A 71,624-nucleotide genomic window follows, 5' to 3' on the forward strand; every position below is an offset into this window, starting at 1 on the left:
TATTGTTCAGAATTAGAGTCGGTGAATCACTTGTTTGTATCTGGTCAGTTTGTTAAGTCTATTTGGATGTGGATTGCCAATTTTAATAGGTTTACCTTTGATTGTCAAACTATAAGTGACTTGTGGGAAATTGAATACTGCATTCCTTTATTAAAAATGCTAATCTTGTAGAAATTATTAGGGGATCTGTTATTTGGAACTTATGGTTAGATAGGAACATAATGATATTTAATGGTGGACAGGTACATAGGGTACAGGTGATAGGTGCAAAAAAAATTGGTTGTGGCTAAATTTTGGACAAAGAATAAAAAATGTGATCTTACATCTCAACTTAACCTTATTTTATCTTGTGACTTGAAGGACCTAACAGGTTATACACAGGCAATTTCCATGGGGAGGCACACAGGGTGTAACCCTTATGCTTGGAGCAGGGACCAGTTCAGAGGATACTGATACAAGCCCAAGCACATCTACGCAAAGCTATGAGATTTCTTAGTTTACAAGGTCTCTTTTGCATATTTTGGTATATTGGTGATATGAGATCTTTTTAGGGACTGTTTTGCAAATTTTTGCCTGGTAGCTGGATGTACTAATGATGGATCATGGATGTAATGGGGTCTAGTACTGTTTCTTTTCGTTTTTGTTGATTTGGTGTTTCGCTAAATACAGTATGTTTTGCTTGCTTTGTACGTGGTACCACTGGTACCAGTAAACTTTGTAATAGTTTCATGAAAATCTGTAGCATAGTCCACTTCTATCCAAGAAAAATCTATCTAAGTTTATGACTACTAATTTTCATGCTATTGCATATCAATGAGTTAATGAACAATTTTACTGTTATGCATATCTATCAAGACTATATAATCTCAAGTTCCTTCGCTGAAATTTGTTATGTAGATACATATTAATTTTTATATTAGCTTTTTTAAAACGCTTATTGCACCTTCATATTTATGCTAAGCAAGTGATAGCTGCATCATCTTATTTGCACTTCTTATTTATATTCTGGATATATTTATTTTGTTTTCAGAAAACATTTACATTTGAATTATCTTCAAGTGTAAATAAAAAAAAAAATTCTTCAAGTTCAAATAGTTAATTCGAACTTTTCAACATGATCTACATACCAAAATGTACTTGCAGAATAAATTTTACATTTTTTATTAGTTTTTTTAGGTAGAAAATCATTATTTTTTGAATGGTCTAACTCTAAAGTCTTTAGATTATCTGCCTATCTAAACAATTAGTAAAAATATTTTAAAAAAAGTTAAGTTTGATATACAAGTACTTTTTTATATAAATATTATCTTAAACCATTGAGATAAATTATTTAGACTTTAAAAATAAAAATATTAATATATAGTACATACTAATATATAATATAGACTAGTAATCGTGCCTGTGTACAGCAACGGGAACAAATTATGTAGTAGAAAACATTAAGCTCCTTAATAAAGATGAGAGATAATTTAAATCAAATTTGTAGAGAAAAATACTTAAATACTATATTTATCTACAAAATAACACATGTGAACTCTAGTGTAGTGGTAAGAATTTTGGCACCAACAGAACTCAACTGGGTTCGAATCCCGCGGTGCACAGGCTCGGTCCGCAGGTGCCGTGCGTGGTTCAGAGGCGCAGTCCACGGGTGCGGCACGCGGTCTACGGGCACTGGGATCATATGCGGCGCGACTAATGCATACTTAAGTGTTGAAGCTCATAATTTGAAAAATTCATCTATGTGCGATCTGAAAATTCAACGGCTGAGCATCATTCCGAAAAAAAAATAATAAATTAGAACCCTTGCAGGATCTAGACATTAAGCTTCTTAGTAAGGAGGAGATATAAGCTTCACTGAACGGAATTTCAGTGAACATAAAAAAGAAAAAGAAAAAGAAAAGGAAGTTGACCAATATTATCCATATATGGTAAGCGTGACTAGGGAATCAAAAAAGTTATTTGCGATATCGAAGTACATAATTATGGTTGTTTGGCGTATTATAACCTGAATAACCTTATTACATTTCAAGTGGGAAGCGCTAATTTATTTTAATTAAAAGTTGCCTTATTCGGTTATTCCAATATACTTCCAATTATATTTGCATATCATGTTTAGGTAATGATAGTAAGCTAACCTGGACCTCTCCGAAGATATGGGCTATTCCTGGAAAAGGTTTCAGCTTTGCATCAATTTTTTTTTTTCTTAAATGTTCGTCTTCTTTTGCTTTCTCTTTTTCATTCTTTATTATTTTAAAATTATTCTGTCATCATTGTAACTCAAAATAAGCTCGTTTGAATAATAAAGGAACATCGCTATAATTTTGCTATTTGATAAATATAAATTGGAAAAAAATAATTTTTACACCAAATATTTGTTTTATACCTCTTATTTTTTTTCCTACAATGTTTGCTTAACCAGATACATCAATACTTTCAATGTTAGAAACAAAACATATGATATACTGTATCTATCATAAAACTTTCGGAAGAATGTGACCAAAAACAAAATTGTTTCCATTTTAAATAAAGGATATTTTTTTTTTCAAAAGTAGAATGAACTAGTTTTTTTTTTAAATAAGAGAGATGCAAACATAATTTCGTAAATGTTAATTTAACGAGTTAAAAACACTTTTAATATGTCAAATCAGTGTTGTAAAAAACGTCAGTCTAGGCCGATTAGTCGTTGGCAGTGATCAAACCGTTATAGATTTTTCCGATTAATCAGCCAATTATTTCTAATTATAAACGATTATTTTCAATTATTCTCAATTAATCGTTTGGCAGTACCATATCCGTTCGACGACCGCATACCTTATTTACAACACTGTCAAATAACGTAACACAAGTTTAAAGTTTTGCAACAAGGAATAATATTGAGCCTAGATTAATTTCAATTAAATGCAAAAATAATATATATATATATAGAGAGAGAGAGAGATGGGCTATGGTGCATTGTAATGCATGGAGGGGTTTGTGCATTGGACCATAAATCTAAAATTCAAAATCCAAATGGCCGATCCAAACCGTTCATCCTGTTCTCCATATTAATATGTGCTTGGAGACCAAATTTTACATTTTTCTGAATTTTTTTTACTATTTATTAAGTATTTTACAAAATTGTTGATCCAACGGTAGCTGCTGATTTTACTGTTTTGTTAAGCCACCATTGGATCAACAATTTTGTAAAATACTTAATAAATAGTAAACAAATTCAGAAAAATGTAAAATTTGGTCTCCAAGCACATATTAATATGGAGAACAGGATGAACGGTTTGGATCGGCCATTTGGATTTTGAATTTTAGATTTATGGTCCAATGCACAAACCACTCCATGCATTACAATGCACCATAGCCCATCTCTCTCTCTCTCTCTCTGTATATATATATATATAGAGAGAGAGAGAGAGAGAGTGACTAAAGTGCATTCGAATGTATATGGGCCGAAATACATATGGTCCAATTTCGACTTTTCAAAATTCAAACGGTCGATCCGAACCGTTCATCTTGTTCTCCATATTAATATGTGCTTGGAGACCAAATTTTACATTTTTCTAAATTTTTTTACTATTTATTAAGTATTTTACAAAATTGTTGATACGGTGGCTGCTGATTTTACTGTTTTGTTAAGCCACCGTTGAATCAACAATTTTCAAAGTGGCTTAATAAATAGTAAAAAAAAATCAGAAAAAAAATATAAAATTTGGTCTTCAAGCACATATTAATATGAAGAACAAGATGAACGTTTTGGATTTTAAAATTTCAAATTTGAACTGTATGCATATCGGCCTATATACATATGAATGCACATTAGTCACTCTCTCTATATATATATGTGTGTGTGTGTGTGTGTGTGTGTGTGTGTGTGTATATATATAGGATTTGGCTAATATGTTATGGGTAGCTAAGAGGCCTCCCGTGCTACGGCTCAATATTCGACTTTTCAAAATCCTAACGGTCGATCCGAACTGTTCATCTTGTTCTCCATCTAAATATGTGTTTGGAGACCAAATTTTACATTTTTTGGAAATTTTTTACTATTTTTTTAGATTTATTGAATATCGCTGTTTTTTATGGTTCAGATTTGTCTGAAAAACAGCGATTTTCAATAAATCTAAAAAAATAGTAAAAATTTTCCAAAAAATGTAAAATTTGGTCTCCAAGCACATATTAATATGGAGAACAAGATGAACGGTTCGGATCGACCGTTAGAATTTTGAAAAGTCGAATATTGAGCCGTAGCACGGGAGGCCTCTTAGCTACCCATAGCATATTAGCCAAATCCTATATATATATGAGATGGACTTGGGTGAGACGCGGAGCACCACGCGTTTGTACTTCACGCCATATTTTCATTTTGAAAGTCCAAACAACTGATCTGAACCGTTCGATGTGATCTCCATATTGAAATGTGCTTGGAGACCAAATTTTACATTTTTTGAAATTCTTTTACTATTTATTAAGCCACTTTGAAAATCTGAAAATCCGGATGAACAGTAAAAACAGTAAAAATTTCTGGACCACCGGATCAGTGATTTTCAAAGTGGCTTAATAAATAGTAAAAAAATTTCAAAACATGTAAAATTTGGTCTCCAAGCACATTTCAATATGGAGATCGTGTTGAGCGGTTCGGATCGGTTGTTTGGATTTTCAAAATGGCTAAAATGTACCATAGAGCACCAAACGCATATACTCCGCGTCTCACCCAAGTCCATCTCATATATATATATATATAGAGAGAGAGAGAGATGGGCTATGGTGCATTGCAATGCATGAACCCCCTTATGCATTGCATTATAATCACGGATTTAAAGTCCAAACGACCGATCCGAACCGTTAGATGTTTAATCCATATTGAAATGTGCTTGCAGACCAAATTTTACATTTTTTGGAATTTGTTTACTATTTATTAAGCATTTTTTAAAATTGCTGTTTTGCTGTGAACAGTAAAAAACAGTAAAATTTTCTGGACCATCAGATCAGCGACTTTCAAAATTGCTTAATAAATAGTAAATAAATTCCAAAAAATGTAAAATTTGGTCCCCAAGCACATATTAATATGAAGAACAAGATGAACGGTTCGGATTAGTCATTTGGACTTTAAATCCATGATTTATAGTGCAATGCATAAGAGGGTTCATGCATTGCAATGCACCATAGCCCATCTCTCTCTATATATATATAGAGAGAGTTAGGCTGGGGTGCTATGGATAGCATAGTGGCCTCTATGCTACGGCTCAATATTCGAGTTTTCAAAATCCAAACGGTCGATCCGAACCGTTCATCTTATTCTCCATATTAATATCTGCTTGGAGACCAAATTTTATAATTTTCTGAATTTTTTTACTATTTATTAAGTATTTTACAAAATTGTTGATCCAACGGTGGCTGCACAAAACAGTAAAACCGTTGGATTAGCGATTTTCAAAGTGGTTTTACTGTTTTGTGCAGCCACCGTTGGATCAACAATTTTGTAAAATACTTAATAAATAGTAAAAAAATTCAGAAAATTATAAAATTTGGTCTCCAAGCAGATATTAATATGGAGAATAAGATGAACGGTTCGGATCGACCGTTTGAATTTTGAAAACTCGAATATTGAGCCGTAGCATAGAGGCCACTATGCTATCCATAGCACCCCAGCCTAACTCTATATATATATATATATTCTTGGGTCTAAACCAATTAAGAACGTTAAGAAAAAAGTTAAACAGTGAAAATTATATAATCTTATGCTTACTTTGTTGGTATAGATTATACTACATAATATAAAGATAGCCAATCTGATGTTTGTATGATGCGATACGGTCATCTAAAGTTTACAACTACGTTTAAACAGAAAACTCAATGCTATCAGGGTCTTATTTTGCAAATGTGAACGTTTTGTTGCGCTCTTAGCTGTATAGATTTGTGTGTAATGGACAAAATAATACATGTTAATTTGAGCATAACGCGATACATACATTAAAGAGAACGCCACAGAAATCTTCATTCTCACTACCACAGTCTCTGAACACGTGGCGTAGTAAGAATGGGTCAGATAACAGAGCATAGCGTGTTGCGAGCCTCTAAATCCCTAAAACTATTAGAGTTTCTAATCTAATTTCAGAAATACAAGAAAAAAAATTTTATTTAAAACTATACAGTAAAATAAAAAATTGTTTATAAATTCTATGCTGATTAAATAATTGACTCAAATTATTTCTCATTTTTTATTTTTTGCTGATGTAACTTAATACAAACTCTAAAAATTGTTAGAAACTTTAGAAACCTTCATTTATAACAAAAATAGTTAACAATTATTTAGAAACTCGGTTAAGTTGCTAGGATGCAGATGCTCTAAGGCGGATTATAAAGTAGGGCCCCGCCATGTTCTAGACACAATGTTCTCCGGATTTAACTTATTTAATATTTACTCTCTCAGTCTCTCCTATTAGTGAGTATGGCTAATATAACATCAGTGTCATTTCAGTCTATATAACACCAACTCCAAAACCTATCAAATCGAGTTCAAATGGTGAATCCAAACCGTTCAAACCAATTTACTTTATGAGTGATGCGTTTACATGCAAACTTTTTATATTTTCAAGTTATTTTAGTATCAAATCAAGTGGCAAAAAAATTGAAAAATGAATGTATTAAAATTAACTTAAAAAACTCACACATTTGACCGCTTGACTTGATATCAAATAAACTCAAAAACTTATAAATTTTACATGTAAACGCACAACTAATGAAGTAGATCGGTTTGAACAGTTTGGATTCACGATTTGAACTCGATTTGATAGGTTTTGGAGTTGGATTTATATATACTGAAAAGACACTGATGTTATATTAGCCATACTCCCTATTAGTCCGTCAACATTGGACAGCTTATTTCGCGGCATAGAAGATCTCAGAGGAATAATTCGGAAAATTTTGGGGGTAAATATGTTAACAGAGTATCTTTTACTTTATTCAGCGCAAAGACTACATATTCACATCAACACTGTATATGATGCGTGCGCTGCATGAAGTCAAAACTACTATGTTAAAATCTTTATCCAAAATTTGAAAAAAAAAAAACAAAAAAACGAAGATGAGAGAGAATATTAATCGATGGTCAAGCACATTATTCAGGATTTATTTATGGAGGAGGGTTCAAATGCACCATAACTTTGTGCTCTAATATGCTCTACATCCTCTATATATATTTTCAAAGTCCGAACGGTCAATCCGAACTGCTCAACATAATCTTCATAATAAAATATGTTTGGAGACCAAATTTTATATTTTTAGAACTTTTTTTACTATCTTTTTACATAGGTACAATACCACTTTATCGGATGGTCCAGAATCTCCTTAAAACAGTGATTTTGTATCTATCTAAAAAGATAGTAAAAAAATTCTAAAACTATAAAATTTGGTCTCCAAGCATATTTTATTATGAAGATTATATTGAGCGGTTCGAATCGATTATTCGGACTTTGAAAACATAAATAAAAAAATGTGAAGCAAATTAGAGCACAAAAATTATGGTGCATTTGAGCCCTCCTCTTCTTTATGTTCGATAGTAATACTGAGACAAAAATTTGCAAGACAATCTCAACTTAAAATAAAAACGGTGTTTGTGTATTTATGCAGTTTGGAATCACGAAACTACTAAAAATCTTTAGACAGATGCTTTTGCACTTTTATTAGACATAATAATTCGCTTCTTGATGCCATTTCATAATTATTTTAAAATGACATTTAATTTCTTTTTATTTTAATTAATTTTTTCACACTTATATAATAACAGTGAACTTCATCGCTCTATAATTAAAAAGGACCCAAAATTTAAGTCATCCAACACAACAATTCGCTCTCTACGAAAATCATAAATAAGCTTGTAATATTAATCATGCATATGGCTAGTTTCTCCACCAAGATCAATGCTCAAGCTTTTATAATTGGCATTCTTTGCATGCAGATACTTTCTGTCTCTAGTGCGAGAAACCTACAAGAAGCATTGCATCCACCGCTCAAGGCCTCTTTGTACTCTTCTCCTTCCTTGATGGATCCTGGACAGGTCCAGTTGTCTTCTTCCATGAAGAGTTCTGGAGGCGTCCAGCATGAGTTTTTAGAAGGGAAATACCCTGATACCTCACCTGGCAATAGCAATCCTATCGGCCACCATGAGACCTCACCTGGTGATGTTGGCAAACTTCCATGATATATATATTGTAGCTCAAACCTTCCCCCCCTCCTCAAAATAATTAAGGAAATTTCATCTTATGTGAATATATTTGTGGGAAGTATCATCGCATGTCCATGCCCGGGGAAGACCTTGTACTTTCAGCTGTGATGCAATTTTTTATGTGAGATTCTTCAATTGTGTTTTCTGTTTTTCTTTTAGCATGATACTTCAATTGTCGTATATAACTATATATATGTATACAAGCATTTATTAAGGTTGAGTGAATTCCTAGTGTCATTATTTGCATTTTGGTTCTGTGATTTGAAATGCTGTCAACAAGATCCTTAAAGGTGGGGCAGAGAATTATGACTAAATTTGCTCCGATGGGCTTCCCAGCATTCTGATTATATGTTACTAGTATCGTATTTGTGCGTTACAATGGAAATATATTATAAAATGAAGAAGATCAAAAGTTTGATTTACAATTTGAATTTCAAACTTTGATGCATGTAAAGAGATTTGATTAAAAATAAAAAAAAGATGGCTTGTAGAAATATATACATCACATAGACAAAAGTCAAAAAGACAAAAAATATTTTGTAAAAGTGAATTCGTATTAATAAATTAGTTGCTCCATTTTGTGGCACTAATTATAGTTAATGTTACTAAAATCCCTCCTCAATATATATGTTCTCTATATAATTAACAACTAAAACTAAGAATGAATCTAAACATACTAATATAAAATATTTTATCTTATCAAAATTAAAGTAAGTAAAATTTTAAAAAGATTCACTATAACTTAAATTGAGTAATATATTATTTGGAGATATCAAATACTGATAAAATATTTTTAAAAGATGTCAGTATTTGATATTCTTAAAAATAAATTGATCATCAATCATGATTCTTAAATAAGAAAATAACGAAGGGAGATAGTTGGAGCGGACAAATAAGAAAATTAATTAATTAATTTTTCTTCAATTTTATTCTCTATTCAATTTTAATTGTAACATATTGTGTGATAGTATGTGTGATGAGTATGTTTCTAACTAAATTTAGACTTCTACACGCAAAAGAAGACAAATTATTTGATTGAAGAGCTAATGTTAAATCTAAAATTTTATCTTTCAATCATAGTCATTGGCGGATCAGGACATCTACGTGCATTATGAAGATTTATTTTATATTCAATTTCAAATTTTAATGGTTGACCGCCGTGGTGTGAACTACTAAATCCACAACGATGTATCCCGCCCCCAAATAAAAAAAAAAAAAAAAAAAACCACAACGGTGTTGGATGATTGGATCCATCAAAATAAAAGGCTCAAAATGGCCCGGGTTGTGGATCGCAAAAGAGCAAGAAATTTACATGTCCACACAATAATGATCCAGTTTTACATATGAGCCCCACTTTTAAACTCCACATCAACATGTCATGATGATAATTATCCTCGACCTCGAGTTCAAAAGGTGCAAGACGACGAGACGACTACGAGCAAATTTTCATTTGAATAAAAGTTTGTAGGAGTTCGATTATCTTACTAATTTTATATTCAGTTCGCATATAATTATTTAAATTATATTTTTATATCATTTAACATCATTTTTTTATTATTTTTAAAGTTTATTTACTAATATTTAAGTTTTTATATGATGAGCCTAAAGTAATAAGAAAAGTAAAATGTTTGCATGTGAATGGGTCAAATTTTTAAAATCTATAAAAAAAAAAATTATATCATGTAGAAAGCATTGAGTAATTTGGACAATCTTATTTATATTTCGATTGATATATAAATATTTGGACAATAACTTTATTTAAAAAAAATGAAATTTTAGTACAACCACCAAAATGCCAAACAAAGAAAGAGATATGAAGTTAGATTAAATCGACGTTATTGACATCAATTTTAAAAGAATAAATAAATAAAAAGAGATTAATTCTACTAGTTACTTTATTCATGGAATATGTGATTCTTAAAGACTTCAGGGGCATATGAAAGAAGAACAGAAAATTAAAATAATTTTTACCCAGACCTCTCGCGTTCTATCCGCTTGTACTCTTCTCGGCTCGCACTAACCATGCTCTCTTTCCTTCCCGCCATTAATCCACACAAGAGTTTCATTTCCTTTTCCATTAGCGCTCCCTCCTCTGCTCCTGCGGCCCCACGCCCCGCCGTTATCCTCCCTGTAATGTTCTCTCCTCTCTCTCTCTCTCTCTCTCTCACTCTCTAACGCTTACACATACACACTGAAGTTAAAAAGAAAATTTTAAGCCTTTTAGCTATCAAATTGCTCCATTGTTCTTCTCAGGTATTGCCACGTGGATTAATTTGATAATTTTAAAATTAAACATATCCAGACCTATATTATTATTTTTCCACTTAGGACCTTATGGAATTTGGAGGGTGCCAAATGTGATTTTGCTATATACGATGTTTCAACTTAATGCCGCTAAGAATTGATAATTTCATTATGAGTGCTTTATATTTTGTTATCAAACAGGGACTGGGAAACAATACGAGAGACTATGAGGGGCTAGTAACCACACTAAAAGAGAGGTATGATGTGCCGTGTGTGGTTGCACAGGTGTCACGAATTGATTGGTTGCGCAATGCTTCTGGTCTAATTGACCCTAACTACTGGAAGGGTACACTCCAACCTTCCCCTGTCCTTGACTGGTATTCTTCAATTTTTAGTCTCTCCTCTTTTTGTAAGTTCTAGATAACTATTTGCATCACCCTTGTAGCTTTTAAGCTTCACCATCTTCAGTATTTAGTTTTCGAGTCAATATTATCAGATAGTTTTCTTGCATGAATTATAATAAGATTACACTGATTAAGTGTTTTACAATCATTAGGTACTTGAAAAGAGTTGAAAAGGCCATCTGTGATGCCAAGCTTCTTTGTACTGAAGGTCAGTTTGTCATTTGTAATAAGATCTCTTCGCCTATTTATTTTTTTTGTCTATTTTTCTTGCCAATGTTATTAATTAGGCAATGGAGGTTAAATGAACCTTTTTTGTTGAGTTGGTCCAGTTGATCTTAATTGGTACATATAATATAATGCACTGTTAAGAATTAGAAAAATCTAGTGTTCTTTAGCTTGGAAAAATTCAACCTTAGTTGACGCTTAATTGTACTATTGAGGGGTTAATTTTATAAGTAAAATGGGTTAAATGAGACTCAACTGTATTGGCCAGATCTGGTACCAGTATCTGGCCAAACTGCAAAAGCATTTTTTATTCAAAATTAATGCATATAAACTCTTCTTACTACAAAATATATGTATTTGCAACTTGAAAACTGGATATTTAAATGGTCGCTTACTTTATATGTATTGCAATTTCTAACCAAAAAAATCTCAAAAACTTTTTAATTGACACCACAAGCCAAAAATCTTTGCTCCGCCAATGCTCTAGATTGAAACTGAAATATCTCTTTCCTGGGTTCTCAAATATTTCTTCTGTTACAGGAGAAGATAAAGGTATATCATTGATAGGTCACTCAGCCGGGGGGTGGCTGGCACGGGTTTATATGGAAAAGTTCGGTTTCTCTGACATCTCCTTGCTACTCACACTTGGCTCACCACACTTGTATGATTCCATAACCACATGTCGTATTAAAATTTGCAGTTAACCTCATTTAACTCACTACTTTTACTACTGCCCTTTTTCTTTAATATATTGCCCTTTTAGGCCACCGCCAAAGGGGGTGCAAGGAGTAATAGACCAGACAAGAGGCCTGTTGGATTATGTTGCGATGAATTGTGCACCAGCAGTTTATACGCCAGAACTAAGATATATATGCATTGCTGGAAGGTATCTTTGTGGTTTTCTAGAGGAATTGTTCAATTGTTTTCAAGCTTTGGAACTCATCAGAAAATCCTATATTTTAAGCTAGATGCGTATGGTATAATTTTTTTTTTTCCCGTAGTTCTTGAATTTCCTTTTTAATGAAACCAACTTTTATTTTCAGATATATCCAGGGAGCACGTATAACTGGAGGGGCCAGTTCTCCTCCTAATGAGAATACTTCAGGTGATACAAATTCAGACGGGGAAAAATCCCTTCCAAACAATGGAAACAGTAAATATGTACCGGCGGGCCCCTCCTTGCGGGCTCGTTTTGTTGGTCAAGGGTATAAACAGGTACATGAAAATAATTTCTTGTTCGGACCAATTTTTGCCTTGTCGAACTTGATTGTTGCAGTTTGACATGGTGTGTACCAGTACCAAATTGATATCTGTACCTAAGAGTAATTCATTCTAGGGTGCCACTTACCCAATTATGTTGATATTTAGTGGTTTCAGTACAAAGCTGCACTATACACATTTGGTATAGTAGTTGGCGAGTTGATAATTATCACCTCAGCTAAAGATTAAAAGCCACAACTCTATCAAAGTTTTCCTCTTACCTAAATGAATTAAATTAACCAAAAACTCAAACTACAAAAATGAATGAAACATTGGCAGACCTTATTTATTTCTATTTCCACTTCTATTTTATTTTGTAGGTCTGTGGAAAAGCAGATGCGTGGGGAGATGGTGTTGTACCAGAGATGGCAGCACATCTAGAAGGTGCGCTTAACATAAGCTTGGAGGGTGTGTACCACTCTCCAGTCGGATCTGACAACGATACCAGGCCTTGGTATGGCTCTCCTTCTGTTGTTGATAAATGGGTACACCACCTTCTTAATTAGACATGAAAAGCACTTAGGATAGTAAGAATATTCTTTTGTAAATGGCAAATATTTCAGAATATAGCCTTTGAAATTCAACCAATTCTTCATTTTCAAAGAAGCAAGATCACAAAAGTAGGTGCCATAAAATACCACCACCTCTCTTTTGCAGTAATTCTTGAAATTCGGAATCAAACTATAGATCTTGCTTTTTTCACAAGAGATCGATCCATGTAAAGTTTTATAATTTATTTGAATTCATTATGTACTGGGTCAAAGAGTCAATACAATGAACAAATCTGGTTAATTGTGAGATATGAATTTGAGTCTGTTTATATTTTTTTAGCAGAAATTATAAAATTTTATATTTGGTTTCTAAAGTATTGAAATGCAAGTTTAAAAGAAAGATTTGTGAGATTTTATGTTACCAAAAATATCAGCACCTTCCTTTTTTGAAATAGTTTTGCATGTACCTTTCTTTTTAAAATATGCTAATATTTGGAGTTCCTAATGTATATTTTTCCTCCGTTAATAACAACTGGATCTGCACCCACTATATGACCTGTGTGAATGAATTAACTGACAAAAAAATAAGAAAGTAAATCAAAAGGAAAACTCCTTTCTTTGTACTTTTGACTACCCACCCTTCCCCATCCTCTGCAAACATATCAATATAGAATGATGTATTAGATTATTATAATATCAATTAGTTTAAATATCATAAATCACGACTTATTGTGTTATATTAAGAATTTTGAATCTAACATTGTTTAATTAATATTTCTAAAAAATGATATATTTCAAATGATCTTAAAGTACAAAGTATGAAAATAAAGTGCATTATTTGTATGGATCTTTTCTTGGAATTTTTTTTTAAGTAAATATTAGAGGTCAAATCACCTAGCTATTTAATATCAATATAGAATTCTTTCATTTGGATTTCAAAACTGTGACCTTCCACACTAAGGACATTGTTTTTGTCACTAGACCAACGACGGGTTTTCGTTTTTTGAAAGAAAAAAAATGACACTAAAAATTTAAACTGCAATAATATTTGCTCAATCATTAATATGAAGTAACTAACTCTTGAACATTTAACATATTCTTTTGAAAATTCCCATGCATCTCAATAATATATACCCGAACTTTCCTATTCCTTTATGTTCATAAGATCCTAAGGATCATATTATGTGTTTCACGTACAAAAAAATCAAATCTTGTAAGGAGCGGAACTAGAAAATTTGAATAGGGGTTCTAAACTATAAAATACATAACATGTGGAAAGGCAAAAACAATACGGTCTCTAGAAATTGAACTCAAGATCTCACAAACACAAAGTAAAACTCTAATTACCAGATTACAAGTACACATTTATCATTTTATGAAGAGTATTATACTATATATATATACACACACTTAAAAAATAATTAATTAAATTTAAATATACATGATTAAAAAATTTAAAATTATGGAGTGACTTAGCACCCCTTAACATACACAGATCCGCCCCTGCATCCCGTATAACTCTAGAACCGTTGAATATGTGGTTTTGGTTATTATGGGTTAAGGATTGAGGATTTTGTGGCGTCCTTTCTTTTAATTGGAATTTGTTCGTAATTTGGCATTTAAGTGCTTCAAACATAGCAAATGTAGGCTATGTAGCTTGATTATTAAGATTAATTGAAAGATAACATGCGGCTTGCTGCAGTTGGTAAATTCGTGGTTCACAAGACATTAGAACGATGTACATTTTTTTTTTGCTAAACAAATGTTCTACCGTGTGGTTCTAAGTTACTGGCAAAAATAAAGATAACAATTTTTCTTCCGAGAAAAGCACCTCTCACCATTTAATAATTTCTGGTAGATGAGACGAAGAGAACCTTGCAACGCGTGGAAGACAGTATTACGCAAGGTTGAGTAAATTTGGGATAAAGTGGAGAACTTTAATTTATTAGTGTTTTTGGTTTGGAATCTTTATTGTTTAATGAAAACTTTTGGAGGCGCTCTCTGTTGGGAAATTATAAAGGCAAATAATTGCATCTTATCCAGAGATCAAATAATTATATTTTATCTATGGGTCAATTACTTACACTCTGAGAAAGGAGAAACAGTTCTCCGCCTTAACTTAAGAACTATCTTATATCAAAGAGACTCAATACATAAATTATAAGTGCGGAACATAATATTTGATTCCATGTCGTTTGTCATAGAATAACCAAAACCATAGTAGAGCAAGTTATCTCCGTGAGCACGAGACAAGTCTTCAATGGCAAGAAGTCATTTTCGCATTTTGTCGTCGGGTCGAGAAATAAGTCTTCCAGGACAGCAAGGTGTGGCCCTTGAGAAATTATCTCCATATTTTTTAATGGATTTATCTTCTCTATTCTTTGATGGTGGAAGAAGAAGAGAAGACACACAGAACTGTATTTTTCTTAAGAGAAAAATGTATGTTTAGTTTATGTGTTTTTTTAGTTACCTTGTGCCTTGGGAACCAATCATTATATATAATAACCTTTATAGTTATTTGCCAAATTGAAAAAGTATTTTGTGATGTGCATCAAAAACCATGCTGTCACATCAAAAGCTGTGCGACTGCATCGATATCCGTGAGGACAACACAATCCTCCATAAAGGCAGATTTCTGACCTCTGAAAATGTACTTTTCTGAATTGAAAATTTCTAAATCAGTCCATCAATAATTTGATCTTTGCCAAAATTATTCTACACATTTATGGACCACATCGTAATGAATATATTAATTGTCTATTACTTTATTTGATTACTTTAATTGACAATCATATATAACAGTAAACAATCCATAATTAGATTACATATATGCTCAACGTTGACATTAAATCCAACGAGGTTGACAATAAATCCAACACTCTGCCTATAAAACGGTCATGCACTAGGGACGGGTTTTGTCGTCATTAGCTGTGGGGTCATTTTATCCTCGTTGGATAGGAAACGCTACATGAAAAGCAAAATGCAAAATGGTACATATAAAGAAACATGAATGTGCACATTTTGCATTTTGGTTAAGGCTATACACAGAGAAAAATAAGAGGAATTTTTATTCGCCATTTTCATCTCTGAAACAGAATCAAGGACACACTTCTTTTCTAGAAAGAATCCATACCAGTTTATACTGAAAACGTAATCTTGCACATCTGACTAGTTTTTTAATAAAATAAAATAAAAACAGATGTTAATGGATTTGGTGTCTTCCCGGAGAAGGCAACATATCTAAAAGGTACCAAATTTTTGTGTACCACCCTTCCATTATGTGCGCCACCATTACTCAAGTATTGACTGGCTTTCATTTACGTTTCACCTTTTCTTTTTGCCTCTTTAGGGTCTGTTCGGTCAAATCACTATTCACGTGGGAAAAAAAAAATTCAGTTCAACTGAATTTTTTTTTTCCACGGGAACAGTGTTTTTCAGTTCAAATTCCGTGCCCGCGCTCATTCCCATTTGTCGGCTGAACAGGCCCTTACAGTATACATATTAACACCAATTGTGAAATTTCACATATACATTAAATTGTAGCCCGCCATAGCTGTTACAGAGTAGATCAGTAGAACCCCATATATTGAAAGATCGCCTGCTTGCAATCAGTTCAACTTGTAACATCACAATTCGTTGAACAACTATTTTGTTTTAGTTTTACAGCGACAAGACGTGCCAATTTGAACAAAGATCTGATGATATCAATAGCAACAAAACAGGAAGTACCAATCACACTCATCTATTATTTACCATACCAGTTCAATATCCTACATGCGAGAACTTCCAACTCTAAGAGACTGGTACATCATCTGAAAACTGTACCTCACACATCTAAGCTGAACTTAACCTGTGCCAAACAAATAACCACCTTACTTTGAGGCCTCCATTTTTGCAAGTTCGCACTGGTCCAAGTCAAACTTAAAACTATGCCTAAAAGAGCCATCATGAACCTAATCAATCTTTGAAACTGGCACATCCAGCACAAACAAATACCATGAATTAATGTAAGCAAAGAAACAAACACGCAATAAGCAAAATCCTGGTAACAACATTCACCCAATCATTTGTCAAGTTCAATTACATCCATCAAGTGACAACAGACCAACACTAAACACTTTCTAAGTGACCCTAAAAACAAAATAGAAGGTAGAAGGAACAAGATACACTGAAACATAAAGCCTCAAGCTGATAAGAGGTGAGGCTATGCACAAAGGAAACATCTGTGTTCCTTCAGAGAGACATGCTACTTCTAACTGAACATAGTAACATTTTAGACATTTTGTTTATCAACCTAGGAGGATTTGATAAAGTGAGGAGAAATCAGCTTGCCAATCTCCAACATCCCAATTTTGTCCTTGTTGCCAAAAATGGACTTCAGCTTGTCATCCAATATTATCTCCCTCTTATTCTCCGGGTTCTGTAATATAAATGAAATTCAAATTCAAATATCCAGTAAAAATTTTGAAATAAAATAACGTTCGGCATATTTGTACAACATGACATATACACCCTATAAAAGGATGGAGCACATCACATTTACCTAACTGCCCATTTTGCTCCGAAATAAAATTACATCCCAATAGAGGGTCTTCTAAAGCACCAAAAAAACAAGGAACGGTAAGGTACCCTGACATTTTTCAATGCTTTAGATGGGCATATGAAATAAATCAGATTTTGCTGGCTTTTTCATGCTATTTTGATATTTCTCGAGAAATACCAATTTGAAACTACCTATAAATAGGAGGAGGAAAATTAGACACTGAAATAGGACATGACAAATCTCCACAGATTTAATCTTTGTGACCTTGTACAGTCTAAATACTCATTAGCAACTGAGGTATGCTGATTTTTTTATACAGGTATACAGCAAAGACAGAAAAGCCACATGTAATATTTTGTCATCAAAGATTAAATCAAACAATAATATCCTACAACATATTAAGGATGACCGTTTCAAACAACAAAAATTAACTATATATCCCACGAAAGTTTTCCAATTTAAGTATTTAAGAAGGCAAAAATTGGTGGGTGCTTCAAAGTAATTTAACAATATCGAAATAAAACATAAATATCCCACTTTTGCAAGAAAAAAGTGATCCCCTAAAAATACCCAACAAACGGGACAAAAAAGAACCAAGCTTGAAAAAAGAAACCACGAATGCACGATAGTGAAATACATCTACTAAATTAGCACAGACTTAATAAAAATAATCAAGAATGAAATTTATCGAATGAAAAACCTAACTAAAGTTCACACAAAATAACCGATCAAATATATATTAACGGAGTATGTATAAACGTACCCACGCTACTGAACTGCAAAAAGATTTATTCCAAAGAAAATTAAAAGTAAGAGAAAATCGCCATACCTGAAGAGAGTGCAACTTGATGTGCTCCCAGATCTTCTTCACAGCCTGAGGGCGAGAAATCTCTCCGACACCAAGAAATTTGCGAAAGGAAGGAGACACCGGCATCTGTTTCATGATACCGCTTCCCTTGGTTGGCTCCGCCGACGCGGCGGCGAACGAGGCAGGAGCAGCCCTGGCCTTAGAGGAGGCCGCCGCCAGGAGAGATTTGGAGAGGCTCAAAACCTTAGACATGGCCGGAGGATTTAGGGTTAGGGTTTTGAGGGTTTGGTTTTGTTTTTCGAGGCGAGAGAGCAGGGGTTTAGCGTCGAGTGCAAACTGGAAAATATATGTTGATTTGTTTTATTTTTTTCAAGTGATAATCGGTCTAGTCTTATGGCGTTGTTATTTTATATTGCCAGATGGAGAAAGAGGTCTGAATGTGGGGTTTTTGGCTGCTCCTGGATCACTGATATTACTTGTGTGAAACGATGAAGTAATTTAGATCGTTTCCGCTGTTATCACTCGGCTAATATGATCTTAAATATTTTTTGTATATGTATTAGAAAAATTGATGGCATTAACAATTATTAAATTGATACTTGTAACAAATTAACAGATTTTCAAAGCTCTTTATGATAAAAAAAAATAATGATTGACCCTATTGACTTTTCCAAGGAAAAAATATTAACTTGTATTTGAATGTGACATTACAATTAATAATATATAAGAGCATCTGCATCCGTGAAACTCTTGGAGTTTCTAAATAACTGTTAACTGATTTTTATAAATTTTGTCTCTGAAAGTTTCTAAACCCCCCACATCCCTGAAACTAAAATTAGAGTTTCTTAATTACCACATCAACAGATAAATTACAAGAGAAAAATAATTTCAACAAATTATTTGGCCATGTCAGAGTTTATAAACGGTTTCTTATTAAGAAACTTTGAAGCAAAATTGCTAAATAAGAAACCCATCTGCACCCCTGAAACTGGTTTAGAAACTGCCACATCATATTAGAAACTCCAAGATTTTCAGAGATGTAGATGCTCTAACAATGTTTTTTTTGTGAGCTAAAAATAACTATGCTCAAAATCCTAATCATAATTAATTTCTCCGTATCATTTTCTGGACATTTTTCTATCGATTATTTATTGTTCATTTTTTTAAAACTTCTCTATGCTTGTCTTTACTAAAATTGTAGTTATTATAAGATTTTTTATCCGAGTCTTGTGAAATATATATTCTTTTTAGTAATTCTCTCGCAATGTATGCACTTTAAATTCTATATTGTCATATTAAGATAAATATCCATTTATGATTCAATATTAAACATGAAAGAATATTGTTCTACGGAAACAAGTCAAGTCATTTTTTTTATAAAACAATTTGTTGCTTTCAATATGAATATTCATGTTTATTAGAAAAGATCAATTCACATAAATTTTAATTTGCGAGGCAATTAATTGCTTGTTTATAAGAATAAATCATATATAAGAGCCGCCTCATTTCAATTCGCTCTTTTTCCTTCTTCATTCAACTCCAATATTTCTTGTAGTCTTTAGTCTTAACACAACAACTTTTCTCTCTCGGTTTTACCTTCTCGAGCAGAGCAGAAAGGAGAATGAGAGAGGGGAGAAACCGGAGCCAAGCAGAGCCCATCGGAGCCGGGAGTACAGTATCGTCAGAGCTTGGAGCGTAGAGTTCATATCTCCATAGAAACACGACAGTAAGTAGATTTGATCGTCGTCGGAGCATGGCCGTGATCGAAGAAGTGGATCTGGTTGTGGAGTGAGATAGCGTTAGGGTGATCGATATCTCGATTGGAGCATGACGGTGAGTAGATTCGGTCGTTGTCGGAGCGCAGCGACAGTCAAAGAAGTAGATCCGGTCGTGAAGCGAGATGGAGTATTACGATGATCAACATCTCGATTGGAGCGCGACAGTATGTAGATCTGGTCACCGTCAGAGTGCTGCGGAGGTCGAAGAAGCGGATTCGGTCGTGGAGTGAGATGAAGATTTTACATTTTACATTTTCACGAGAATAAAATAGCAAATTTAGGAATTTCAATCATTTAATCTATTGTAAATATGTTTTTTATTAATAAAATTGTTAGATGGTATTTAAAACCACTAACTTTAAAAAAATAATAATAATAAGATTTTAAACTTTTTAGCTGATGTAGATTTTAATGTAGCTAGGAAGAAAGTCCTAGCTAATGGTGAGGATCCTTCAAATTTTGCATGGGTTCTTTTGAAAAGTCAAAATTTTATAAGAACCTTATTTTTATTTTAGAGAGGGATCAAGTTACAACAATTTTTGAGTTACAACAAGTATTTTTTACATTTTTAAAGTCTAAATTGTCGATCCAAACTGTTAGATGTGATCTCTACAATAAAATGTGCTTGGAGACCAAATTTTACATTTTGGGGAATTTTTTTACTATTTATTAAGATGGGTACAAAAACTAGTTAAATTCAGACCATTGAATTTTGTACCCATCTTAATAAATAGTAAAAAAATTTCAAAAAATGTAAAATTTGGTCTCCAGGCACATTTTATTGTAGAGATCACATCTAACGGTTTGGATCGACGATTTAGACTTTGAAAATGTAGAAAATACTTATTGTAACTCAAAAATTGTTGTAACTTAATCCCTCCTCTTTATTTTATCCTAAAGTATGATCAGGATTCAGGACGGTTCTAGATGCGCCTCTTTAGAAGGTGCACGGAGATTCTTCAACCCTCCGGTAACCGTCGATTACACCAAGCCTTTTGTAGCAAAGTTCGAATGAACGGTTCTTATATTTTCGGTGTATGTCCTGACTTCTAAACCGTGAGCATGAGCGTGTTCGTAACAGTATACTGCATCCTTGCCCTGATATCAAAACCGTCAGGTGGGTCCGGACCCCCATTTGCAATTTTGTTAGCGTTATTTCCACATTTAAGTTCCGACTTTTTTCTTGGCATCATTTCCTCATTCGCAAACATTTTATAGCTACAGTATTTTTTTTTTTTTTAACATTTATTAGTGATTGAATTAACAGAATGTTATAAGACATTATAATTTTTAACGTCCAACTACAATACTTATAAATCATAATATTTTTCTTATATCTCGAAATTTCCTGATTTCTATCTCTTCTCCAATATTTTTTAATTCTTTTTATATTAATAAAAAATCGGCATTAAGTTTACTACTTTCTACTTCTATGAATGGACTTCTGTTTTGTTGACTGTTTGCAGAAATTTCCCAAGACTGTATTTCTCAGTATTTATTTTTTTAAGTAGAAAATGTAGAAATAAGATGCAATTTTTAGTGTCCTTGTGACATCGCACGCACTCTCTTGGGAAGCGAAGTTTTTCAATTCTCAGTAAACACTAAACTGTCTTTCGAATTTAAACCAAAGAAGATTGACCGGTCAGGTAGATTTGAAATTTGATCAACTTTTTACAGAGGGACTTCCTGTGTTGAAATTGGAGTAGCTATCCGTGTACTCAATTAAACTTCGATTACTCTAATCTATATACCAAAATCAACTATTTTTAAAAAGGTGTAGTATACTTGTTAGTGATAGCAGCTTGACCCGTTGACCGTAGTCAAACAACTGATAACAATTCTGTTAAGATATTGTTACGGGATTAATTACAGCTAGTGACGATGTTAATAAAGGATTAGTTATACAGTTAGTTACAAATACTACATTGCCTGTAGAGACCGCCGTTGTACATGTAACAGGTACGAGAAAGGGAATACAATTCATGTCTCTGTGATTTATCTCTGTAATTAATAATATTCATGGCGGGATCAAAATTAATTGATATCTATTACAAACATAGGCAGTCACATAGGCAGTCACGTAGCTAGGATTTGAGTCGGAGGTATTTAGAAATTGGATTTGATTTCTTTTCTTTTTTTATTTGAATGGGTTCAGGTTTGAATCGTCTCCATAATTCATTTTTCGTCTCCGTTCGCATATCAAATTGCATCTCTGTCTTTTGAATCAGTTATAATTTCTAAATTACTAATTGATTCCAAAATTACTAATACAATTACTTGTAATTTCTAAAAAAATTGGTATCAATTGGGCGGAGGGGAATCGCTACTCCGAATTGAACAAAGATTTAAAAATATATTTCTTCCCTAATTAGATTAAATGACTCACTCATCCAGTGGTAGACAAGACCCATTAAAGAACCTAGTCCAAAAAAAAAAAAATCCAGCTGCAGCACTGTAGCTCCGCCCATGAATATGGTGTATGTTTGGTTGCCCATGAACGAGGTGTTTTGTTGGTTAGAATAGCTATAATAGAGAATCAAACTTGTATGTTTTATTAGAATAAGTTATTCTAAAAAAACGTGGAACAAGCTATTTTAATAAGACAAACGCCAATTTTGCTAATATAGTTATTCTAATATTGCAACCAAACATACCCATAGTATATAGAGATTTGTTTTAAAATTTGTATCGAATGAAAATGAGCGACTCATATTTCATTCAGGGACAGATCTAAGACTAAGTAAAAGGTGGCTAAGTCACCTCTATGATTTTAAAATTTTAATTATGTATATTAAAATTTAATTAGGAGTGAAAACGCTATGAAAAATTAGATCTCTATGGGTATTCGATATGTATTTGAAAAATTAGATGTAGATATCCGATATTCAAATATCCGTGTAGATATGGATACTGATATGATTTTACGTTTTAATTATCCGTATCCGAATAGTAACTATACACCATATATTTTAATATACATTATGAACCAATCATGTTATTCACCATTATAATTAGATAAATATTATGAACTTTAGTATATTTTAATATTTTTTATATTATTTTAATAAATATTTGATTCGATCTATATCCGTATTCGAATCCGTCTGATATTCGTTCCTTATCCGCTTCGTTTTCATCCTTAAATTTAATTGAAAATTTGTATTTTTTTTAATTTGTGTATACTTTAGCCCCCTCGTAAAATAACATGTGTGTACTTGTAGCCTAGCGGTTAGAATCTCATTTGATCTTTGAAAGGTCTTAGATTCAATTCTCAATGACTACATATTTTTTTTTTTGTCATTTCAGATATTAAGCATTTTATAGTTTATCTTTTCCTATTCAAATTTTCTAGTTTTTGCCCCTGAATTATTTCTACATGATTAGATATTACACTGTATCTGAATTCCAACATGGACTAGCATCAGAGACGGGGGCACTCAGTGTAAAATAGAGGTCAATTGATCTCCATTTATTTAAAAAAAAGTATATTTATTGATAAATTTCTACATAATTTAGAAGAAATGCTATGGTACTGTTAAATGAGGAGGGTTTAAATGCCTCCATTTTTTGTGCCTGCACAATGCCTCTATTTTTTAAAACTTTAATAAATCAAAATTGAAAACTTAAAAGTCAAAACAAAACCGTTAGATGTGATCTATGTTATTTTCTCTATGAGCTTATAAAAAATCATCACATTTCAATTTTGTTTTTATGTGAATCAATAGGTTCAAAAATCAATGTCTAGAAATCATCCACATTAGTGCGTTTTTTACAAGCTCTTGATGACAATCAAAATAAAATTGAAATGTCATAATTTTTTACACGTGTATAGATAAAATGATGTAGATCATATCCAACGGTTTTATTTTAACTTTTAAGTTTTAAATTTTGAATTATTAAAGTTTTTAAAAATGAAGGCATGGTGGAGGCACAAAAAATGGAGGCATTTGAACCCTCCTCCTGTTAAATTGATCGCCATTTGCAGTTTAAAAATTTTATATGCTTGATTCCATTCACATTTGATTCCCATAGTTAAAAAGTCTGACTTTGCTCCTGACTAGGACAGGTTCTTTTTTGCCAAAGTATTTAGAATATTACATGTACTTGCAAAGTTCCTCGCATCTTAAATTATCTCTAACGGTTTATTATCAATTTTTACGAAGCTAAATATACTGTAAGCAAATACATACATATGTATTATATAATAATTATTAATTATGTATATGTAATTATAAAATATGTACTCGGAGTCCTCCGTTAATAAGTACGGAAATTCATAATAGTCAGTATGAACATATAATAATTAAGTAATAATTTAATATGTATTATGCAATAATCAAATGTCTATTGTGAAATAATTGAGTGAGCATTTTGAGAGTTTGTACAATAAGTTCAGAAGATTAAGACGGTTGTTGACAACTGTCAATTTTTTTTTTTAACTTATCAATATAATGTGATGGCTAATTGGCTATAAACAATAGAAAGAGGAAAAATCTATTACCTTACCGTAATTTTATGAATTAAACTGCGCTGCTATATTTTGGCTATTTAACTAAGCTCAGTGAAATAAACCCGTGTGTGTTAACTCTGTTCAGTGTTTTGCTATTCAGTATTCCCTATCACTTTCAAATAGATTATATACCCTTTCTATTTTACTTTAATCTTCTCAGCTCAAAAACTATCACGAAACCTTAAAGATATAGGAAACCGACTTAATTGCCGGAAATTTTAGAAAAACCATCAGCACGGAACTTCATATTCAATATTAAATTTTAAAAAACGATCATCGATCTCGGTATTCAGTGTTGTACAAATGGTTACACAATTATACCTGTCTCAATTAAAAAATTAAAAAAGGGTAAACTGAACTCCGACTTCGGTTTATAAATGCTCAAACCGAGTTTCAAATTCAGTTTTGTTTTGTCCTTTTTTTAATTAATTTTTTTTTTTTTAAGAAAGCCGGGCAGTGGTTGCCAGGTGCTATATTAATAAAGGAACATCATTACAGGGTTTACCAGAATGTACAACTCAAAAGCAAAATAACTGAAACACAAAAGAGATCAGTGCCAGCAACACCAAAAAAAGAACAAACCCTGTAACAACCAAAGTAAATAGGTATTGTTCAATAACCTATTATTCTTCTTACTACAGCAATGCTTCTCCCAGTGCCTTTTTATAATCAGAGGTGACTCTTTGCCTTTGACTTTTCTCATATGAACCCCGCCTCCAATTTATCTTTTATTTTCATGTTCTGTTGTTCTTGTGTGGCTTTGTATAAATTTTGATAGAAACAAAAAATGTACAAACTGGACACCGCACAACATACACATGGTTGATTGCATAACCAAACTATTATCATTTATCAACAAGACACGGGCTTAAGGTACGGCTCGTCTCCAGTTGTACACAATTTTATTGAATTGTAATGGGCAATGTGTAATAATTATGTAGATGAAATTGCAACTTCATACCCAGCAGGAAAATTTTCTTAAATTAATTTCAGGCCATACATTTTCTCGTGACAAATAATACAAAGTTGTAATACTTATTCATTTAGTATATTTATCTATATATATGATATAGATTCGACTTATTTCTGTAATGGATCTATCATATTACGCTACTCAAAGATAGGAAGATCAAGGTGCCTCTTCCCAATGGCACTGACATCCCCATCATTAGCATACAGATCATACTTCACCAATGCTTCTGATGGTGTGGCTTCCTGCTTAGCCTCTTCCACCATTGCCATGAAATACCGGTGCCTGAAAATTCACATAAGAAAATCTCTCTATAAGACATCTAAGGTTTGGATCTTGCAATACTACACCATACTGTCATTATTAACCATTTGGTCAATTATTATTTGCCATTGTTGGCTTATGTAAAGTTATGGTTTAAAGGCAAAAAGTTACGGGTAAATGCATAACCAGGATGAAACATGGTTGCTTGGTCAACACCCTAGATGAACACACAAAACATGCACCCACACTAACAAGCACGCACAAACACACATATACTAACCATCTGGAGTCAGAAGTTAGTTCAGGGTGAAAAGCAGTTGCTAGTAAGTTGCCTTGCTTTATGGCCACTATTACTTTGTCGTCTGTGAACTCTCTCTCCTGGAAAAAGAAAATTGAATCATATAAAAAAAACTAAATAAAAAAGCACAACATTGTTCTCATGTTAGAAGCGCACAAGCCACCAGCGCAAACTAGACAGAATGGTCTTCCAACAATCATTATTTGCTCCCTTTTAGTTTGTCAATGTCTGATTTATGTTTGTGTTGGTAGTCACATTTTTCTTTCAAGAAAGATCAATTCGAAGAGCAAATCAGTCAACATTAGTATGCACCGTATTAGTTTTCCTATGGAGTACATAATACATAATTTATAAAAGAATACCTCTTGGCCATCAATGGCTGGTATGACAACCCTGGGTTGGTCTGACGAGACAGGCAAGTCGGCAATGACCTCAACATTAGGCCCTACTTCTAGTATAGCAGGTGCACGTATGAATACACCACGGCAAGTATTAGTACCACCTTCTTTTTCAGCTAATTTAGGTACCACGAGCTCTATTTCAAAGCTCTGTAACTGTAGTAAGAAAATTCAAAAGAAAAATACTTTCACATCAAGATAGCAGACCCTTAATCCAACAATAAGGAAAAGGAGGGCAGAATTAGATCCTCATTTCTTATGGTTCTTTATGCAAATTTAAAAACGTAAGCATTCAAAAGATAAAAGTAAAAACCTGACTGCCGAAAAAATTACGATGCACTGTGCAATCCAAGCCCCCTACAAGCTCCTGTCCACCAGTCTTTTGACCTGAACATACAAGAGGCATATTATAATTTCTATAGAGAGAGAGGCGAGGAAGGGGGGGGGGGGGGGGGGGGGGTCACAGTTTTTCTATTCCTGGTCTTTTCCCGGACTAAAATAAATTACTTTTAACCAGGCATAGTCACCTGAGATTTTGTTACCATCAAATATGGCACTCAGTATTGTGGCAGCCAGTTTACTACTGAGTTAGTCACAGTTTAAGACCATGATGTCAGTAATTAAACATACTGGTACGGACATTGAAAAATTATATAATTGAATGAGGCACTCACCAACGGCCTTATTTGCAAGGAAGATGAGACCTGCACATGTACCCCATACTGGATTTCCTGAGCCCACAAATTCTCTCAAAGCAGGGAACTTTAAGGAAAGAAGAAGATTATCATAAATGAGGAAATTTCACTGCACATACCTAAGAATAAACAGTAACAGAGTGCAGAACTTATTGTTATAGTAACTTGACATAATACTAAGGATATCCCACAATAACAACAATGATGTCAAAATAGTACGGGTCTGATACCAACAGGTACTGGATTTAGCCAGACTGCTATGATATCCACGATCAAGTGGTGATAAGAGATCAAAAAATGTTTCTCTACATGCCCCTACAAAACACAATCAAACCACGTTTTTCCCTGCAAAACAAGAAACATTCAACTGCACCTTTTGGAGAATAATAATACCACACGCATCACCTCCCTCCCAATTATTTCTGAAAACACGGGGAGGAAAGGAAATCATTGGCACATTTTGAACTAAATTGGGAATGACTCGCATAAAGAATATTCTCCACGTGCATACTTGTATTCATGAAATATCAGCTAGGGATATGTGTTATCTGATACACTACATGGGAAAGCAGGAAATCGTTCCGAAAAGAAACTATAACCAGGCTATTCAAAATTTGCTAGTTCAGCTCTGGTGTTAATCTAAAACCCTGCTGCTTGAACTCGTACGGGACTACTGATACAAAGCCTGATTTATTTAAATATCAGAATCAAATTATGTAAAATCAAAAGAGGTATGGACCACTATATTCTACATTCCAGGGGTAGGAGCAGCAGGAACAAAAATAAGCAGTGCTGGTAGTTTTCTGTAACTGGTATCAGAACTGATTACCACAAGCAATAGAAAGAGGATAGAGATGAAGATACCAGGTTATGAAATTCCGCTAATTTAGCCATGGTGGTGCTCTCACCCCCTGGTATTATAAGAGAATCGACACCTCTCAGCTGCTCTGGCTTTCTTATCTCCACCCCTTTGACGCCTATTCTTCTCAAAGCTACATTTTATACATAAAATGTACACATGTATAAATGTATTATTCTCCATGCGACATACATATTTAGCATTCAGTTTGAACTTGGGAATCAAACAGGAATAAAGAGGGGAGAAATGTCCAATCTCTTGGAATTATGTAAGAACAATACTTCTTTTTTGTGATGGAAACAAAAACCGTGTACCTATCAACCAGGGTTTATTTAATTTCAGGAAAAGTGCGACTTGAGAACATTAGAACCTCTAGCTATTAAAGTTAATCAGGGGAACAGGAACGCAAGTAATAAAGCTTCAAATGAGAAACTAAAGCTCTTCCGTCCCCTCCACTCTCTTCTCAAATTATATTTAAAAGGAATTATTAAGCAACGTTACCTGCTATGTGCTCGTTGTATGAGCCCTGGAGTGCTAGAACTCCCACCGCCATTAGAGAGAGAGAGAGAGAGAGATGACAGCTGTCAAGTTTTTCAAGAGAGAGAGAGAGACGACGGCAGTAGTAATGGGTTTCGCTTGCTCTACCCTCCGGGACCGGCTGAGTGCGTATCCTCTGAGATATCTCAACTTTTGCGTGACCGACGTGTCCGGTGCCTATTCGGGGGTGATGTAGGGGGTCAGTATTATGTTTGCTTTGAGATTCGTGCAGAACGTATTTAAACGGTTGGGATTTTCATAAAGTCACGCAAAGTTTGAGATATCTCAGAGGAGAATTCGGGCCGGCTCGCCTCCGAATAATGTATTTTGTTTCCTCTTTGCGGACTTTTCGTTGTCAACCCGGTGAACTGCGTGAATTACACACCAGTGCTACGTTCGATGGTGGAAACTAAAAAATAATTATTATATTGTAATTGAAATTCATAATTCATAGGTGATCGGTTAAAAAAATTCTGAACTTACAGTAGAAAAAATTGTTTAATGCTAAAAATTAATATTAATTACACCAATTTCCTTTACATAGTTTTATAATACTTCCATCTCTACAATTTCAATTTGGCTGATGTGATAAAAAGAGTTAATTTTAAAATTGCTTACATGGCATATTATCAGTACATGCAAAAAATGATGTAATGCTTTAAGACACATAACTTTTACATATGAAAATATACTTAGAAATTAAATTTTATATTTTCAAGAAGAAAATCACTGCTTCTAATGGTTCCAAAGTTTTAGATCAAGTATTTCCTACTAATCTAAAAAAAATAGTAAAATATAAAAGAATGGAAAATTCGATATGTAAGTACTTTTTCATATGGAGATTATATTTAACGATTCGAATTTGTTATTTGAATTTTTTATGAGTAAAAGTTAAGATGTAAAGCTATCAAATTATTTAATACACATGTTATTATAACAAATAATTTCTCTTATTAAGATTTCAAATTCATGACCTTTCACATTAAAAACTATGTGATTTTGCCATTCGATCAAAAACTAATTTTTACCTATGTAAACTTTAAAAATAAAAATATATAAGATAGATTCAATGTGAAGTCCACTCCGTAATATGCATATAACCACAGCTTTAATCCTGAAAAATGAAAATATGTAATTGTACGAGGGTACGTATAAAATACTTTTACTTTTTCGGGAAAATGGTTGGCTCCAGTTTCCCCAGCAGAGTCCAGTCCAGGGCTCTTGGCCCGCAGCCACGCTACATCCCACTAACAATGAATTCGTATCCTCTGAGATATCTCAAAATTTGCGTGACGTTGTGGAAAATCCCAACCGTTTAAATACGTTTGCGCGAATCACAAAACACACATAATTCTGACCCCTACATCACCCCCGAATAGGAACCGGACATGTAGGTCACGCAAAAGTTGAGATATCTCAGAGGATACGCACTCACTAACAATACCTTTCTAATTGATGGAGCTGGTCTACGTACACTCAAAACCGTACAATATAAATCGAAGGGCAGTGATCGGTAGCACTAGCACGCATAGTTCCAGTGTCCGTAAAAATGGAGACGATGCGAGCATCCTGATTCTGAAATTTTTTTTCTTTCTCTCGACTGTGTTTCTTTTCTTTAAACCCCAAACCCACCTCTCTTTCCCTCCGTCTGCGATGGATCGGAGCTCGTCTCTCTCCACGGAACCTTCTGGAAATAACCACGTCAGCGCGCCTTCTCCAAACTACACCAGCGCTCTCGTTCAGGTAAAGCATTTTTGTTACACTGGCAACCTCGTTGTTTTATAAACTTGCAGTGAAAACCTCGCCTTTTCGATTTACTGGACAAATGCGTCCCATCTAGAGTTGCCTGAGTACAGATGGTTATTCGGACCAACTCAATAACTCTTTTAACTTTGGGGGCTGTACCTTGACTGGTACAATTACAGTATGCTCTCTCAATAAACTGGTATGGTACCCTCCATTGCCTACAGAAGCTTATTGTAAAAATCAGAGTACTGGTATGGTACTCTGTCATTGTGTTGCATGGACCTGGTTGATTGGTATCAACAAAATCCATCTAGTAATAATAATGATGATAGACATTATGATAATTTACTGATTTATAATTTTCTTTTCAATATAGGATGCACTGAGACAGCTGGCATCAGTAGATTTGATTGAGCTATGCAATGAGGCGAGAATTGAGCATTGCCGTGCTACAAGAGACCTGAGCAGCTGTGGCCGGCACGTGCAGCACTTGCTGTGCGCATGTGGGCATGCCTCACTCTGCCCTGAGTGTAGCCAGAGATGCGACACATGTCCCATTTGTCGGGTCCCAATAGTTGGTGAGGGTAGTAGGGCCCGCCTACGGCTTTATTACCAGTGTATCGAAGCTGGATTGATCTCTAGAGAGCATGATGATAGATTTCAGGTATCTTTATGTTTCTTATATAACTATATTTGCAAATATTATATATCTCATATTTGTGACTAAAAAAATGCAATTTCAGATATTTGCAAACACCACCTATGAGTTAGGTTGGCATAACAAAAAATATCCAATCTGTTAGTTGTTGACAAATATGTTATGTACTATGTCTAGTCTTTATCCCCTGAGCCTAACTTAAACCATACTCAAGTGAAGCTGAGTAGGCGGGTGGGATTCAAGTGCATGTAAAAGCAAATAATCAGTTTAATTCCAAAAATGTTAGGGCCTTCAGGACAGACTAGCCCATTTTTGTCTGACATTACCTATGTTTCAACCAATCGATGTTATTACAAAAAAACCCTAAAAATGGCGGGTTTTAATTGCAACAACAAGGGATGTTTTACATTAGCTGCAACAGGACAACTATTTTTTTAATTGCTACTAAAACATGTTACATTATTTGTAATAAAGTTACAACTTTGGGGTAATTTCAATAGGCCCTTGCTTCTTGTTTTGACAATTATGAGTAGTTATAAGCAGGCGAATACTTGGAATCACATAAATGTGCTCACACGCTCATTCTTAAAATTAGTAATGAATCCTAATTTTCAGGCAAAGGAAGGCATTGGAAATCGTGCGAGCCTTGATATAGAAAGATTGTATCTCTTGTTCGATGTGGCTTTGCGAAACAATCTCGCTTCTTTGATCTGCCACTGTATCCTTTTTTTCCTTTAATTGATGTCCATTTTCCATACATGAACTCCAACTGTTCACCATTTCAGTACTCATCATATAAGACCCAACTTTTCTTTGAATTTTTACAACTCAGGTTTTTCATTTTGTTTGCTTATTTTAGGCATCTTGGATTTTGGTGTTATATATGTATATATATTTTTGTTTCTACCTTAACAAGTACAAAACAGATGTAACTGATGTGTGTTTGGATGAGAATGCTGTGTCGAGTGACCCGGTACTTGCTTTTTTATTGGACGAAGTCGTGGTAAAGGACTGGTGCAAGCGGTCTTTTGCACACCTTGTGAGGAAGATGCGAATCATTTGTATCCTTACGCTACTGTCTTTTCTTATTAATATATTCAATCAAGGACCTTTGGCTTATATTTCTGTATAAAGAGCACTATTACCTTATCTGTATTGATTGAGAGTGGTGCTGATGGAAAATATGGTGGTTTTGACCCCCTCCGCAGTTGGGTACCAGAGAAATTATAAATGATACAAGTACCATAGCATAAACTTTAAATTATGGTACAGTACATGGTAGAGCTTCTGTAGCAATGTGGATACCAAGGCAATTTAAAAATGACACTTAAATTTTGTTAGTGATATCTTTGAAGCTTAACTCCAACCTAGACAAAGGCAGTGTTGGAGCCATGCAAAAGGACATGCCTCTAATGCAAAATGTTATAACCCAACTGAATGGTATATGCATGGTAATTGAGGCAATGGTTTCTTCCTTTGATGAGTCAGTGCATGCACAGGTTAATGACTTGCACCAACTTCTTGAGGATACCACAAAGGCAAAACAGGTACGCTTCTGTAAAGATTGTTCCATTGTGTTTCAAATCCATATAAACCTTAATTCTGTTAAGTGCTCATGTAATAATGTTCGAGACATGTCTCAAATTTTAGTCCAAAATTATCCTTATCCCATTTTGTCTTAATATCTTAAATTATTTATTCAAAACTTTGTTGATGTTTGTTTTATGATCTCCCTTGAGCGAAGGTTTAAATAGCGTTTATCGCGTCATACCGGAACAGTTGAACAAACGGCGCTATGCCCATACTGCGCTGATAGCGCCATAGCTTTTATGGTCCGAAAATGCTATAGTGCCGATAGCGCGTTATTTAGAACCCTGCAGGCCTTGAGGCATCTGGAGTTCCTTTTTTGATATAGATTCCAAAAACTGGACTTCAAATGGTTTGTTCAGTATGTGATGCCCAAAGTGCTGAAACTGCTATTATTGTAATTTCTGAATATTGCTTGAAATTTTTTCCTAATTTTCTAAGTTTGTTGTATTTTCTATACAGTATATGGAGTTTATGATTTTAAAATTTTAGATTCTCCCAGTTTGTAGAGAATTTTCAAATTTGGAGATCATTTTGGTCCATATACCCTCCCAAAATCTTAGCTGGAGCGGTTGATTTAACATGATGCTCATCTGAAATTGAAATATTTAGTTATCCCTGATTACCGGGTTATAATTAAAAGTCTAATTTAAACCTTCTTTGTTTATCTTGGTACAGCATTTGGAGGTGATGATATGGTGTACACGGCATAAGTTTCTCGAGCATGTCGAGCCACATTATCCTGACATTGCGACATGGGAGTTGCGTGTAAGTGAGAGAAAAGCTGCTTCGGCCAAACGCTTCTGGCCCCAAATCAACTTACCTACTATGAGCGAGGCAAACTCTAGACCCTCTCTTTTCATAGAAGAGGCTTTGCAAAACCTAGAGTTAGATGATGTTTCTGATGAGGATATCTTATTGTCCCTTGAGCATGAGAGACCAGAAATGGCTTTTTATCCCCGGGTTGACCAGTCGAACCAGTATCCATTTACAAGCGTGCGTGCTGCTGCGGATGTGTTGTTCCTACGTGGTGCTTCTGATACGGTGGTTGCAAAGCAAGCAATTGTATCCTTCCTGCTGCTTAACTTGGAATTCCTCAATATGCCATTGTGATGCTTTTATTGTTGCAGATCACCATGTACTTGCATTTTTCGTTCTAAGGTTTTTAGTTCCATTTTACCACTTATTTTCAGGTCAGGTACAGAGTTTAATTGGTAGCTGAGCTGTTATTGAGTGGTAGGCATTAGTATGGTTCTACTTGCCTAGACTCTTGATGCCTCCTAAGTATTTACTATTTTTACCTTAACAGTCATTTATAGTTCTTATATTATCTGATTGATCGGCACTGGACAAAGCCTGATTCGCTGTGGAGGTTTATACTGGATGATTTCTGTGCAGCTTTTGGTGTGACTAGTCGGGCATTGACTGAATGCATGGTTTTCTATCTATTAGATGACCACTCAGAGCAAGCTCTTGAGGTAATAATGTCTTACTCATTTACCAAAGAAACAGACTTTTGGAAAGAGCGCTTTTTTGTATGAGTATGCAAATTAAGCATGCATGAATTATGTTTTCTTTTTAAAAAGAATAATGCGCTAAAAAATTCCCTTTGGCATTAGTGGAATCTGGCAGTGCCATACCACCAGCTTATAATTGAAAAGGGGAAAATTTCTGGAGTTAACATGAGCACCCATTAGGTGTTATTTATGAAAGTAACGAGTCCTTTCCTAATCATTTAATAAACCGACATATGTGGTCTTTTTAGACCTAATGTTGGGGTAAATGAAATGATTTTCTTCCCTGAATGAAGTCCTCTATGTTCAACAAAACGATGATTATATGCTAAGATAATTGAATGGAGCATTGATAAATGGAAAGAACAATTCTTGAAACAAAAATACTCTGTTAGCATTACATATTTTCGGCTTTTCCATTTAGAAGTGACTTCTCTTCCTTTTGCATAAATTTTGTTTGAGTATAACTTATCCGTTAGAAATTGGGTGTTTTGAAAGTGCAAAAATCATTGTGGCTTTCAAATAATGAAAAGTAGTGTTTTTTCTGTATGGAAAAGGAATCCAAACAAATGAAAACTAGGAAAAAGATCCAATTTGGTTAGATACCTCAAGTACATTTGCATTGGACCTTACTGGTAGAGAACTAAGGTCTTGGGCTACAATCTTTCTTTGCAAATATATATCCTGTCGGTATGATTGTCCTTATCCCAAAATTTTATGCTATTCTTTAATTGCCTTAGTAAAATCTTGCAGGAGGCTATTCTACTTCTACCCAAGATAGCTAACCCTGAAACTCACCCGAAAATAGCTCAAGTGCTTCTAGAAAGGCAGCGTCCAGATGCAGCGCTGATCCTCCTCCGCTGTGCTGGTTCTGATGACCTCCCTGCAAGTGTGGAGGCTGCAACTGGTACGACTTCTCTCGAGGAGGCTGTAAATGCAATACGGGTCAGAATAGAGTATGGCCTCATGACTGAGGCCTTCATATACCAGAGAGCATACTGTGATAAAGTAAAGGACTTGGAAATGAAGTTACAGCAGGTGGAATTACTAGTAAGTGAAATGTGTGCTTTCTGTTTGGAGAGAGGTTTGGCTGATAGAATGATTGAGTTGCCTTGGAATCTTGTAGAAGAGAAGTACCTGCACAAGTGTTTATTAGACAGGGCTAGTGAGAAGCCGGAATCTTCGTGCGGTAGCCTCCTTGTTGTCTTTTATCTCCAGGTATGCTTTACCAATTTGCCAATCTGTTTAGTTGTGATGATTTGATTGCTTAGAGCATAATATACAAAAAAAAAAAGTAAATAAATTTTTTCTTCCTTCAGAGGTATAGGTATGGAGAGGGATATAAAGTTCATACCAGCCTTAGAAGCATAGAGCAGGAGGCAATAGAGAAACTTGGTACTGATGCTTCGTCCAAAATAAGAAAAACGTCTCAGAGGAGGCATGATTTAGTTGTAAGTTCCTTTTTTTTCCCTCTAATACATTGTTGCTACTTTTGCACATTTTTTATTATTAGGTTATTAAGTTGTAATTTTTATGAAAATCAGGTCAGGTCACTGGAGCTGTTACCTGAGTCAGAAAGGCATAAGGTGATGTCAGAACATTCGTCAGTAGGAGAAAACCATCATTTTGTAAAAAATGATGTACCACTAGTGTCTCATGGGGGTAATCTTCCTAATGGATCTATGGGTGGAGGTGTGTTGTATGCATAATAAAAATAATAGCTTTGTTATTTAATTCTGAAATTTAAAAAAGTTTTGGTTTACTTTAGGGTACCCTGATTTATTTTACTCAGTGGACTGTAATTCATTGTTTCACTTATTCCTACTGTGATAATTGCATCAGCCTTGGTAAGAGTGATAATTCTCCATATCAGTCATTTTTCGAGCTTTACTAATTAAGTATTGATTTGAGCACAATTCGTTTATTGGATGCTACAGTTCTTTCATGAATCCTAACCTGACCTGATTTTTTTTTTTTGTTTCCAAAATTGAATGGAAACTTAAATGAACTGATAACTAAATAAACACAATGAAATTTAGGGAGAATTTTGTGTATGTCCTTCAAAAACTTTGAAATTATGTATTTCTCCTCCTAAAATTCATTGTATAATATTCATCTTTCTAAATTTTAATAACTCGTAAATTTATCTATTTTATTGCTTTTTTCTGTTAAAACTTATTTTATCTTTTATTAAAAATATAAATTTTATAATGTGTGTAAGAAAAAATATAGTATTTGTAAGAGAAATATCCAAGCTGAAGGAGTGGTTCAATTCCACCTCTCTATTCCAGACTGTTTGAATCGTATTCTGTTGGAAACTTGGATAAGAATTGGAAACAAAATTACCAGGCCGAGTCTGACACCAAATTGAAAATGAATTTAGTAAAGCTGCCATGATGCTAAGTGACTTGAATCCGATAATGCCCTGATAAGAATGAACTCAGAGACATTTTTAGCTTCAGAGATGAGCAAACCACGATTCGTCCCGACATTTTTATAATATCCAACTTTAATTAGAAATTATCAATTCTGCACTCAAAATCTATTTTATTTAAACTCAAAATCTATTTTTTTTAAATGTCCAAACCGGGCTACTATGTGGCCGTTTTGAGATTTATTTCAAACTGGCGACTAGGTGGCCGGTTCAAAAAAAAAAAAAATAATAATTCCCAAACCGGCCACCTAGTCGCCGGTTTGAATTTTTTTTTAAATATTTGTTAGATTACTTCTTTTGATATATAATTAGCATAATTATAATCAAAGATTTAAATAACATTTTTTCCATTATAGCAGAATGGATAAGAAAATGACTCTATGCCTATATAGCACCGCTATAGTGCGAAATAGCGCCGACAGTGTAATTTAGCGTAATTTAAGACACTATGATATCTTCGTCATTTAGCGTATTTACCATATTTATTTGCGTAATTTAGCGTATGTTAGATAAGTGAAGATCACTTATCTCTTTGCATAATTTAGTGTATTTTAGCATAATTTAACATAATTTCAAGTAATTTAGCGTATTGTAGTATAATAATGCTAATTATACATTATAATTAAGGTTCTAAATAGCACTATAATGCCGCTAAATGATGCTAAATAACTTGAAATTATGTTAAATTACACTAAAGGATGCTAAATTACGCAAAGAGAGACGATATATTCACTGAGAAGAAATACGGTAAATATGCTAAATTACAAAGCTATCATAGTGTCTTAAATGACGCTAAATTACGCTATCAACGCTATTTCACACTATAGCAGTGTTATATGGACATAGCGCCATTTTATTAGCCATTCCGCTATAACGCGATAAACACTATTTAAACATTTGATTATAATTATGCTAATTATACATCAAAAAAGTAATCTAACAAATATTTAAAAAAGTAATCGAATTTCATAGTTTCTTAAAAAAAAAGAATTAAATTCTCAAACCGGCCATGGTTTGAAATAAAAATTCTAAAACGACACCGGTTTGGACATTTTAAAAAAAAAATCTAGGTTTTGAAAGCATATTTGATAAAGATTTGATAATATTAAAGGTAGATATTAATAAAAATGTCGGCGATTCGTCCGACTATATTAAAATCAAATCTATTAGATGTCTTTCTACTATTATATTAAGATTTGCTTGCAGAGTTTCTCGCATTATATGGCGGCTGTCTTTTATTTTCTATTTGACAATGTCGAATTCTAAATAGCGCCGCTATAGTGTTTTTGGACAATAAAAGCTGTAGTGCTATCAGCGTTATAGCGCCACTATTTGAGTATATCGCTATTTTTTTAGCCAGTCCGTTATAACGTGATAAACGCTATTTAAACCTTTTTTTTTTTTTTTAAAGAAATAAACTGTACTTTGCAGAATTGATTTTGAAACTTAATTTAAATTAGGAACAGAAATTTGAAGTTTTCCTAATTATGCAATTTTCTATGAAAAAACACATAGATTTTTATAAGGATTTAGTTGCATAAATGTATTAAAATTCAGGTTGGCGGTAGGGCAAAAGGAGCAACTAATTGATTGATTTTTTTTGTTCTTTTCATATTTTTCTTCTAAGATAATGTTGTTTTCAATAGAAAACATAAACTTTAAATGATATTTTTTTCCTCTGCAATGGTTCCATCAAGATAAATATTTTTGTCAAAAAATGGATAACAGAAGGATATTTGTTAAGAAATGTATAAGCAGAAGATAAATGATTCGAATTGTATAAATCTAGCACATCCATCATCCACAAACGCAACATGTGTAAATTGTTTTTGAATTTTTTTGAGAAATATGAATCATGTACAATTTCTTGACAAATGCAAAGCATGTAACACATATGAAAGCCAAAATTTATTATTCATTGAAACCATTTTTTGTAAGAAAAAACTTGCGCTGCATTTTTTAATAGTATGAATTTACATTTACATAATCTTTTTTCCAAAACATATCACTTTTAAAGTTTCTCATGAATTTCCATCACAGATTGTTAATGGCATTTGCACTCCTTAAATATATATTTAAAATATTTTTTTTTTTATAAAAATATTCATCTGATGATGGAAATATTTAAATATTTTAAATGCTCGATATAAATATTTTCATAACATACTGATACTGCCACATAACATAAGTTGAGATTATATAAGACTTCATATTATATTACAATAAATATTTATAAAATTATTCATACTTATTATGTAGAATATTTAAATAATTTATCATTAAGTGCAGATAAATAAATACGGGAATTCTAATATTATTTTATCAGGAAAATAGTTATGCGCCTGCAGCGCCTCAGCCTCAGGCCCTCAGGTGAATAGTAAATCTTTACAGTTGAGGGGACCCGCTGTCAGTTTACAATGGAACAGGCGAGTTTTTACTAGTTGCCATCTGCATTCACTCTCCCCAAATCCAACACCAGCGATGGCGTCTCGAATCGGATCCTTGATGTCATCCACAACCCGCCTTCGCTCTCTGAAACCCTTTCGCGCAATCCTTTCCTTCTCCACCTCCTCTCCTCCCACCTCTGGCTTTACTAACACCACCGCCTCCTTTGACTGGTCCGACTCCGAACCCGAGTCCGAATCCAATTCACCACCTCCCATAGACAAATCGAATATCCCACCTCCATACGATCCGTTTAGCAACAAGACCACTGTACCCGAACCTTCTGACCCAACAAACCTCCAAGAGATCTTTCACAAAATGCGTACCGAAGGGTTAACCAACCACGCCATCAAGATGTTTGACGGATTGTGTAAGGATGGGCTTACGCACGAGGCGCTCGAATTGTTTAGTGTCATGAAAGACAAAGGGACGATGCCCGATGTGGTGGCCCACACAGCAGTCATCGAGGCCTATGTCAATGCTGGTGGGACCCACTGGAAAAATGGTTTAAGGACTTGCGAAAGGATGCTCGCTTGTGGCGTGCTGCCAAATGCATATACCTTTTCGGTTCTGATTAAAGGTATCTTTTTTTTTTATTTTGTTTTCTCTCAGTTTTATGTTAATGTATAATGCTTTATATAACACTGATAGAATTGGGATAACATATTATGTGACCTCATGAATTATGCACCATAGATGTTTGACAAATTGTCCAAGTGAAGTTTTACGTGTAAAATGCTTGAATTAGTAAATTGGTTGTTAGTGTACTTCTGAGTGAGTAGTATAAAAAAAATGGTCTAAATTTTTAACAAGATATATCTATACTTGTGTTATCAAAGGGTTGGCGAAACAGAGTAGATTGGCTGAGGCTGGCAAGTATTTGATTGAGATGGTGACACGTGGCATGAAACCAAATGTAGGTACCTACCTGTCCGTCTTTGAGGCTTATGTGTCGGAAGAGAAATTCGAAGAAGGAAAAGAGTTACTTGAGGAGTTGAAAAAGAAAGGGTTTGAGCCTGATGAAAAGTCTGTTAGAAGTGGCACTGTGAAAAGAGGGTATATGTTTAACAGCATCATCAGATTGTTCTTTGACAAATGAAAATGTGCATTTGTATGACTTACTGGGAGCGAGATATAGGATGGAGAGTGTTCGGAGGGGGGGGGGTTTAAGAAAACCCACGTGTAGATTATATTCGACACCGAGTTAGTGACCTAAACATATGACCTTCACTTTAAAGATAAATATATGTAATGATTTTTGGTAACTTATATTGTTTCTCTAGAACTGTCAAATCAATCTTTATTTTTCTTTCTTATGTCCTACAATTTTGGTCTGCCTGTTTTGGAGCATCACATGATAAAAAAATTGTAGGTGAGGCCACCATCTGTTTAATGGAAACGGAGTAGGTCCGATGGGCATCGGATCTACTTTGGTTCCAACGGGTTCACTCACTGTCAGATTGGCTTTAGGATTCGCGCCACAACTTTCGCGTTTGCTTTAATATTCGTGCGCACAAATCCTGAAGCAAATTAGACGGTATATCTGCCCATCGGAACCAAATTAGGTCCGATGGGCATCGGACCTACACCTTTCTCCTGTTTAATATCCATAAGGGATTATCCATCCCGATTCCGATCCTGCAAAGCATTGCCTTTGCACCAGACTATATAGTGGTATTTGTCAAATTTTCACTCTCCCATCACAAATGCAAAATAGGGTTAATGGAACTTTTGCAACAATAAAGATACCAGCACACTCTAAGCTTATAATTTAGAAAGGCCTTACACAGGGTAGTAGTGCAAAAGTTTCTAGTAATTTCTGTCAGCATATCATATCATAACAGAGTACTACTATTGCATTATTTCCTATATTTTAAGCATAAAACTCTAAATACCAGATTCTTGCATGATCTTTGCTAGAAGATAAAATAACTAGTTACCTTTCAAATTACAGCACAGATACTTGTTAACTTAGATTATCTCATACAACCCTGCTGTCAAAGGGTCTTTAGTATGCATATTACTGACAGATACAAAATCACACAAGGACTTGTCATTTGCATCTACAATAAACAATTTAACCTCACTTAAAATGCTCCATCTGTATCTTCGCCAGATGTCCCCTCGATTGTGAACGAATCTCTTTGGGCTGTGGGATCATATTGTTTAACTACAAGCACAGATGCAACTGCCGAAAACTCAGAAGCAGCCAGGTACGATCCAACTGGCCCCAACTCTGGGCAGTCCTGTTTTTGGGTTAATGCAATGCACGGTGGCTTTTGCCCAACCACAAATAGGTTGCACCGGCCAACGGCCTTCACAGCTTCCACCACCTCTTCCCTTCCGCTAACTGTCTTCTCCTCAAAAGTGACTGACCTGTTGACATCTGCCACATTTGCTTTAAATTCCTTGAGGAACTTCTCGTCAGCACTAGAGCCGTCAAAGTCATCCATAGAGACACTGATGCTTGCACCATCTTTTGAACTGAAAATGAATTGCAGAACAACTAGATTTATGCCTGGATGCTCTGCCATGCGGGATGCATAGGAGAGGGCCTCACGGTCATCGGGCCCACCAAAAAATAGAACAGCAATGGTGTAGGACACCTCACTGGCTGATACCTGGGCACTGCCGCCAAACCCGCGGTCCACCAAGATCCCAACTGAGCATGGAGCGTGGCGCAAGACACGTTGGTTGATGTTCTGGTGGTCGTTACCTAGGGTTTCCATAGACCCGTCAACACGTTGATTCTTGTGGAATGGGATGAGGATTAGCGCCGCCCTTTTTTGCTCAGCACTAGCTATAATATCTTCATGGATTGTTTGTAGGTCAGAGATGGCTGTCATTGGCCTAATAGACACATGACTTAGTTTCTCGTATGCATCAAAGGCGACCACAATTTGGTCGGTACCTTCTGCACGGTTCTTGTTCCAGAACGGCATCCCGTTCCTCCGTGCCTTGTGCACTATCGAGATTGCGGAGGAGCGCTCAGAAAGCTCCATTAGATGCATGGAGTACACAACAAGGCCCTGTCTGTGGGTCCCACGGGATGATTCTATGAGGTTGATTAGAGTTGGGATGTTCCTGTTGCCATGGAAGCAAGCAAGAATGCGCAGCTCACTGTCCTTGTTGACCCTCTGGATTGTACGGTGCTTGTATGGAGGGGCCCGCCTGGCTGGCTTGTAAATTGCCATGACAATGGGTGTGGTTATGAAGGTGGTGAAAAGTGCCATCAGTACCAAAACTGCAAATGTTTCATCATTCAGCACCTTGCGATCCTTGCCAATATTGAGAACAATAAGCTCCACAAGCCCCTTGGTGTTCATCAAAATACCAAGGGTCAAGGCTTCCCTTGCTGGTACCTTCATTGCGAGGGACACAAGCACAGTACCGCCAATCTTGCCTATACATGCAGTTGCAATGACAAGAACCAGCAACCCCCATGATTGTGCACCACTTATTGTTGCCACATTTGTTTTGAGCCCGCTTGAAACAAAGTAGAGAGGGAGCAATAGGCCGGAAATGAGATCCTCCACCTTTTCAATAAGTGCCCCTGCAAAAGGTCCCTCTTTCGGCATGACGATGCCAATAATGAAAGCACCAAAAAGTGCATGGATCCCGATTGTGTCGGTTATAAATCCGGCAGCTAGAACAGCTGTTAGTGTTGCACAAATATAACTCTCCTTCACGGGCTCTCCCTCAGGTGATCGGCGTGCCATCCACGCAAGCCCTGGTCTGATGGCCATGGCTACAAAGATGACAAATGCTGTACCTGATAGGAGGACCCAGATAGAGATGAGGGGGGACCCACTACCTGACAAGGCAATGGCCAGTGCAAGGAGAATCCACGCTGCCACATCGTTTACTGCTGCAGCTGACATGGCCATGCGACCAAGATCAGTTGTGAGGAGCTTAAGCTCGGCTAAAATACGTGCAAGTACTGGGAAGGCAGTGATGGAGAGTGCTACCCCCATGAAGACTAAGAATGGGGTTCCTGGAGCACCCTCAGAGATGGTCTTGCGTAGTACCACAGAAGTCCCTATTATTAAAAAATCAGTTGTGCATTAGACCTCAAAACTTAAAAGTGCTATTTATAGTCAACATCATCTTGTCACAGTAGTACTGTTATGATGTGTTCCAAAAGAATAGAGGATGAACAGAATCTGACATGTCTTTTCATAGATTGTAAGCAAAGAAATACCTTCCATGGTTCATAGATTGTACCAATAATTTCCATGGTTAATAAACAATTCATTATTTGAAATTTCAAGGTATATGTGCTCAGCCTACTAAAAATTTATCCATACCAGTAATACGTTTAATCAGATTGGCATATATTTACCTACTCCCATGATGAAGGGAAGGGAGATGCCAGCAACAGCAATTGCAAGAGCACGCTTGCCAGTACGGCGTATGGCACGGAGATCGAGCTCGAGACCAACTAAGAAGAGGAAAAAGAGAAGTCCGATGTTTGCCACTGTATCTAGCACTGTCAAACTTGACTTTGGAAATACAGTGTTGAGAAACTTCGAGCTTCTGCCTAGTGCTGATGGCCCAAGTAAAATCCCTCCCTGTAATATTAATATACAAACATAAAAGAAATTAGGAAGTATAAATATTGCGATTTATTTAAAATCTACAAGCCTCAGCAAGAAAGAGGAAAAATGATTAATATATACTGATAAGTTCATAACCGAATTTGCACTAGATTGGACTATTCATCTTTATATGAAGGTTTCATTTATAATGCGGTAGAAATTGGCAATTGTTGATTTGATATGGTTTAACTTTATATTAGTTATATAAAAACTGTCAGTGAAGTTGTATATATGCCAGATTCTCAACTGCAAGTAATAATTTCCAAGGAAATAAATGTAAGTTTACTTGTTCTTCTAGACATTTACTCTGTTTGAACATATAATAACTTTGTAAAATCTTATAAGATGCAGCACATTTAGTGAGCAACAAATACATTGAGTTATTGAAATTTCCTTCGTTAATTGATATGGTAAAACTTCATTTTTGCATTGAATTTGACAGCTAATCTACCAAGGAAAAAATATTGGGGAAAATAGACTTATTTGTCGCGCATCACTCACAATAGAGGACTTAGGAATGACTAGTGAGAAAAATGCCAGTCTACCAACTATTTTTTCTTTGCTTTGACAAACGGACAAATTTTGATTCCAAGCTTCCAAAAGTGAAGACAAACGGACAAATTTAAAACTTTAGTCCCTTTGCGTTGATAAAGGAGTCCAGCTAATATAATACCGTTGATAAAGGAGTTCAGCTAATATAATACCATGTAATACTAACTTTAAAATTAATTGAATAAATTTTAAATGACTAATTCAAATTGTTCAAACTGATTTACTTTATGAGTGATGCATTTATATATAATTTTTTTTATATTTCCAAGTTATTTTAGTATCAAATCAAGCGGTAAAAATATTGAAAAATAAATTTATTAAATTAAACTTAAAAACTCATACATTTGACCGCTTGACTTGATACTAAATAAATTCGAAAAAAAAATATAAATTTTGATGTAAACGTATAACTAATAAGGTAGATCGGTTTGAACGGTTTGAATTTACCGTTTAAAATCGATTTGATAAGTTTTGGAGTTGGTGTTATATAGACCAAAATGACACTGATGTTATACTAGCCAGACTCTTAATAAAGATATGTGAAAGCGCTCTTTAACTAAATATTGAATTTCATAGAACACAAGTTACACAACATTTAGTATTAGTTTTATTTAATTTTATTGAAAACAATTAGTGGCCGATTAAAGCAAAAGCAGAGAAGAGAAGTTTATTTATTTACTTTTAGTAAAATCCCATAGGCACAAAGAATATAGTTTTATTGATTTAAAAAAATAGAATTATATACAAAAAAAAATGAATCAAACTATCAGATCACCAGCGAATAGAAAAATGGAACTTCCCTTTTCCTCTATCGTACCGACAAATAGAGCTACATTTTTCATGGAGTAAAAAATAGAGAAAATAAAATAAGAATAAAAACTATTAAGTGCTTTTAAATTCCCGAACTAATAGCATATAACATTCAAATTAGGGAGATGATAAAGTTGTGAATAGATAGGAATTAGCTTATGTCACGAGGCTTAAGGTCTAACAGTAATGAACTAATGATATAGTCTTTCATAGTAGATATTCACGGTTAAATTTCAGCGAAGAGTGCATTGAAATTTATTTTGGGATGTGTGTAGTCAAACTATACGTACCTACTGGTTTGTACTTCAAAAATAAAAATATTAGCTTATTACAATGAGGAGGGTTCAAATGCCTCCATTTTTTGTGTCTCCATCGTGCCTCTATTTTTAAAAACTTAAATAACTCAAAGTTTAAAACTTAAACTTCAAAATAAAACCGTTAGATGTGATCTATGTTATTTTCTATATGCCTCATATAAAATTATCACATTTTTATTTTGCTTTTATGTGAATTAATAAGTTGAAAAATCAACGTCTAGAAATTATCCACATTAGTATACATTTTTACAAGCTCAAAATGACAACCAAAACAAAGTTGAAATGTCATAATTTTTTACAAGTGCATAGATAAAATGATATAGTTCATATCCAACGGTTTTATTTTGAATTTTAAGATTTAAATTTTAAGTTATTAAAGTTTTAAAAAATGAAGGCATGATGGAGGCACAAAAATGGAGGCATTTGAACCCTCCTCTATTATAATAAATTAAAAATTCAAAAAAAAAAAAAAAACTTATCAGCAGCACAGACATTAAAAATTCACCAGATCCAATGAAACTTATTTGATTTGCTTCGTAATAAATCCAGACCAATGCTTGATGTGACAATTCTTAGTTGTATCTATTTTTGAAGTCAACTTTGTACTGAATATGACAGCTAACCATCATTAAATATGAAAACTTATGTGCCACGTCTCAGTCATAGACTCATAGTAGAGAGACTTTAGAAAATATTCGGTCAACAAACAATATAAAATTCTAACCCCTTGTGTTCATTGATAAAGTATCCAATTTCATGAAACATAACATTTTTTTTTCTTCAAAACAATTAGTGGCCGATCGATTAAAGCAAAAACAGAGAATATAAGTTTATTTTATTTAGTACAATCCCGTAAGTACAAAGAAGATCAGCTTATTGATTTAAAATAATCGTAACACTGTATACAAATAACTGGATCAAATTATCATAGCATGTAGTAGCTTTTAGAAGAAAAAATGCAATAACTTCCTTTCTCTTTCATTCCGACAAAAAGAGCTAATTTTTTTTTTTTTTTTTGGTTTCTAAAAGAGCTAAATTAGAGAAGATAAAACTACGAATACAAACTATTTACTTTTCAACTCCAAAACTAATAGCATATATTGTTTTAATCAGGGAGCGCGTTATTTCTTTTCCAATCTTGAAAATTAAAGATCACGAAAAGAAACAATTGAAAGGAAAAAGAAACATACAATGATCTCGGCAATGACGCGTGGTTGGCGAAGGGGGCGAAGAAGGTACGCCAGAAACCTCGTTAATGCAACGACAATGCATATCTGAAGGATCAGCAAAGGGAGCGCATAGTCGAGCGGGTTGTCTCCCTGCCATGACCCGTTTGAGGTCGCCTTCATTGGCGTAGGGCACGTCAGCTTCGTCGCATTTCCAGCCATCGCGGTTGCATTCACCGCCGAGGCCATCGCGGAGAGAGAGAGGGATCGATCGATGAAGAGGAGCGGATGGGAGAGGAAATGATAATTAATTTGGGTTTATCTCTCCTCCGCTGTTATTTTTTCTCTCTATGAGCTCCTACGCGCACGCGCGTTCGTTTTAAGAGGTTGGAAGAGGAGGCGCTGTTAGCTGGAACCCAAATTGATTGCCTGTTCATATAACTATTATGTCTATGAACGGTGCAAAAATGTATGTTGCCATCGTAATTTTAGAGAGCTACAGAAGTATACCCAAGAGTATATATAATATATGAGTTGATTTTAACGGAAAATTGTTTGTTATTTTAAAGCAACATGTTAGCATAAAAAAATCAAAGATGAACTATGTCGCATATTATCATTTTTTTTCTTCTGATCACAAGATAAGAAACTTTTTTTGGACTTAATTTAAATGTCAATGACATTACAATATAATAACCGATAAAGATCCAACAGATTGAGGTTTTATGAAGGAGACGCTGATATCTGAATATAATTATTTATATCTCGATACTTATGTTGTATGCAAAATTAATTAAAATTACAATTCTAAAATTAAGAATTTCTTTTAGAACCACAGACTTAGTAGCACAAACCTTTATATCTTTTTGGAAAGATACATGTTCAATTATTAAAAATAATATTTAAAAAATGTTGAGTGTACTAGAATCATTTAATAAAAAACACAAGACTTTTGCTATAAAATTATGAAATTACCTTTTAATACGATATATGAACTTCATCTCATATTTTTTTGGTAACAAAATAGTTCGCATCATATAACAATTATAGCATGTCTTGTATGAAATATGTAACCACTGGAGGGGTACAATAGGGGTGACAATGAGTACGATTCAAGTAGGATGGAAGTATTTATATTCTCATACATACCTATTAAGAATTGATTTTACCCACACCCAACCCTACATTTACTTGTTAAATTATCAGGTAACGAAATGATAGCGGATGAATAACGAATAATATTAACATAATAATTAATTTTATTATATTTTACAAATTAAACATCAAAACTCAATCATTTCTCACATATACAATCACATTACTAATAAAAAAAAACAAATGTGCAATCAATTCCAACTACTTTTTTTTATAAAACAAGAGAATTCAAAAGCACAAATTTCTCTTCGGACAAATTCAAATTATTTAAATAAATATATTAAGGCATACTAATAAAAGTAACATGTTTAATATTTTTCTTATAACATAAAACATACACTAAATAACAAAAGTACAACACTACTAATTGCTCAAATTATCATATGAAATATCACCCAAATAAATTTTATCATCATTAATTATTGCTAAAACATTATCATATAATTTTATTTTATATAATTACCTAATAGGATAACAGGTACAAAATATCATTTACCCGTTTAGCTAACAAAAAAATTCTTATCCAAAACTGTGCCTGACAAGCTAACGAGAAAAAAAAAAACCATACTCATATCCATCTTATCTAATATGATACGGGTCGAGTAAACAGTTAAAAGGGTACCATTGACACCCCTAGGTACACTCTGGCTGTCTATAGCAATTCTCTATTTCTAACGGGTGCATAGCGATGTGCGGTTCATTAGCATTAAATCTAATTTTGGAGAAAAAATAACTAAAAACAGTGATTATAGGTAGGCATAAAACTGTCATCTTTATTATTAGGCAACGATATCATTAAAATAGGTCAAAGAATCAATGCATACGTCAAAAAAGATATGGACAATAAATGGCCAATTTCATATAGTGTTTATTGATTACCAGTTGTAGCATTAATTTTTGTCAAGTACCGTTGACGATTGTTATCTGTGCACTACATTTTAAATTTTCAGTGCTCAGAGAAATTTTGTTCCTCTTTATCCTATTTTGCCCTTAATAAAAGCTATCTACAAAAATGTGTATCTTTCATGAAATTTAAGGAAAGTTAATCTTTACTATTTGGCGCGGAAGATTTTTTTTCTCATTTGTTATGCTTTTTAACTCCGGACGGAGTCAGAATTATTACACGAGCACGAATATTAAATCCGGACTGTCAGATCTATTTTGACAAAAAATGTTAAAGATTCCGTGCATTTTATTTTGAATTGGATTGGCCTAAATTATGATTGTACGATCGAAATCTAAACTCAAAATTTGAGTTACTTCAGAATTTCTGGACTATTCGGACTCGGACGGAGACTGACGTATCTCTATTTTGACATTCGATGCAACTTTAAGCACACTCTTTGCCTGATCCGTATCTTCTTTAGATACCTAACTCAATACAATTGAAACGGATGGTCCAGATTTACTCTCAACCAGTGCCTATTTGAGATGGCACTGGCCAATATTATATGTGCTTTGAGATTCGTGCCAAGTTAAAAGATAGATCGTGGACCGTCCGTTTCAATTGTACTCAAGTCAGTAGCTTGAGGGGGAAGATGATCTACTGCTTTTCTAATAAGAAAAGCAACCTCCTGCTGTCCGTTTTCTTCCTATATCTCTCTTCAAAGAAGAAAAGAGAGAGAAAGAAGATCATGTGGGAGAAATAGTAAGAGGAGAGAGATAAAGAGAATAGCAGAGAAAGAGCAGGGTTTCAAGAGCACCGGATCCCATTCCAGCCTAAGAGGATGTAAATTTCTGTCTCGGACAATTACTGATTCTAAAAAAGAATATTATATGAATTTCAAAGTAGTACAAATATCGATATCACCTAACTCATTTCATGTCTAAAAACTTTCCTGCATTGGCCAGAATAACAATTTGTTGAAGAACAATAAACTATACAATACATAATTCTTTTCATGAGAATCGGCTTTTAATTTAGTGGTAAAAGCAATATGCATGAGAAGTCATATATTTGAAACCTAAATAATTTTTTTTTCTAAATATTAAATAGTTAGATAACTGATCCAATATTTACTTAAAAAAATAAAATAAATTATATGAAGAAATTCTTCTTACAAAAAAAGTGAAAAACCATTAGTTTATAATAAAAATTCAATAATATTTTTTAATTTTCTATAAGTTTGATACTGAATTGTTTGTTCATCTTAAATATTCTGTAACATTATATATATTTTGATCTGCTTAATTTTGATATTATTCATTCCTAATTCTTCCTAATTTTTTTTAATCTTATTGATTCCCCAAAATTTATTTGAACTTGTTACATGCATGGCAGTCTCACGTATTTTACTTTTTCAAAATTTTATAATACTTAACATGTAGCGGCGTAATTTTTTTTAATTAAAAAGCATAATTAACAATTTAACAATTCGTATTTACAAGCAACAACTAATTTTCATTGGTTAGTGGTTTTGAAATTATTTAAATGTTTTTGTGCATGTTCGCAGAAGTTATTATTATTGGAGAAACAATTATATAAGTTAGAATTTCAAAATAGTTTTTTTTTTTTTTATAAAAAATAAACATGGCTAGCTGTTTAATATGAAATGAATGAAATGTTTTTTTATTATAATTTTTTCTACTATTTCTTAATAGGTAGAAAATCACTTAATGCAACGGTAAAAAAGATTTAGTGCAAGGTAAAAAAGATATCGATAATAAATGGCCAGTTTCATGTAGGGCTTACTAATTAATTACCAGCTGTGTCATTTAATTGATTCCAACAGTGGATGATGGTTATTTGAATGTCTACCTTTTTTTTCGAATTGGTACTTCTAAAAAATTATTTTACGAGTGATAATCGAAACTCACAAAATAAGCTTTCTCCGGCCAATTAATATTTGTAGTTATTTGAAAGCAGTATATATATACTTATTAGGTCTGTTTCATGCGGTTGTAATTTAGCTGTAACTTTCTTTTGTATTATATTTAGAATGTTTTAGGTTCGGTGAGAGACAATTTCTTTTGTTTAATTTTTAGGGCTTAGGTAAGGTTTATATTTAACAAAATAGTCTGGTGAGATGATAATTTTAGCATGTCTGGTATGAAAGAATATATGTCACCACTAAAATCAAGGGTACATAGGCATGTGCGGTACATTTTAGCTTAACATTAAATTTAATTTTGGAAAGAAACAGCTAGAAAGAGAGAATTTTAGGCAGACATAAAAATTGTCATCATTTTATTATTAGGCTATACTATTAAATTAAAGTGAAACGTTCAGGTCATCACGCCTCTATTCTTGTATAAAAGAAAGATTTTTTTTTTTTTTTCATTTTTTTCTATAATTAATTTCGTTATATTTTTGACAATTTGTGAGAACTCTTGCGAATCTAAAATTACACATTCCTGTAAATTTTCTCTTTCAAATGAGATCTATACAAAAATACTTTTGAGTTATATTCACGTCATTTTTTTTCTTCTTGATATGTTATTTATAAAAACTTAATACGTTAGATATAAACACTTGATTTCTTGAATAAAAACTTGATATACTATGTATAAATGCTGCATTTTGAATTTTTAAAAAACTTGACATGTTATGTATAAAAACTTGACATGATAAGTATAATAGCTTGATATGCATGGTATAAAGTCTTATTTTTATTAATAAAAATTAATTTTTTTTTTAATATTTTATTCTAGCTAGCTCTACTTTTTATACATAACATTCATGGAAGATTTCAAATCAAATTAAAATTCCAACTAACGCTAGCTGTCCAATATTTATAAATAGTTGATGTAGTTCAGATTTTGTAAAGATTTACTCGTGGAAGAACAACCGATGTTTTGATGACATCATTTTGTTTGTTTGTTTTTTTTTTTTTTGCATGGGCAAACGTACAATCCATATTTTGATATTTTGAAGGGACGCTTCTGGAGATTTCCATTGTCACTAAATTTTGTTTATATCAGTTCATGGTGTCTTGGTCTGGTCCAGTCCAGCCCACATGATAAAAGTAAGAAGGAAAGAAAAAGAAACGGCAATTAAAGCCCATATATTAAATTTATATACGATGCGAGAATAATTGGGTTCTAATGAAACTTTCGCATGTATTTGGTGCTTATTAGCTTATATAGTGTAAAGTTCTCTCTTTATCAACCCGCACAAATAATTTCTAGGCTAAGAAAGAATAAAGAATCCGATCCCCACTTAAACCAGTTGAAAGCATCTGATACTCTTGTTCAAGTACATTAGGCAAAAGTGCAAATAACATTTTGACAATTGATTGATTAATAACAAGTTACTGATTGGGTACGTTTAGATGCACTAGAGAATAGCTAGAATAGCTACTGTTGAGAATAGTAGGTTAAGAATAGTTAGAATAGCTACTATTTAATAATAGCGTTAACTCAAAGCTATTCGGAATGTTGTTTGGATTGAACATTTAGAATAGCGAGAACAACGATTGAACATTTGAGAAAGTAGTTTGTTATTCCATGTTTTTGTAGGAATAGCGAGAACAACGCTATTCTCGCTGTTCCTGAGTATGTTTGGATGAATCAGAATAGCACTCTTCTCGCTGTTTCCCTCGCTATTCTTATTTTTATTTTTATGACAAAAGCTAAGGCGTTGTCATAACTCTATAGAAATCAGAGAATTCAACCTTTTTGTACTGTAACTATTTTTATTTTTATGAGGAAGTCTAATACACAGGGTGTTGCATAGGCCCCTCTGTACAATGAGTCCATATTCCACTTTAGAATGTTTAAATGGCTTTTTAGAAAACCAAATTGTACATTTCTTTTGCTATTTTATTGGAGAAGAAAATTAATATATCTAAGAATTCTGGACCATGTAAAAACAACGGTTTTCTTCCTATCTGAAAAATAGTTATGAATTCTAAAATATGTAAATTTTGATTTTGTACAAGATTGTGATATAAAAATATTTTGACTGGCTCAGATAGGTCATTGATAGTCAAAAATCAAGATTTAAAGCTGTTGCACTGGTCCATAGGAGCAACGCGTTGTATTTTAAACTTCTTCATTATATAACAATTATTTGCAGGAAAAATTCAATGCATTTTTGGGTTTCGACCAGAGTTGTTGATGAAACCAATTGAAAGCAATAGTTTTTTTTTTCTTTTTTCTTTTGTCTTCTTTGTACACTAATTAGCTATTGATTATCACTTCCTTTTTGTCAAAGATATAGTGCTAGTTTGCAATGATAGTTAATTTCCTACTAGAGATCTGTATTTTTGTTAAAAGTTCAAAATGAATTACATCCTCCTTGATTAAACTGTAGGTGCTTGTTGCTTGTACAATTCACATTTCTGAGCTTTATAAATAACCAACTTCTCTCTTACACTTGGTACCTAGTAGCTTCAAGTTTCTAATATAGACCCCACAATGTTATTGAAAGAATATATTCTCCTTCTATAAGTAAACATGCTTAACAGTTTTCTAGCATCTCTAAATCAGCCATGTATGCCCTTCTTCTTTCACATTTCAATGCATTTCAACAAACCATAAAAAGCAGTTTGAACACTAATTTCAAATTTACCTGTTCTATCATCTTAGCAATTTTCCTCACCTCATTTCGTCTGCAAATTATAAAAGTTGTCATTTTCTTTCTCCCCCTTGTAACTTCAACCGTAGCCTGCTCTATACCAATTTTTCTTTTCCTTATTTCTGAAAAAAAGATGAGCAAAGAAGAAATATTTCTTGCAGCAGAAAGAGCTGAACTTCCTTTAGTTCAACTTTTCAAGGAGGCCAATTCAAGCACCTATGACGGTCAAATGGAGGCAGGGTGTTTTCTGCAAAAGTTTGAAAGGGAGTCGAAAGATTCCGGGATTGATGAAGAAGGGAAGACAATTATTTTTGCTGGAAGGGTTGAAGTGAAAAATGTCCAAGGCTTGTTTGATGAGGATTTGGCTTCACTTAAGGTAGATTGTATGGCAGCAGGATTGTGGAATAATTATTTTGAGGGGTGTTCAAAATGGAGCTATAGAAACACAGAAAACATGGAGGAGATAAATCACTTAAATTTAATATAAAATTTTCATTCTAATTAAGTTTGCAGTTGGTATGCCCAAGCAATGACTGCCTTAAGAAAAAGTTACTGAAAACAGAGATAAATTTTCCCATCTAAATCATTGGAAATTATCTCCTACCACTACTATGGTTCTTCTACATAGATAGTGGTTGTGATTTCTTTGAAGAAAACTTGGAAGCTTCAAGCTTGGGTAAATATTGCAACTTTTGGCATAATATTATCTCTTATTTAGAGACAAATGATGAGTGACGCTTTGGCATTTTGAGTAATATTATTGATAACTAAAAAGATTTTCAGGGTACAGCAAAACTTTCCCTTTATGGGCAATTGTTGGTCCTCTACTGGTCCATAAAAGCCCGTTGATTAATACTATCTTCCCATAAGTTTATATTTCCTTGCACAAGAGGCCCATTTTACCATCAGCACAATTTGAATTTGTCATGTATACAACGAGCATAAAATTGCATTTGAATGTGGTATATAAGTATAAGCTAACAAACCGGAGAATTAACCTCATTTTTTTTTTTTTTTTACAAAATACTCTCTCCAAATTCTTTATCAAAATAATATTGTAAATCCCACCAGTGCAAAAAATCTCCATCCCTTTAGTTTACTCCCACCCTTTTTCCCGTCTCTTTGAAGCGTAATTGAAAATATATATATAAATCACCAACAGTTCAAATTAAAAATAGATGTCAAAACTAAGATAACAACTCCAACGCAAACAAAAATAAAAATGATGTTGTATGTGATATTTGTCATTGGCAAACAGATACAAAAGTCACTATGTTAAGAACCTTTGCTACCGCTTTAAAAAACGCAAGTGATGCCATTGAACACGCAGCGACACCAGTTTGTAACTAACGTAAAAAACGCCATCAGTTGGTTACTTTACGTGATAGCATACGTGCGCAACGCCATTAGATCCAAGCGGATGGCAAAGGTGAACACCTTTCCTATCTGGTCGATAAGCAACTGTTCGGAACTCAATGGCAGAACGCGATTGCAACCGATAGTGAAGTGTTTTCTCTAGTAGTGTGAGGTATGGGTGCAAACGGATCAGATAATATCTAACCGTATTCGAATCCATATCCAAAAATTTGATATGGATATCTGAATATCCATGCGGATACAGATACGGATATGGTTTTGAATTTTAATTATCTGTATCTGAATAGTATATATATACCATATAGTTTAATATATATTATGAAAATATTTATGTATGTATCAACGAATATCTGATATCTAACTCGTATTCATACATATCCGTCTAATATCCGATCCATATCCGTCTAATATCCGATCCATATCCGTATCCGAAAAATAAAAATGGATATGGATATGGTTTTACCACTATCCGACTCGTATTTGATCCGTTTGCACTGCTAGATTGAGGGACCAAAGCTGAGAGTGAGATATCGTCGTAGCTCAGAGTGTAGATTCTCTATTTCCATCTCGATCAGAGTACGGCAGTAAACAAATCTGGTCGAAAAAAGCAGATCCGATCGTGAAGATAGATGAAAATTAAGGTAATAGTGTCACACCCCGCGGCCACGGGTAGTAACAGTCCCCCGCCGTAAGCATACAACGCCGTGTATGCTTACAAGGCTAATCAAAATTTAAACCAACAACACGCAATTCAAAACAAGTTTCTAATATATATAATCAGAGTACACAGTCTGGACAGTAAATAATACAATATAAGTATCTCATCAGGATACCAACCACGAGGCCTACCCTAAATCTATACAACAAAACATATCTAGGGTCGTATACTGGTAAGCTACTAAGGCCTACTACTCTCGTGCCTCTCCGGAATCCATCGCACCAATACCTGTAAAATAACGGGGAAGGTGGGGGTGAGAATAAATTCTCAGTGCGAATTTTGCCACATATGAATTATTGGACTTGCAATCAAACTCTATATTCAATAATGAAACCCAAACAATAACAATGCAACAGTATATAAGAAAACATAAATAACAGAATGCCACTACTCGACAACAGTTAATCAACCTGAAACACAGTTTACGGAATTTCAATATGGATTTCAAAACACAACATCTATTTTGGCTTAACTCGATTCCTAACTCAGTTCATTAGGGCTGGTAGCAATTACAGATGTTCTTTCGAGCTGAACCGTTATCAAACCCACATCTGTAGGGTTACAAGCGCCTACAGATGGCCAACCAAGCTGAACCTTTATCGGACACCCATCTGAAATTGCTGTTTGGCTTAACCATTTCCTAAGGTTCGGTTACAAGTCACCAATACAGGTCAACTTGACACAAATGCAACACACGGAATCAAAGTTACCTATACAGGTCAACTTTGCTAAATCTCAAGCAAATATATCTCAAAGCCACACATACAGGTTAGTCTCACAAAATCATAACACATGGTCAACGGATAGCGCACCGTCACCTTATCCAGCCACCTTAACAGGTCGGTCTGGCAAATCCATAACAGGTCAAACGCATAAGTCAGCAGCGTCACCCTATCCAGCCACCTAAACAGGTCGGTCTGGCAAATTCTAACAGGTCAAACGCATAAGTCAGCAGCGTCACCCTATCCAGCCACCTAAACAGGTCGGTCTGGCAAATTCTAACAGGTCAAACGCATAAGTCAGCAGCGTCACCCTATCCAGCCACCTAAACAGGTCGGCCTGGCAAATTCATAAACACCGGTCAACGAATAGGCCACCGTTACCTTAACCAGCCACCTAAACAGGTCGGCCTGGCAGATTCATTCACAACAAGAACAATTCATAGAACTAAACAATTAATAACCGTACCAACATGCCAATCAACCTTAACTAAAACCATTCAATCCTTCTCATTTATGCAAGAATCAATATGCAGTATGAATTCCAAAATATGCAACAATTAATCATTCAACATGACAAACGAATAAACAGTTTAATTCCTGAAAATAAAGTATCAAACAAGTCCAAGAATCCCGCACCTTTTTGACGAGCGTACCGCTTAAGCTAAGGATCGGACGTCTCGTATGGTCTCGCAAGTTCTTGCTCGACCGAGCCTACACCTATATTATACGTATACTTGGTTTAATTTGGATTCAGTGGTCCATACGTTTTGTTCGCACAGAATATATGCTACAAAGTTTCAGTATAGCAAGCTATACCTTTTAAACCTTTGTTACACTCTGTCAAATCAGATAGCAAGTGTACTATCCTATCGATGAGTATGCTCAGGTATCGATCCACAGGGACGGAAGAAAATAACCGGACTTATCCTAAAATTACTTAAAATTCTAGAAGTGAGAGAAATTGATTTGGTTTAGTTCTAACAATTCTAATGATTTATGACAAGTTTAGAAAGCAATAAAAAGAATTAAAGTTGTTTTCAATTAATAAAAAGGCGTTTCCAGGGTTCAGATTTCATTTCTGTTCAGTCCCGAGGCATACGGCCCGTATGGCTTCCCATACGGCCCGTAGGGGACCCCGAGTTAATGCTGCAGCTACTGTTTTCTGTGTTGATACTAATGTTTAGGGTTTCTATCGACCAGATCTAGATACCTAACCTCAACTTTCGCATTTTGGCCTAGTACCCGATTACCGGACTCAAATACTTCCCTCTTAAATGCGTTAAACCTCAACTTTCGCATTTTGGCCTAATTTATCTAAGTTACTTGTTGGTTTACTAAAAGTATCCAAGGACTTTCGCCTCAAGGAAAGTTTCACCTTTCGGGTACTCCTTGGTTTAACCCTACTTCATATACTTTATTCGGTTGGATTAAATATCATAGACTTGGCTCCTAACACTTAGATGTGCGCATTCATCTAACGGGATGACTAATCAATTCAAGCAAGCACAAATAAAGCAATCAAAATACTACTCAACAAAGTAAAAACAAGCATTCAACACAAAATCCAAGTAGCATGCAAACAAAACCAAACTAGAAACTACATCTTAGCCCTAGAAACAAAGTAAATTAGCTACTCATGTTCATAAGATAACACAAATAACAGAAAATAAAAGAGTTCATGACAAAACAGTGGAGAAATCCGAAGATCCGTTGCAAACTCGCGTTTTTTCACCTCTCTTCCTCTTCTCCTCCTCTTGTCTTTTGCTCCAAGAAAGCTTGTCCAAGTTCCAGTGGTGAATCTCCCTTTTTTTGGTGAGAAAATATCTCATTTAATGCCCCAGATCGCGTCTCCAGAGGCTTCCTTTTCGGCCTCCTTAAATTAAGCTGATTTCAGATTCCAGCTGGATTTTCCGAATCTGCGCCCTACGGGCCGTAGGGGACCCCGTACGGGCCGTATGGGACCCCGTACGGGCCGTATGCCTGTGCTTTGTCTTGGAGACTTTGTGCCTCTGTTGTGGAACCTTCTGTGCAGTTGGGCAGATCTTGTACGGGCCGTACAAAATGTCATACGGGCCGTACGAAAAGTAGTCAGATCCAGTTTTTCGCCCTCTTTCCTGCAAAATACCAAACAAAGCATAGCAGTACCACATTTCATCGAAATATAAGTAAAAAGTCCACATTTATAGGCTTTAAAGCACAGGTTTCAGTGTAAATTAGGGCTGTAATTTAGATATAATATGGAGATATCAAATTCCCCCAAGCTTGAACTTTGCTTGTCCTCAAGCAAAAATCCCAACATGGGTATAGGGTTGGTCTTTGGATTACCTAAATGCAGATAAATTCCTAAATGTGAAAATTTACATGAACTGCTCTTATCAAGAACCATGAGAATCTTTTTGGATACAATTTGGATTTTCCTTGATCAATTTTGATTCACCCCACTAATCGATTAATCAAACTTCAAATTCTGAAATGTTTCAATATTTGCAAAGCTAATTACCCGAATTGATCAATATTTCATTCTTTCACTGAAACTATGCCCTCGTTTGTGGTGATTTTTCTTCTTTTAGCCCCCCCAAGCTTGGAACAAGCTTAGGTCAGAAAGTCGCGGACTTCGTGTGTTGATGTATGCAAAAGTTATTTTCTTTTCTAAATTTGGGAGACGAGCTCAAAGGCGCCCAATAGGACTTATTGCCAGTACTCTTATTTTCTCCATCTTTTCATTTATTTCATCACTTTTTTTTTTATTATTTTTATTTTCGCATACACCATGAATACACACATCTAATGGTATTTATTCATACCAATGGATATCCCAATCTTTCTTTATTTAAAACTCATTTCCCTATTTAAAAGGCACAGTTCAGCTTCAAAAATGGCTTTTCGATACAATTCAAGTTTTCATCTTTTCAAGTTTTCAAAACATCTCTTCCTAATCAGTTCTTTGATCAATTATGGGGTTAGTTCTAAATTTTTTCAAGGTCATCCCAAACACAACCAAAACTTTTCACAAAAGTCCCTAATTCAAGTAATAACGCAAATTTATCACCTAAAAATATAAATTTTTGAAAAATAAACAAAAAAATAAACATGACCTAAAAAAATAAACATGACCTAAATGCAGATACAGTTTTCTTCTATTCCACCCCCCCAAGCTTGAATGAAGCATTGTCCCCAATGCTTGAATTCACACAAGAAAAAGTAAATAGAAGAAAATATGGAAACTAACCAGACATGGAGTGAGGGAAGAGGCAGGGGCGCCTCACCGATTGGTGGAAAGTGGGTCGGGTGGATCTGGGCGAAGTGCCCACTTCTGATGTGTACGGACTGTGTGGATACATGTGGTTGGTTGCGTGCTTGTCAGCTTCTCGATCAAGTCCCCGATCACAGTTTGCTGAGCTTTCATTACAATACCTCGAATCACCATTTGCTGAGCTTTCAAATCCTCCAAGAGTCTGAGGTTGCGAGCCGGGTCGAGGTCTGCATCTAAAATCACATGACAAGATTTATTTGGGTCTGCGAACTCATACCTGAGGTTAGCTGGAAGAGGCTTGAGCTCAGGAATCGGCGGCTCTGTTCGGGCTTTGACGCGGTCCGCGTCAGGTGCACTCGGCCCGCGTGCAGACCTCGCGTTAGCTTCATCCAACCCGCATTCTCTGTTTTCCAAGTCTTCGGACTGTGGCACGCGTCCCGTGTGGGATTCATCCGGTCCGTATTGCTTACAAGATTGTTCCTTGGCCAATTGATCGACCACATCAAGCCAGCAGCATGTTTCTGTTTCGGAGGGGCACTTCGTAGCTCGGTTGAGGTTGAACTGGACTTTCTCATCTCCAATTCGCAGAGTCAAAGTCCCCTTCTCCACGTCAATGAGTGTTCGAGCTGTCTTCAAAAATGGCCTTCCCAGAATGATGGGGATTTCCTTGTCCTCCTCCATCTCCATGACAACGAAATCAACCGGTACATAAAACTTGCCGACCAGAACCGGCACATCCTCCACTACGCCAAGTGGTACCCTGACAGAAGAATCAGCAAGTTGCAGAGTCATGCGCGTGGGTTTGAGCTCGCCTACTCCCATGCGCTCAAAGATGGTGCGTGGCATGAGACTCACGCTAGCCCCTAAGTCACATAGTGCTCGCTTGATGGTAGCCTTCCCAATTTCGTAAGGAATGGAGAATTTGCCAGGATCTTCCAGTTTGGGTGGGAGCTCGTTACTCAAGATTGCACTGCACTGCTCTGTGAGTTTCACTGTCTCATGCCCCTCCAAGCTTCGCTTGTTCGTGAGGATGTCCTTGAGAAACTTGCCATATGTTGGTATTTGGGTCAAGGCATCGGTGAATGGAATGGTGATGTGTAGTTGCTTGAGCATTTGAAAGAACTTGGCGAATTGACTGTCGGGTCTGCACTCAACTAGCCTCTGAGGAAAAGGAACAGGTGGCCGGTAAGGCGGTGGTTTCTCAGTCACCTTCTTTTTCTGTCTGTCAGCTTCATTCTGTACGGGCCGTACGGGATTGGTACGGACAGTATGGTCTGTCTTCTCATTCACAATTTCAATCGGATCAGGTTCTGACTGCTCGAAAATCACAGGGGGTGTCAATACGGGCCGTATGGGATTCATACGGGCCGTATGGGATTCATACGGGCCGTAGGGTCGGCTTCTGGCTCGACATGGATGGCTGGTCCATGGTACTGTGTCCCACTTCGCAAGGTTATGGATTTTACTTCCCATCTGGGGTTGATTTCTGGTTGGCCTGGTAGCATTCCAGGTTGTGGTGGTGCGGTTTGGCCCCCATTTTGAGGTTTGTTTTGGGCAGCCAAATTAGCCAACTGAGCACTGATCGCTTGCATTTGCTCAAAGAGCATTTGATTCATCTTTCCCTGCTCATGCATGAAATCACTCACAGCGGGAGCGATATACGGCTCGGGAGGACCGGATTGAAATGATCGGTTGTTCGAGTTGGGAAAAGAAGCATTCTGGAAGAAGTTACGGTTGTTGTTGTTGCTGCCAGAAGGGTTGTTGTTGAGGTATGTGGGATTGTTTTGCTTCCACCTCCAATTCTGTTGTTCAATCGGGTCCTTGGAATAGGTTCGGCTGAAAGGAGGTTTTGGGAAGTAAGAGGGCTCATTGTTAAGAGAATTCACTTGCTCGGGCCCTTCATCCATTTGCGCAAGCGGGCAATTCTCATACTCGTGCCCCTCGTCTCCACACATAACACAAGGTTGTGGTTGCTGATTACCAAGCGCTTTTACACTCATCTTGTCAAAAGCCTTCTGCATGGCATCCATCTTGGCGGTGAGAGCTGTGATCTGATCGACCTCAAGTCGGCCTCCTCCAGTTCCTCGAGTGCTCCCTCGGCCAGACCATTGTTGGTTGGTTGCCATATTGTCAATTAAGTTCATTGCCTCGGTAGCCTCTCGATCCATGAGAGCTCCACCTGCAACTGCATCAACTGAAGTACGAGTGGTATCAGTTAAACCAGCATAAAAAGACTGAACAAGTAACCATTCGGGAATACCATGATGTGGACAAGAGTATTGCAATTCCCTAAACCTTTCCCAGGCCTCATTCAGTGGTTCATCAAACCTTTGTCTGAAACTGGTCAGTTGGGTCCTAACCTCGGCAGTTCTTTTATGGGGGAAAAATCTGATCAAAAACAGTTTGGACAATTCCCTCCAAGTGGTAATTGAATCTCTTGGTAATGACCCTAACCATTTCTTGGCTTTATCCCTAAGAGTGAAAGGAAATAAAGCAAGTCTAATGTAATCAGCTGTTGCGCCATTGATTTTAATGGTGGCACAACACTCAAGAAAGATCTGAACATGGGCATGCGGATCCTCATGATCCATGCCATGGAATGTGTTTTGCTGGACGATGTTGACAACACCCGGATTGAAGTTGGGTTGGTTGCCAGCAATCCTTGGCAATCGGATTGCTCCTCTAACATCTTCAGCTCTCGGGACATTAAACTCTCGCAATGTCCTGGGCGCATAGTCTGCTCCTTCATCATCAGAGAATTGGTCCTGGACGGGAGGGTCCTGGATGGGTGGATCCTGAACGGGTGGATCAGTGATGGGTGGATTAACTCCGCCGTTATTCATTGCGCCTTGTTCTAGGTCTGTCTGGCCTCTGTTGTCGGTTGGTACGGGTCGTATGAATGTCCTACGGGCCGTACGGAGAGGTGACAGATGTGGTGGTGCTGGAACGAATGTGTTGGAAGTTTGCCCCTTGCTTCTGGGATGGTAGTTGTTCTTGGGCCGTGACTCTTCCAGTATGTTCCTGCAAATATGGAAAAAGAAAAATTAAAATTAAAATCTAGAATCAAGCAAAAATAAGAAAAAGTCCAGAATTTTCGTTGCCGTCCCCGGCAACGGCGCCAAAAACTTGTTCGCACAGAATATATGCTACAAAGTTTCAGTATAGCAAGCTATACCTTTTAAACCTTTGTTACACTCTGTCAAATCAGATAGCAAGTGTACTATCCTATCGATGAGTATGCTCAGGTATCGATCCACAGGGACGGAAGAAAATAACCGGACTTATCCTAAAATTACTTAAAATTCTAGAAGTGAGAGAAATTGATTTGGTTTAGTTCTAACAATTCTAATGATTTATGACAAGTTTAGAAAGCAATAAAAAGAATTAAAGTTGTTTTCAATTAATAAAAAGGCGTTTCCAGGGTTCAGATTTCATTTCTGTTCAGTCCCGAGGCATACGGCCCGTATGGCTTCCCATACGGCCCGTAGGGGACCCCGAGTTAATGCTGCAGCTACTGTTTTCTGTGTTGATACTAATGTTTAGGGTTTCTATCGACCAGATCTAGATACCTAACCTCAACTTTCGCATTTTGGCCTAGTACCCGATTACCGGACTCAAATACTTCCCTCTTAAATGCGTTAAACCTCAACTTTCGCATTTTGGCCTAATTTATCTAAGTTACTTGTTGGTTTACTAAAAGTATCCAAGGACTTTCGCCTCAAGGAAAGTTTCACCTTTCGGGTACTCCTTGGTTTAACCCTACTTCATATACTTTATTCGGTTGGATTAAATATCATAGACTTGGCTCCTAACACTTAGATGTGCGCATTCATCTAACGGGATGACTAATCAATTCAAGCAAGCACAAATAAAGCAATCAAAATACTACTCAACAAAGTAAAAACAAGCATTCAACACAAAATCCAAGTAGCATGCAAACAAAACCAAACTAGAAACTACATCTTAGCCCTAGAAACAAAGTAAATTAGCTACTCATGTTCATAAGATAACACAAATAACAGAAAATAAAAGAGTTCATGACAAAACAGTGGAGAAATCCGAAGATCCGTTGCAAACTCGCGTTTTTTCACCTCTCTTCCTCTTCTCCTCCTCTTGTCTTTTGCTCCAAGAAAGCTTGTCCAAGTTCCAGTGGTGAATCTCCCTTTTTTTGGTGAGGAAATATCTCATTTAATGCCCCAGATCGCGTCTCCAGAGGCTTCCTTTTCGGCCTCCTTAAATTAAGCTGATTTCAGATTCCAGCTGGATTTTCCGAATCTGCGCCCTACGGGCCGTAGGGGACCCCGTACGGGCCGTATGGGACCCCGTACGGGCCGTATGCCTGTGCTTTGTCTTGGAGACTTTGTGCCTCTGTTGTGGAACCTTCTGTGCAGTTGGGCAGATCTTGTACGGGCCGTACAAAATGTCATACGGGCCGTACGAAAAGTAGTCAGATCCAGTTTTTCGCCCTCTTTCCTGCAAAATACCAAACAAAGCATAGCAGTACCACATTTCATCGAAATATAAGTAAAAAGTCCACATTTATAGGCTTTAAAGCACAGGTTTCAGTGTAAATTAGGGCTGTAATTTAGATATAATATGGAGATATCACGTTTACTTAGGGTTTGTACAGTCTTAAATCAATTCTTATGTTTTGGTATCGATTCTTTTCGGTTCTTTCTTTCTTACCAAAATCTCACATAACGGTACACAATTCCATCTAGGCCCTCTAGCCTTATACTATTTCACTTTGGTAACCATCAATCACCGTTTCACTACTTTGGTTCTCGGTTCAATTCAATCCACCGTTTGGTTAACCCTAATTTGGTCAAAACCTCAAATCGGCCGTTAAATGTTCTAAAAATTCACGATCAGGAGGCAACCCTACCGATTACAAGTCTAATTGGTCGGGTTAGGCAAATCAAATCACGATTATGCCAACTTTCAATTTTGGCACGAAACCCTAGAAATCAGATTTCATAAATCGGAAGAAATCGGGAAAAAGAATGACAAACAAACTAGTAAGAAGTGTAGAGGAACTAGTCCTCGAGCAATTCGAGCACAAATCTCGGGTTTAAAACGAGAATCCGAGAAATCGAGAAAATTCGAGGTTTCGAAAGTAAAAAGGAGAGAAAGAAATACCAAATAGAAGGGTTCTGAGAGATCCTCGGCTGCTTTCTCGGTTCCAAACTCGATTTCTCGCAACAATCGGGAGTCTGGAAGAAACGAAAACTCACGGGATCTTTTCCTTCTCTCTTAACCGAAAATAACTTAGAAATGGGGATAATGGTGAAGTGAGAGAGAGAGAAGGTTTAATTTGGGTTTTAGGGTTAAAATTACCCTGAATGCGGATTAGCCAATCCGCACTGCGGGTTACCTAATCCGCACTCGAGACTTAGTCGGTTGTCAGCCGAATCCAGGAAAAGTCCGAGCCTACTGCGGATGAACCTGATCCGCACTGCGGTTCACCCTCATCCGCACTCACTACTTAGCCGATTTCAGGAAAATTTAGTGCAATACAGAAATTCATGAGTGCGGCTAAACTCATCCGCACTGCGGATCCCTCACCCGCACTCACTACTTAGTCATTTTTTTGGCAAAATTCCAGAAAAAGCCTGAGCCACTGCGGATGGCTTCCACCCGCACTGCGGTCAACCTAATCCGCACTGGGGCTATAAAATTCCGAAATCTCGAAATTTCGACGCGGTTTCAATTCACAATTAACTTACTTATTTAGGGGAACCTTAATTAAGGTTTAAACTTCCATTTTATTAACATGATTTATCGATTCTTTCTTTTAAATCATTCGAATTTAATTGTAAAAATTTCATAACGTAACATTTCTCCCCCCCTTAAAATAGAGTTCAGTCCTCTGAACTAAATTGCGTACCTTGGTCGTTGAATAGTTCCGGGTACTTCTCACGAATGGTTTCCTCATGTTCCCACGTTGCTTCCTTAGTCGAATGGCGTCCCCATTTGACCAGGACAAGCTTAATCGTTTTGCTCCGAAGTTGCTGTTCTTTTCGGTCCAATATCTGCATTGGCTCTTCTTGATAGGACAAGTCACCTTGGACATGCAGGTCCGAGTGATCAATGCAATGAGATGGATCTCGTACGTATCGGCGCAATTGTGACACATGAAACACCGGATGAACTCGGTCCAATGCTGGTGGCAATGCAAGCTCATATGCCACCGGTCCCATTCGCCTCAAAATCTGAAACGGTCCAATGTACCTAGGACTCAACTTGCCGGATACGCCGAATCGGTGTACACCCCTGACGGGTGACACTCGAAGCCACACATGATCCCCTTCTTGAAACTCCAACGGTCTTCTATGCACATCTGCATATTTCTTTTGTCGCTCTTGGGCCGACTTAAGCCGACTCAAAACGACTTTCGTCTTTTCAGCAATCTCTTCTAACATTTGAGGCCCGGTAGGTGAATACGTACCTGCGGGTCCCCACCACAGCGGTGTGCGGCACTGCTGTCCTGTAAGTGCCTCTTGTGGTGACATTCCGATACTCGAATGGTAGCTATTGTTGTACGCAAACTCTACCAAGTACAAGTGGTTGATCCAAGATTCTCGGAAACTTAAAGCACAGGATCGAAGCATGTCCTCCAATGTTTGTATTGTTCGTTCAGATTGACCGTCGGTTTGCGGATGATGGGCTGTACTGAATCTCAATTTCGTGCCCATGGCTTCTTGAAAACTTTCCCAAAAGTGAGATGTAAATCGAGGGTCTCGGTCGGAGACAATGTGCCGCGAACATCCATGGTATTTAAACTGGTATTGCAAAAACAGATCGGCTAGTTCTCTTCCGGATGTCTCGATCCGGAGTGGAATGAAGTGTGCAATCTTCGTCAACCGATCCACTATCACCAATATGGCATCATATCGTCCAACGGTCCTCGGAAATCCTGTCACGAAGTCCATAGTGATCGACTCGAATTTCCGCATGGGTATCTCCAAAGGTCTTAGTAAGCCCGCCCTCTTCCGTCTATCTGCCTTGACTTGCTGACAGACCTGACATTTCTCCACATAGTTTTGCACGTTCCTTTTCATCTTTGGCCACCAGAAATATCGCTTTAAATCTTGATACATCTTGACTTCACCGGGGTGAATGGTATACCCCGAGTCATGTGCTTCTGACAGAATCAGATTCTTCAATCCTGAGTCATTCGGAACGCATATGCGGTCATGGAACCGCAGAATACCATCTTCATGGAGTTGGAATGGCGAGTCTGCATTTGACTCGAAATGTTGTCGGAACTGTTGGCACTTCGGGTCCTCTTGTTGTGCTGCTCGAATCTGCTCGTGTAACTCTGGTCGAACCTCGACCGCGGCCAAGATAATCGAGGCAACTGTAGATGTACCTGCACTATTGCTATCTCCAATCAATCGAGATGAGGTTTCCAATGCAAACTCACGAGATGCACCTACGTGCAGATTCATTCTTCTCATTTCCTCGAGAAGATGTGTCTCGCTGGTGATAATCGATGCCAGATTAATCTGACTCTTCCTGCTTAGCGCATCCGCTACCACATTCGCCTTTCCCGCGTGATACTGGATATCCAGATCATAGTCTTTCATCAACTCCAACCACCTCCTCTGCCTCAAATTCAACTCCCGTTGAGTGAAAATATACTTCAAACTTTGGTGATCCGTGAAGATACGGCACTTCACTCCATACAGGTAATGCCGCCAAATCTTTAAAGCGAAGATCACTGCAGCTAGCTCCAGATCATGGGTCAGATAATTCTGTTCGTGTGATCGTAACTGCCGAGAAGCATATGCTATAACATGGTCCTTCTGCATCAGTACACATCCCAAACCAGACCCGGATGCGTCGGTGTAGACCGTATATTCCTCGTCAGTAATAGGCATGGCAAGAACCGGTGCAGATACTAACCGATTCTTCAACGCCTCAAAGCTTTGATCCTGAGTGGCACCCCACTCGAACTTCACACCTTTGTGTAACAACTTCGTAAGGGGCGCAGCCAACTGTGAAAATCCAAGTACGAACCTCCTATAATATCCGGCTAGCCCCAGAAAGCTGCGAATCTCCGTAACCGTTTCCGGTCTCTTCCAATCAGTCACCGCCCGAATCTTTTCTGCATCCACTGCCAACCCTTCACCTGATATCACGTGACCAAGGAACGCCACTTTCTCAAGCCAGAACTCACACTTCGAAAACTTTGCGAATAGTTGATGATCTCTCAATCTCTGCAACACCATCCGCAGATGTACCTCATGCTCCTCACGTGATCTTGAATATACCAGGATGTCATCGATGAACACCACCACAGTTGAATCCAACAGGTCATGAAACACTCGCTGCATCATATCCATGAATGCAGTCGGAGCGTTCGTTAGCCCGAACGGCATCACCAGATATTCGTAATGCCCATAGCGCGTTCGGAAGGCTGTCTTTTCCACATCGGTCGGACGTATTCTTAGCTGGTGGTACCCCGTTCTCAAATCTATCTTAGAGTAGATCGAAGATCCTTGCAGCTGATCAAACAAGTCATCGATTCGGGGTAACGGGTATCTATTCTTGACGGTCACCTTGTTCAATTCACGATAGTCAATGCACAACCGTAAGGTACCATCCTTCTTCTTCACAAACAACACCGGAGCACCCCATGGAGATGTGCTCGGTCTAATAAACCCGCTTTCCAGCATCTCTTCTAATTGGGCCTTGAGTTCCTTCAATTCTGCAGGAGCCATACGATACGGACTCTTTGAAATGGGTGTCGTACCCGGTACCACCTCTATGCCAAATTCCACTTCTCGTTCCGGAGGTAATCCGGTTATTTCCTTCGGAAACACATCCACGAACTCCGACACCACTGGAATCGTATTCATCTCAGGAACTTCCGTATCAGTGTACACTATTGCCGCCAGATATGCAGTGCACCCTGAATCGATCAGGTGCCTTACTTCCACAGCCGAGATGCACGGTATCAACCCTCCAACCTTTCTACAGTTCAGCATGCACGACATACCACCTTTTGCGGTCACAAAACAAACCCTGCGGTGCGGACAGTCGATCGTCGCGACATGTCTTGTTAACCAATCCATCCCCAATAGAACGTCGTAACCCGTGATCTCCATAACCAACAGGTCTATCTCGAAATCCCTTCCATCAACTCTAACTTTTCGGTTTCGGCATATGGTTATTTTTCGGTCGGTCGAACCGAAAGGGGTTTGGACACTCAGGACTTGGTTATTGGTTTCAGTTGACCAGTTATACTTTTCTACCCAAGCCTTCGATACAATGGAATGGCTACACCCAGTATCTATCAAACAATAGGCACTCTCATCCGAGATAGAAAGTATACATGTCATCACATCAGCTCGAGAATTAGATGGTTGCGAGCCTTCACCTTCCTCCAGAGCCCTCGTTGCGTCATGTGCAACCTCTGCTATACCGAGTGCGTGGGCAGCCACTCGACCTCCAATCCTGCCTCCACTGGTTTGGGAAGCACCTCGACCACGGAATGGTGGTCTACCAGATCCACGTCCCATGGGCCCTCTGCCACCGCTGTCTCTCTGGAACCTTAGTGCCGCATTCGGGCACTCTCTTGCCCAATGCCCCATGCTGCCGCAGGTGTAACACGCTTGGTTGCGGCGTCTACAGTCGATCTCAGAGTGTGCCTGGTTGCACGAATGGCACCACACAGAAACGAAGCCCGGCCGGAGTACCGGTGCTGCTATCTGCCTCGGAGGGGGTCTAGGTGCCATGAACTGTCTCGGGGGTGGTCTAGCTGTCGACGGCCCTCCCCTTGACCTAAATTGTCGGTTTTGGTCCTCCCTCTGCTTGACATTCCTCTCTGTCATCTCCGACCTCCTTCTCTTGCTGTGCAGTTCCACTTGCTCAGCGTGATCCATCATGGCCTGCAACTCAGTAGCCATAGGGGTATCCACAATCATCGATATCCCTCCATCCAGTCCATCCAGGTACTGCCTATGGTATCTCACCACATCCGTCTGCACATCTATCGCGTACCTGGACAAGGCAAGGAACTCATTGTTATACTCCGCCACTGCTCGCCCACTCTGCTTTAAGTCTAGGAACTTCCTCCTCAGCGCCTCTCGCTGGATATTACTCAGAAACCGTCGAGTGAACTGTAATTCGAACCACTCCCACGGAATCTTGGCCTCCTCCCCGACATAACTACGTCGGGCTCCGTCCCACCAGAATCTTGCACCACCCTCCAACTGTTGCTCTGCCAGCTCCACCATATCTTGTTCTGGTGCTCGACACAGAACCAATTTCGCACTCATGCTCGCGAGCCACTCTTCAGCAACCGCATACTCGCCTGTGCCATTAAACCGAGGTGGATTTAGGCGCATGAAGGAGTCGTACAACCTCCTAAACTCTTCCGGACCTCCTCGGGGAGCCTCCGGTGCCACCTCACGTCTCTCGGCTTGACGACCTCTCTCGTACGCCGCGATCAACCTATCGTCTAGATCTCGGTCCCGGTTCTGCGCATCTCCGGGTCCAAGATCAACTCTTTGAACCTCAGGCCCTGCAGATCCGGCCTCGCTTGCATTAACGATCGGTTCGTTCAGTGGGTTCCTAGTTCTAGGTCGTCCCCTACCTCGGCGTCCTTCCATAGTTCTTAAATAAGAAGAAAATAGTCATTAGATTTGCATATACTTGTCTCATAAAACGAGCAAGTCGTTAGCCGTGACGACCCCAAGTATAACGTACCCCACTCACGTATCCTATCAGTCTGGTTAGGGTTTAAACCTTGAGCTCTGATACCACCGAAGAGAGTTGTCACACCCCGCGGCCACGGGTAGTAACAGTCCCCCGCCGTAAGCATACAACGCCGTGTATGCTTACAAGGCTAATCAAAATTTAAACCAACAACACGCAATTCAAAACAAGTTTCTAATATATATAATCAGAGTACACAGTCTGGACAGTAAATAATACAATATAAGTATCTCATCAGGATACCAACCACGAGGCCTACCCTAAATCTATACAACAAAACATATCTAGGGTCGTATACTAGTAAGCTACTAAGGCCTACTACTCTCGTGCCTCTCCGGAATCCATCGCACCAATACCTGTAAAATAACGGGGAATGTGGGGGTGAGAATAAATTCTCAGTGCGAATTTTGCCACATATGAATTATTGGACTTGCAATCAAACTCTATATTCAATAATGAAACCCAAAAAATAACAATGCAACAGTATATAAGAAAACATAAATAACAGAATGCCACTACTCGACAACAGTTAATCAACCTGAAACACAGTTTACGGAATTTCAATATGGATTTCAAAACACAACATCTATTTTGGCTTAACTCGATTCCTAACTCAGTTCATTAGGGCTGGTAGCAATTACAGATGTTCTTTCGAGCTGAACCGTTATCAAACCCACATCTGTAGGGTTACAAGCGCCTACAGATGGCCAACCAAGCTGAACCTTTATCGGACACCCATCTGAAATTGCTGTTTGGCTTAACCATTTCCTAAGGTTCGGTTACAAGTCACCAATACAGGTCAACTTGACACAAATGCAACACACGGAATCAAAGTTACCTATACAGGTCAACTTTGCTAAATCTCAAGCAAATATATCTCAAAGCCACACATACAGGTTAGTCTCACAAAATCATAACACATGGTCAACGGATAGCGCACCGTCACCTTATCCAGCCACCTTAACAGGTCGGTCTGGCAAATCCATAACAGGTCAAACGCATAAGTCAGCAGCGTCACCCTATCCAGCCACCTAAACAGGTCGGTCTGGCAAATTCTAACAGGTCAAACGCATAAGTCAGCAGCGTCACCCTATCCAGCCACCTAAACAGGTCGGTCTGGCAAATTCTAACAGGTCAAACGCATAAGTCAGCAGCGTCACCCTATCCAGCCACCTAAACAGGTCGGCCTGGCAAATTCATAAACACCGGTCAACGGATAGGCCACCGTTACCTTAACCAGCCACCTAAACAGGTCGGCCTGGCAGATTCATTCACAACAAGAACAATTCATAGAACTAAACAATTAATAACCGTACCAACATGCCAATCAACCTTAACTAAAACCATTCAATCCTTCTCATTTATGCAAGAATCAATATGCAGTATGAATTCCAAAATATGCAACAATTAATCATTCAACATGACAAACGAATAAACAGTTTAATTCCTGAAAATAAAGTATCAAACAAGTCCAAGAATCCCGCACCTTTTTGACGAGCGTACCGCTTAAGCTAAGGATCGGACGTCTCGTATGGTCTCGCAAGTTCTTGCTCAACCGAGCCTACACCTATATTATACGTATACTTGGTTTAATTTGGATTCAGTGGTCCATACGTTTACTTAGGGTTTGTACAGTCCTAAATCAATTCTTATGTTTTGGTATTGATTCTTTTCGGTTCTTTCTTTCTTACCAAAATCTCACATAACGGTACACAATTCCATCTAGGCCCTCTAGCCTTATACTATTTCACTTTGGTAACCATCAATCACCGTTTCACTACTTTGGTTCTCGGTTCAATTCAATCCACCATTTGGTTAACCCTAATTTGG

At 36.3% G+C, this 71,624-nt stretch overlaps 6 protein-coding genes across 10 annotated transcripts; 3 read left to right on the forward strand and 3 right to left on the reverse strand.

Annotated features, from left to right (window-relative positions):
• Positions 1-10,182: 10,182 nt before the first annotated feature.
• On the forward strand, positions 10,183-13,148 carry LOC144547643 (alpha/beta-Hydrolases superfamily protein). Of its 2 annotated transcripts, none has more exons than XM_078296332.1 (7): positions 10,183-10,345; positions 10,661-10,836; positions 11,016-11,071; positions 11,629-11,749; positions 11,852-11,974; positions 12,132-12,303; positions 12,669-13,148. In XM_078296332.1, the coding sequence occupies exons 1-7, from the start codon at positions 10,238-10,240 to the stop codon at positions 12,852-12,854; spliced, it is 942 nt and encodes a 313-aa protein (XP_078152458.1). In that variant the 5' UTR covers positions 10,183-10,237; the 3' UTR covers positions 12,855-13,148. The 2 variants fall into 2 exon arrangements, with proteins under 2 accessions (XP_078152458.1, XP_078152459.1); XM_078296333.1 differs by having other exon boundaries at positions 11,632-11,749.
• A 3,693-nt stretch (positions 13,149-16,841) lies between these two features.
• LOC144547505 (upstream activation factor subunit spp27-like) lies at positions 16,842-18,554 on the reverse strand. Its single transcript, XM_078296171.1, has 2 exons — positions 18,212-18,554; positions 16,842-17,259 (listed from the first exon to the last, which is right to left on the reverse strand). Exons 1-2 carry the CDS (start codon positions 18,440-18,442, stop codon positions 17,134-17,136), a joined length of 357 nt encoding a protein of 118 aa, XP_078152297.1. The 5' UTR covers positions 18,443-18,554; the 3' UTR covers positions 16,842-17,133.
• A 6,878-nt stretch (positions 18,555-25,432) lies between these two features.
• PDX2 (pyridoxine biosynthesis 2) lies at positions 25,433-28,628 on the reverse strand. 4 transcript variants are annotated; one of them, XM_078295791.1, is made up of 8 exons: positions 28,584-28,602; positions 28,464-28,532; positions 27,968-28,095; positions 27,083-27,170; positions 26,722-26,795; positions 26,373-26,564; positions 25,993-26,090; positions 25,433-25,733 (listed from the first exon to the last, which is right to left on the reverse strand). In XM_078295791.1, the coding sequence occupies exons 2-8, from the start codon at positions 28,513-28,515 to the stop codon at positions 25,589-25,591; spliced, it is 777 nt and encodes a 258-aa protein (XP_078151917.1). In that variant the 5' UTR covers positions 28,516-28,532; positions 28,584-28,602; the 3' UTR covers positions 25,433-25,588. The 4 variants fall into 4 exon arrangements, with proteins under 4 accessions (XP_078151917.1, XP_078151916.1, XP_078151918.1 ...); XM_078295790.1 differs by having other exon boundaries at positions 28,464-28,536; positions 28,584-28,601; XM_078295792.1 differs by having other exon boundaries at positions 25,899-26,090; positions 28,464-28,628.
• A 1,435-nt stretch (positions 28,629-30,063) lies between these two features.
• HOS1 (ubiquitin-protein ligase) lies at positions 30,064-35,858 on the forward strand. Its single transcript, XM_078296085.1, has 10 exons — positions 30,064-30,242; positions 30,622-30,909; positions 31,519-31,621; positions 31,830-31,964; positions 32,275-32,450; positions 33,169-33,555; positions 33,810-33,968; positions 34,758-35,222; positions 35,324-35,455; positions 35,549-35,858. The coding sequence occupies exons 1-10, from the start codon at positions 30,153-30,155 to the stop codon at positions 35,711-35,713; spliced, it is 2,100 nt and encodes a 699-aa protein (XP_078152211.1). The 5' UTR covers positions 30,064-30,152; the 3' UTR covers positions 35,714-35,858.
• Positions 35,859-38,856: 2,998 nt separating this feature from the next.
• On the forward strand, positions 38,857-40,192 carry LOC144547657 (uncharacterized). Its single transcript, XM_078296353.1, has 2 exons — positions 38,857-39,463; positions 39,723-40,192. The coding sequence occupies exons 1-2, from the start codon at positions 38,920-38,922 to the stop codon at positions 39,980-39,982; spliced, it is 804 nt and encodes a 267-aa protein (XP_078152479.1). The 5' UTR covers positions 38,857-38,919; the 3' UTR covers positions 39,983-40,192.
• A 526-nt stretch (positions 40,193-40,718) lies between these two features.
• On the reverse strand, positions 40,719-46,739 carry LOC144547201 (cation/H(+) antiporter 19-like). Its single transcript, XM_078295788.1, has 3 exons — positions 46,351-46,739; positions 43,226-43,454; positions 40,719-42,922 (listed from the first exon to the last, which is right to left on the reverse strand). Exons 1-3 carry the CDS (start codon positions 46,573-46,575, stop codon positions 40,971-40,973), a joined length of 2,406 nt encoding a protein of 801 aa, XP_078151914.1. The 5' UTR covers positions 46,576-46,739; the 3' UTR covers positions 40,719-40,970.
• Between the last annotated feature and the right edge of the window lie 24,885 nt (positions 46,740-71,624).

This window comes from Carex rostrata, chromosome 31, assembly GCF_964058835.1.
Source record: "Carex rostrata chromosome 31, lpCarRost1.2, whole genome shotgun sequence".
NCBI lineage: Eukaryota > Viridiplantae > Streptophyta > Magnoliopsida > Poales > Cyperaceae > Carex > Carex rostrata.

Coding starts and splice junctions, on each gene's coding strand:
- LOC144547505 (XM_078296171.1), bottom strand. CDS start 18,442: ATGTCTAAGGTTTTGAGCCTCTCCAAATCTCTCCTGGCGGCGGCCTCC. Junction 17,260..18,211: donor TCAAGTTGCACTCTCTTCAG/GTATGGCGATTT, acceptor TTTATATTACAG/AACCCGGAGAATAAGAGGGA.
- LOC144547643 (XM_078296332.1), top strand. CDS start 10,238: ATGCTCTCTTTCCTTCCCGCCATTAATCCACACAAGAGTTTCATTTCC. Junction 10,346..10,660: donor GCCCCGCCGTTATCCTCCCT/GTAATGTTCTCT, acceptor GTTATCAAACAG/GGACTGGGAAACAATACGAG. Junction 11,750..11,851: donor ACACTTGGCTCACCACACTT/GTATGATTCCAT, acceptor TTGCCCTTTTAG/GCCACCGCCAAAGGGGGTGC.
- LOC144547201 (XM_078295788.1), bottom strand. CDS start 46,575: ATGGCCTCGGCGGTGAATGCAACCGCGATGGCTGGAAATGCGACGAAG. Junction 43,455..46,350: donor GCGTCATTGCCGAGATCATT/GTATGTTTCTTT, acceptor TTAATATTACAG/GGAGGGATTTTACTTGGGCC. Junction 42,923..43,225: donor TCCCTTCATCATGGGAGTAG/GTAAATATATGC, acceptor TTTTAATAATAG/GGACTTCTGTGGTACTACGC.
- HOS1 (XM_078296085.1), top strand. CDS start 30,153: ATGGATCGGAGCTCGTCTCTCTCCACGGAACCTTCTGGAAATAACCAC. Junction 31,965..32,274: donor GAGGAAGATGCGAATCATTT/GTATCCTTACGC, acceptor ACTCCAACCTAG/ACAAAGGCAGTGTTGGAGCC. Junction 33,969..34,757: donor ACTCAGAGCAAGCTCTTGAG/GTAATAATGTCT, acceptor AAAATCTTGCAG/GAGGCTATTCTACTTCTACC.
- LOC144547657 (XM_078296353.1), top strand. CDS start 38,920: ATGGCGTCTCGAATCGGATCCTTGATGTCATCCACAACCCGCCTTCGC. Junction 39,464..39,722: donor CTTTTCGGTTCTGATTAAAG/GTATCTTTTTTT, acceptor GTGTTATCAAAG/GGTTGGCGAAACAGAGTAGA.
- PDX2 (XM_078295789.1), bottom strand. CDS start 28,515: ATGGCGGTGGGAGTTCTAGCACTCCAGGGCTCATACAACGAGCACATA. Junction 26,565..26,721: donor GTAATTTTTTCGGCAGTCAG/GTTTTTACTTTT, acceptor TTCTTACTACAG/TTACAGAGCTTTGAAATAGA. Junction 25,734..25,992: donor CTAACTTCTGACTCCAGATG/GTTAGTATATGT, acceptor GTGAATTTTCAG/GCACCGGTATTTCATGGCAA.